The following is a 51,565-nucleotide window of genomic DNA, read 5'->3' on the forward strand; positions in this document are numbered from 1 at the left end:
GGGGGCCCAACTGACCCCCTCCCTGTGGGGGTCTCATAGAAATTCCGAGGTTTCTCCCCAAAAAAAAGAGAGAAAGAGAAGAGTCGAGGGGCACCAGGGGACACCCATCTGTCCAGAGGCCTCCCACTTCTCCAGAAGTGGGGAGGGCTGCGTTAAGTCTTGGGGAGCCCGAGCAGTCCCAGGATGGGGTTCTCCCCGCGAATTGCGTTCCGCTTCCGGGAACAGCCCCTGCAGTCCTCGGCCCCTGGAGTCCTCCGTTCCTGCGCTCCTCTTGTTCCTGCGCTCCTCTTGTTCGCAGTGGGGGACGGAGTGCGGTCGTCCGCGGCACCCTCTGGCGAGTCCACTAGGGGGCGCAGGCAGGTTCCGGAGCCGAGCCTCAGACTTTACCGGGAACCGAAGGCAAAATCGCGGCGTCCGGCGCGCGGGGGCACAAGTCCCGTCCCTCGCCCACTAGGGAAGCGAGGGCGGCCGGGGCCTGGGGCGAGCCCAGTCCCTGCGGTCAGTCCGGGCGCCCGCCCGGCCCCGCCCGTGATCACTCGTGCTCGGCCAGCTCGCGGGGGCCGGCGGGGCCGGGCCGGGCCCGGGGCGGGCTGGTGGCTTCAGCGGGGGCGCCCAGGCCACGCGGGGGCGCGACGGCTCCGGAGGCCCGCAGCGCCTGGATGCGTCGGCACTCCTGACAGACACGCACGTGGGTGCAAGGGGTGGGGGCGGAGGGCCGGGCCCCGCCGGGCGGCCCCGGATCGTCCAGGAGGCGCTGGGGGCCTCCGTGCGCGCTTCCCGCATCCCCGCCCGCCCCGGCGGAGTAGAGCTTGCCGTTGCTGAGGCGCATCTCGCGGACGGCGCGTAGCGACAGCAGGGCCCGGCTTGGGCCTCCCGGGCGCCGGCGCCGGCGAGAACGCGACGTCTTGCGGCAGGACACCGCGTGCCGCAGCTCCTGCAGCATCTCCTGGCACACTGACACCTGGGGGCGGCGCGGGGAGCGGTGGTCACTGTCTGCGACCTCCTTGCCGCCGCCCCTCCCCCCTCCTTTCCCCTCTGGTCCTCTCGGCAACCGTCTCCACACCCTCCTGCTCTCCCTGCCCCACCTCTGTGTTCACCTCTCTTTCTCTTTCCTGCATGCCCTTTCACCTCCTCTCTTCCTTCCACCCTTTCCTCATTTCCCGTTCTCTTCCCTCACAGTTCCCTTATTTCCCCCGTGGTCTTCCTGTCTCGTCTCTCCACCTCTCAAGTCCTGTCTCTCCTCCACTTCTCGCTCCCGTCTCCCTTCTTCTTTGGATTTGTTCTTAAATCTGCGCTTCACCTCTGATCCACGCTCCTCTTTTCCTACTCTTTCCTCTTGCCTTTTCACTCGAAAGTTTCTAACTGCTTCTAGTCCTTCCCTCGTACTCGTTCTCCATCCTCGGCCACTGATTCATGCATGCACTATTGCCAGACGTATTTGCTGACCCCCTACTGTGTTCCGGGCACTGTTTCGGGCACTGGGGATACAGCAGAGAACAAAACAGACAGAAGTCCCTGCCCTCATGGAGGTTATATTCCAGTGTGCAGAGACAAAACATAAATATGTAAATATAAGTAGTATGTTAGATGGTGATGAGTGCTTTGGAGAAAAATTAAATTGGGAAAATAGGTGGGGGTGTGGGTGGGGAGTGATGCTGAAATTTGAGATGGGTCCTTAGGGGAGACTCATTGAGAAGAGGACCTGCAAGTAGACAAAGGCAGGGCGGGATGAGCTGCGTGGGGCCTGGCAAGAGGGAAGGCAGACAATTCAGCTGGATACAGGTGTGAGGTGCTGGAGGAATGTGGAGCAGGTCAGGGTGGCCAAGGTGTGGTGGGCAAAGGGGAGAGGGAGGAGATGAGGTCAGAGGAGCAATGGGGGCTGACTTGTGTAAGGCCCAGAGGCCACTCTAAGGGTTTGGCTTTTACTCTGAGCCAGATGGGAGCCACTGGAGAGTTTTAAGCATAGGACTGCTGTGCTTTCACAGGATCACTCTGGAGCTGTGTTGAGAACAGACTGTAGGGAGGTCAAGGGCAAGAGCAGGAGGCCCACCAGGAAGCTGCTACGATCACCAGACAGGATATGGCGGTGACTGGACCACAGTGGTGGTGGCCAAGGAGGTGAGAAGGGGTTGATTTCTGGGTATATTTCAAAGGTGGAGCCAATAGTTTTTGCTAAGAGATCAGATAGAGGGTGTGAGAAAGAGGGAGGAGTGAAGGGTGACTCCACATATCTTGGCCTGAGCAACTGGAATGATGGCATTGCCTGATGGGTGGGCAGGAGCTCTGTGTTGGCCACATGACGTCACGCACTACCTGGTGGACATCCACGTGGAGATGTCAAGTATGGAGCTGAATTTACAAACCGTGGGTTCAGGGGGAGGTCCCTGTAAGGGATACACTTTGAGGGTTACGGTAGGCAGCCTCCAAGATCCTGCCCCTGGGGTGTTCACACCCTTGTGTACTCCCCTTTGCCTTTGAACGAGGTTCACTGTGTGACCAACGGAATAAGGCTAGGTCAGCTGACATTTTGGCTTCCTCCTGGCTCTCTCTTGCATCACTCGCTCTGGGGAAACTCAGCTGCCACGGCGTGAGGACACTCAAGCGGCCCTATGGAGAAGTCCCTGTGTGAGGAACTGAGGCCTCCTGCCAACTGCTATGTGAATGAGTGTATTTTTATTCTCTCTATCTTAGGATGTTTTGACATCTGAAACATCTTGCTAGCCAGGGAGAGACTGCCCTCCCAGAGCTAGCCAATTGTTAGGGATAGCAAAGGGCTGGGAACCTGCCTTTCACATGAAAACCAACCAATCCTGAGTCTATACACCCCCTTTTTCTGACTCTCACACACCAAGCCAATATTTCCCCTGCCCTAAATCAACCCAGGGCCAGGTACCAGACAATTAGAGACCACCCCTCTAGTCCAGAGCCTGCTGACATTATTCACACTGCCCAATCCTAAGCCGTTTCCTTAGCTGCCTTGCCTTTCTCATGGAAACCCCAATAAAGGCCCTGCCCTAGGTTTCTCTCTCCCTTCTTCTGCCTCCTGACCAAATCTGGTGCTTTCCTTGTGGCCCTATGTGGCGTGGTAGGCCCCCTCCTGTCAGGTAATGTAAGTAATAAATTCTTCTTTCACTGGCATGGGCCTCTTCTGCTCAGTCACTTCCATAAATTCAAACCCCACAGGTACATTTTGAGACAGTGAGCCATCCTGGAAGTGGATCCTCCAGCCCCAGTCGAGCCTCCAGACAACAGCAGCCCCAGCCAACGTCATGACCAAGACCTTACCAGAGACACTGAGCAGCCAGAACCACCCAGCTAAGCTGCTCCCAGATTCCTGACCTATGGACACTGTGAACTGATAGAAGTTTGCTGTTTTAAGTTGCTAAACTGGGGGATAATTTGTTACATGGCAAAAGATAAATAATACAGGAGTCATCAGCATACAGATGGTCTTACAAACCATTTGGCTGGATGGGGTCACCAAGGGAATGGAGAAAGAGAAGAGAAGAAGTCCAAGGATCGAGCCCTAGGGCGCCCCAACAAAACAGTGCCAGAGGGGTAGGAGGAAAATGAGGCAGGAGCAGGGAAGAGAGGGTCGTGAGGAGAGAGTGATCGGCTGTGCTGAAGCCCATGGCTGCCTCATGATGATGAGGCCGGAGACTCAGGCGCTGGATTTCAGATGCGGAGGTCACTGGTGGCAAGATTGGCTTCAGAAGAGAGGTGGGGACAGAAGCTGGATGGGAGTGTGTCCAAGACTGAATGGGAAGACAGAAACTGGAAACAGCAGAGGGACACACCCTGTCAAGGCCACAACAGAAGGGGAGAAATGGGGCGGTGACTAGGAGGGGAAAGGGGGTCCAGAGAGGGTTCCTTGAAGATGGGAGAAATGACAGCACGTCTGTATGCTGCCGGGCTTGATCCAGTAGAGGGAGAAAAGCAGATGATGCGGGAGGGAAGGAGAGAACAACTGAGGAATGTCCTTGGGAAGGCAAGAGAGGAGGAGACGGGGCGCGTGTGGAGAAGCCTTAGCGAGGAGCGTGTATGTTCATCTGGAGTCACTAAGGGGCGAGTGGAGAAAGCATGAGGGTAGCTGGATGTAGAGGTGGGGCTCGGAATGTTTTCCGACTCCTCTGCTTTTCTCAGGCCAGTAGAAGCAAGGTCATGGGCTCAAAGCAAGGAGGGGAAGGAGGGGCTGGAGGCTGGCAGAGAGAGGGGAAGGTTGGAATCGTGGAGGAGCACGGGGGCCCGCGGGGTTAGCACTGGAGCAGTATGGCTGGGTACCACCATGCCCGCGGATGGGCTGAGACCAGCCAGCAAGTCTGTCTTCCTGCTGTCGCATTCAGCTGCATTCTCCTTGCCCCTGTCTCTCCTCCTATTTCTTCTTGCTTTACCACCTCATTCTTTCCCCATATCCTTCTCTCTCTGCCCCTCCACACTCCTTCCCCTGCATCCTCATCTCTGCCTGCGCCCTCTTCCCCCTCTGTCCTTCCTCATGTCCATGGACCCTCTTTCCCATCTTCCGTCTGCTCTCACCTTTTTTTTCTGGCCGCACCGTGGCTTGTGGGATCTTAGTTCCCCCCACCAGCGATCGAACCTGGGCTCTCTGCAGTGACGGCACAGAGTCCTAACCTCTGGACCATCAGGGAGTTCCCTGCTCTCACCTCTTCATGGACCTCCTGGACCCATGGAGTCGCTCCGATCCTCTCACATCCCCAGCTCCCAGCCCCCCAACCCTCGCATTCCTCCAGTAACGGCTCCCAATGCCATAGTCTTCACACCCCCTGCCCCTGGGGTCCCACTTCTCCCCGCACACCCTTCGCCAGCCCCCTCACCTCTTCTGACTCTGCCGACCTCCGCGTGGACCATACGAATTCCATGACTGCCACGAAGACAGCAATGATGAGGCCACAGATGAGCACGACAAAAATGCCGCCGATGTTCTCCATGCCCAAGCCTGGGGGTGGAGGGGGAGAGCCAGGGGTCGGGCTGTGTGGGCCAGGGGCGGCAAGGGGCCTTTGGGAAGGGCACGGCGTGCAGGGATGGCTGACCTTTAGCTCGATGGTCCTCCTCCTTGGGGCACCGGCTCCCCTCCCACCACTTGCGCTTTAGGATCTCCAGCCGGTTGTTCTCCTGAAGCTGCAGAATGGCCAGTGTGATCTCATCCCGGAACGGGGAGCCTGGACCGGGCACACGGTGGGGTGGGCGGTCATCGGGACCCTGGAGCCCTGCCTGCCCAGACCCCAGAGGTTCCCTCCCCTCCTCAGCTCCTTTCCTCCCAGCTCTGCCACATCCCCAGCATCTTCCCGGCCCACCTGCAAATCTGACTACTGCCCGCCACCTCCCCTGTCACCACCCCCGGGCCGAGCCCCCACTTGCCACATTTGTCACCGTTCCCCTCTCCCTGTGGCCCCCCCCTCACCCTCCCCCCGCCAGGCTCTTCTCAACACAGCAGCCAGAGGGACAATTTCAGAAACATAGACATAGATCATGCCTCTCTGGTGCTTAAAACTCTCCAATGGCTCTGTTTGCAGCTAGAAAAAAAAATGTTCAAATGTTCAACAAGATTCTGCATTCACTGGTCCCACCACCTGGGGCTCCCTTAGGACCTTTGCCTCTGCCTGGAATGTTCCTTCCCTCACTTCACTCAGGGCTCTGCTCACAGGGTGCCTCAGGGGCTCTTCTCTATTTAAAATGACAGCAAGCACCCCCTTCCCTGTCCATCTCTTCCCCTTATTTACTTCAGAGCAGCTGACACTACTTGACATCACATTATAAAGCTATGTGTTTATTGTCTGTCTGCACCCCTAGTAGACGGCTGGAGGTGGGGGCTGGGCAGCTAGCTCCCCGCTGTGGCATCCCAGCACCCAGAGCAGTCCTGGCACACAGTAGGGCATCAGATCTGCCGAGTGAACGAATCCCCAGCCACACCTCTCCTCTGCGTGGCCCCAACCCTGGACCACCTCTCTCCTCTCTACCCTCAGATCCTCCCCTTAAACCATCCTTGGGCCCCAAACACCCCACCCATATCCTACCCTCTACTCATTTTTTCATTCACTACTATAATTCTTGAGCATCTACCAGGTGCCAGGAACTAGGGATAGCCAGGAACTAGGGATACAGGCAAGTGGGGTGATTGGTATTTATCAGGCACTTACTATGTGCCAGACCCTTTGTCTACAGAAGTGTATTTAAGTCTCACGATAATCCTGTGAGGCACGTGTTACCTACCACCCTCATTATCTGCATGAATCAGGTGACACTCTTGCCTGAGTCAGGGAGGAAGCTGGGATTTGAATCCAGGTTGTTGTGACTCCAGAGCCTGTCCCTCAAAGCACCAGGCTACACTGCTTCCCTGATACAGCACCGACCCTACCACTAAGCTGCTAAGATTTGGGGTAATTTGTTATGTAGTCATAGCTAAGAAATGCAGTGGTCATCAGAATATAGGTGGGTTTAAAAGCCAAAATGCCAAAATTTGGTGGCAAAATAGTTGGTGAGTTTCCAGCACCAAGCCCTGAAAAAGCATGTCCAAGTCCCCCTAGCAGATCCATCCATCATTCTCCCTCCCTCCCTCCTTCCCTCTCTCCCTCCCTTCCACCCATCCAGCAACATCCATTATGTTGCTGGAGAACCTGCTCTGAGCCAGGCTGTGGGTTTGGTGCAGAGGATATGAAGTAAATAAAACCAGGTCCTCACCCTCGAGGGGCCCTCGGACCAATGGGGGAAGGCAGCAAGCCTCACGGCTCACACGCACTGACTTGGGCACAGTCTCACCGGGTTCTCGCAACAGCCCTCCAGGGCTGGAGCTGATTGCTCCTAGGCCTGTTTATATGCAGGTGGAGAGTGCAGAGGCTCAGGGAGGTGGCATCACCTTCCCAAGGCCACACAGCTAGGAGGCCATGCACAGCACGCCCAGCCTGCTTGGGAAGGGCCTGGCCTGCTCACACAGCCTGGTTTCAGCTGCCTGGGGACCCACGGCCTCCCACCCCGCCCCACTGCCGCCATACCCAGCGGCATGCCGATGCCGTAGCCCTTGGTGTCCAGGAGGCCCCCGATCTGGGTGAGGTTGCAGTTGAGGCGCCGGTGGTACTCATTCATGGTGGACTCGAGCAGGAAGGCATAGCGGGAGTTGAGGACGCGGGCGATGCCCTCCTCTGTGCTCTTGACAAACACGCTGGGCTGCTTCGACTGCATGTAGTTCCACATACGCTGGTACGTCTGGTACCGTGAATTCTGGGCAGAGGGCGCATGAGGGGGAGACGGGTGAGGGTCTCTCCACTCCTGCCTTTCCCCTGAGCCCTGTCCCCTGCCCTCTAGAAAGTCTCCCTCAACCCGAGAGAGCGGGGAGACCAGAGGAAGACAGGCAGAGCCAAAGACAGAGGAGAGACACAAGACAGACAGACGGCTCAAGGCCAGATCCAAGCCAACCCCACACCCACTAGCCCAGCGAGGATCCTGAGGACCGAAGGCTTGGGAAGAAGGGGCCACAGCCTGTTTTTCAACCCTTTTTCTCTCTTCCACTCCTGGGCTTCGGCTCGGCTTGACACCCAGCCCTGTCTTCCCAGTGTTCCCAGGCCTTATTCAGAGAAGCTGGGAGCAGATGCTCAACCATATCTACCCAGGGCCCAGCGTGCTGCAGGGAGACCTGCGTCCAAGCCAAACAGGACAGCTTACTTCCTACGGGCCCCGCGGGAACCTTCTGAGGAATGCACTGCCCCACCCTGAGCTGCTGTGCACGGCGGGGACCCCGAAACCAAGCCTGGGTGGCTCCAGGGGCCCCACCTGAAAGAAGGTCATGGTGGAGCCAGCGTGGATGGTGCCATACTCAATGTTGGTCTGGTCCGCCAGGTCGTCGGCCGACTCCACAGGCACCTCCATGCGCTGCACGGTGAGGAAGGCAGCCAGGTTGGCCGTGTAGGAGGAGATGATGATCAAGGTGAAGGCCCACCTGAGGGGTGGGAGGGGTGAGCTACAGGTTGGAGCCACCCCTGCCACCCTGCGCCTGTGGCCATGCGCCCCATTGGTGGTGCCCCCCTCAGTGACCCCAGCATCTAGAAGGCTGACTGCTGACTAGTGGAGGGGCTGGGAGAATGGAATCTGGAGCCAGACTCCCTGGGTTTAAAAATTGCTTCCAGAGGGCTTCCCTGGTGGCGCAGTGGTTAAGAATCCGCCTGCCAATGCAGGGGACACGGGTTCGAGCCCTGGTCTGGAAAGATTCCACATGCCGCGGAGCAACTAAGCCCGTGCGCCACAATTACTGAGCCTGGGCTCTAGAGCTCGTGAGCCACAACTACTGAAGCCCGCGCGCCTAGAGCCTGTGCTCCGCAACAAGAGAAGCCACCGCAATGAGAAGCCCGCGCACCGCAGCGAAGAGTAGCCCCCGCTCGCCGCAATTAGGGAAAGCCCACGCGCAGCAACGAAGACCCAACGCAGCCATAAATAAATAAATAAATAAATAAACAAATTAAAAGAAAAAAAAAAGAAACGTTGATTTCCAAGGCAGAGCTGTCCTGAACCATGACGAGCCCTTGGGTGTGGCGGCAGGAAGCTATGGCCCGTGTGGACATGAGATGAGGGGCCTAGGCGGGGAGTTCTGGCCAAGCTGCTGCTATTCAGGTGGCGGCCAAGTCCCTAGGGCACTGGCACCCACCCCCACCGCCCTACCACCGGCCCTGGCTTGCTGAATCACCAGGCCGAGGTCACATCTGGAGATGAAGAAACATCTGTTGAATGACTGAATGTGGGGGAAGACTCGGGGTGGAGACAAGAGTGAGCCTGGGGTCAAAGGCACCAGTGAGAGAGGGGGCGTGAGTGGGGGCTTCCTGGGTGACAGCGATGGGAAGGGGCAGAGAACACCCAGCTGGGGAAAAGGGTCCCTGACTGAGCAGCAGAAGGGATGGGCTGTAGAGAGTTGGTCAGTGGTCCCCCACCTGACTGGGGGACTCGGCCAGATTTGTCACAGCGGGTCCCTTCATGCCCTCTCAGCCACCTCCTCACACATGCCTCCCTCTCGTGCCTGGCTGGAATGCGCCTCCCTCTCTTTGGCAGGCATGCCTCTGTTTGCACCTTCAGATGAAACAGCCTAGATGTCACCTCCTCAGAGGGGCCCTTCCTGAGTACCCTCATTCTCTACTGTTCTCTTTCACTGCACCCTGTTTGGTTCTTCAATAGCACAGTTTACATACATCTGATACGTCATTATATTAAAAACGTTGGGCTTCCCTGGTGGCGCAGTGGTTGAGAGTCCGCCTGCCAATGCAGGGGACACGGGTTCAATCCCTGGTCTGGGAAGATCCCACATGCCGCGGAGCAACTATGCCCGTGCGCCACAGCTACTGAGCCTGTGCTCTGGAGCCCGCGAGCCACAGCTACTGAGCCCGCATGCCTAGAGCCCGTGCTCCGCAACAAGAGAAGCCACCGCAACGAGAAGCCCGCGCACCGCAACGAAGAGTAGGCCCCGCTCTCTGCGGCTAGAGAAAGCCCTCGCACAGCAATGAAGACCCAACACAGCCAAAAATAAAAACAAATAAATAAATAAATTTATTTTAAAATATATGTTAATAAAGTTCAGTCGGGGTGTTGTGGTAGGCAGAAAAAAGGCTTGCCCCCCAAAGGTGTCTACCTGCTCACCCCTGGAACTTGTGAGTATGTTCCCTCACAGGGTAAAAGGGTCTTTGCAGATATGATTAAGTTAAGAGTCTTGAGATGGGGAGATTAGCCTGGATTATCCTGTTGGGCCCATGGAATCACAAGGGTCCTTATGCGGAAGAAGGAGGTCAGAGTCAGAGAGAGAGATTTGAAGACCTTATGCTCTTGGCTTTGAAGATGGAGGAAGGGGCCACAAGCCCAGGAACGCAGGCAGCTTCTAAAAGCTGGAAAAGGCAAGGAAATGGATTCTCCCCCAAAGCCTCCAGAAGAACTGGCCCTGCCAACACCTTGATTTTAGCACAGTCATATCTATTTTGCACTTCTGACCTCCAGAACTATAAGAGAATAAATTTATGTTGTTTTTAAGCCACGAAGTTTGTGGTAATTTGTTGCAGCAGCAACAGGAAGTGAATACAGGGTATAACTCCTGACACGATGCCAATTCCAAATTGTTAAAAAAAAAAAAATCATCAAGATTCAAAAGTTTAGGGATTTCCCTGGCGGTCCAGTGGTTAGGACTCCGAGCTTCCACTGCAGGGGGCACGGTTTCAATCCCTGGTCAGGGAACTAAGATCCCACATGCCATGCGGTGCATCCAGAAAATTTTAAAAATTAAAGAAAAAAAAAGTTTCAAAGCCCTGCTGCAACTAAGGAGCCCACGTGCTGCAACTAAGGCGCTCTGGAGCTGCAACTAAGGAGCCCTGGAGCCGCAACTAAGGAGCCTGCCTGGTACAACTAAGACCTGGTGCAACCAAAACAAAACAAAAAAAGTTTCAAAGCCAATGGACCAAGCAAATTGCAAACAACTGCCAGATGGTAGTTAGCCTCGCTTAGCTGGGAAAGAGAAAAACCTGCCACCATTATGGTTAGTCTTGAACAAACAAGTTTTGAATCAAACAATATCTTCGGGACATATTCTTGGCATAAAATATGATGTCCTTGTGTTGATTTATCTGTTTATTCTCAGTTCCTTTGCCTCTTGAGGATTGGTTTTCCACCTGAGTGCCTGGCACATGGAAGGGCCTGAGAAGCACCTCTTGCTGAATGACTACTGAGCATGGATTCTGACTGATGGGGAGGAGGCCCAATGCCTTGGTTTGCCCTGGAGAGGTACCCAGGGCCTATGGGATGGGTGGCACTGGGGCGGGAGGCTGGCTCGGCCCAGCCCTGCCTCTAGCCAAATGCACGCTCTTTAGCAAACCACTTCCTCTCTCTGGGTCTCGGTCTTCTAATCCATAAAACCAGAGAATATTCCTTGTCCTAAGCGTGCTCCTCGGCTTTCTGTGGTTCTAATGAGGAAAAGGAGCTGAGAAGAGTTATATGAACTGCAGCCAAGCCCAGCTGCTATTTCAAAGATAGGGTGGCAAATGTGAGTGCTTATGGAAGCCAGGCCGGAAAGTGACTGAAGGGGGACTTCCCTGGCAGCGCAGTGGTTAAGAATCCGCCTGCCAATGCAGGGGACACGGGGTCGAGCCCTGGTCAGGGAAGATCCCACAGGCCGCGGAGCAACTAAGCCCGTGCGTCACAACTACTGAGCCTGCGCTCTAGAGCCCTCGAGCCACAACTACTGAGCCCATGCGCCACAACTACTGAAGCCCGCGCACCTAGAGCCCGTGCTCCACAACAAGAGAAGCCACCGTGATGAGAAGCCCGCGCACCGCAGTGAAGAGTAGCCCCCGCTCGCCTCAACTAGAGAAAAGCTCGTGCACAGCAACAAAGAGCTAATGCAGACAAAAAATAAAAATTTTTTTTTAAAAAAGTGACTGAAGGAGGGAGAGAGGACTGAGGCCAGTGGAACAGGCATCGACGCCAGGTGGGAACGCCAGCCGAGCACTACCAGATCTCCCAAATCTTTGAGAAAAGTGAGAAATCTGAATTTGGGGAGTTCCCCGGTGGCCTAGTGGTTAGGATTCCGGGCTTTCACTGCTGTGCCCCGGAACAAAGATCCCACAAGCCACGCAGCGTGGCCAAAACAAAACAAAACAAAAAGAGACATCTGAATTTGTAAGTGAATTTACCCAATTTTTAAATGCTAACTAATTCAAAAAATTTTAAACTATGGGCCAGACACCACCAGTTTTCAGTGTCTGCTCTCTGACACATAGGTTCTTGGAGCTTGTCTTGGGGGCAAAATAAGTTCCGTTCAAAATAAGTTACTGGGTCTGGGTAATTCCCTGGGGGTCCAGTGGTTGGGACTTGATGCTTTCACTGCTGAGGGTCCGAGTTCAATCCCTGGTCAAGGAACTAAGATCCCACAAGCCATGCGAGGTGTGGCCAAAAGAAAAAGAAAAAATGTTATGGGATCCGCGTGGGACTTTGAGGGAGCAGGTGTCCCTGTCTGGGCCTCAGCCTCAGCCTCTGGACAGTGAAGGCTGTCCTGGCTCAAGGATTCCAGTGTCTCTGTGACTGCCCGGGCAATGTCCGAGACAGCAGTAACAATGCCAATACTGTTCTGATTATAACCCCTCAGGTCAGCAGAAGCACTTTCCCATCCCTTAGCCACACCGAATCCTTACAACCTGAGACATGGGCATTTTTATCCCCATTTTTCAGATGAGGAGACTGAGGCATGGAGACCCAAGGTCACATAGCCAGTGAGTGGCAGAGCTGGGGCTCAGCTGCCCCCACCCCATTTCCTGTCACACAGCTGGCGTGGGGAACGGGAATGGACCCAGGCCTCAGAAGCCCCCCCGCCCCCCCTCCCCACCCCCGCCAACCCCGGTTGGGGCAGACAGGCAGCCTCTCACCAGACTCCGCTGACGCAGCGTGTGGACAGTGCCCGGGGCATGATCTCCGAGCCCTGCTGCATGAAGCCCCCCACGGGGAACCAGAGGCTGTTGCCCAGCGTGTACTGATTCTCCAGGATGTGGGGACGTGCCCGCAGGCACGGGTGCGGGTTATACCACTCGTAGGGGCTCAGCCTGTGGAGAGACACGGGGAATGGGGAGAAAAAGGAGAGGAACAGAGGAAAGAGAGAGCCACCGTGATCAGAAGAGATGGGGGGACGAAAACGGAGGGGAAGAGAGACAGAGATGGACATAGAGAGACACACACACACACAGAGAAACAGAGATAGTGCGGGCAAAAGGGGAGGCGGACAGAAAGAACGGGAAGGGGAGAGGCCCAGAGAGAACCATGGAGCAAAAGTCAGAACCACCAGAAGGAAATACAGAGACAGGGCCAGAAAGGGAGAAGGGAGGGTGCAGGGAATCCAAGGCCCCAAGTGGAGGCCGAGGATGGTCCAGACAGACGACAGAAAGGTCAGGCATGGAGACCCCAGCTCGTGCTTCCTCCCCGCCCTCTCCTTCCCAGGCAGCAGGTAGTGGACTCACCTGGCGGCCAGGAACAGGACGCAGCTGACAGCCAGGTAGGCAAGAAGCATGAAGAGCCACACAGCAGGGGAGAAGGGGTCCAGGAAGGAGAAGTAGCCGGGCTTGCGGCCCTGGTGGGAGAGGGAGTGAGAGCCGGAGACACACAGACCTGAGCCCCTCCCCCAGCCCCGGGGCCCATGAGCCCCACCGGCCCATCTGAGGTCCAGCCCACAGCCTCTGCCTCCCTTGGGTGTCCGGCCCCAGCGCCAGCCCCCACCCCCGCCTCCATGTCTCCAGGGGAACCGTACCATGTGCACGCGGTAGAGGATGCTGATTCCCAGGGTCATGAAGGGTTTGGAAAAGTCGATGACCTTCTCCCGCTCAGCTGTGATGGTGAACGCAGCCACAGCCAGGTCTGCCTTCTGCTGGAGGGGAAGCGGGGCGGGGGCAGATGGGCGGGCCAGGGAGACAGATGGGCAGTTAGAGAGAACGCACTGAGGGAGCGACTTAGAATATCAGAAGCTGAGAGAGAGGCAAAGAGAGAGGACAGCAGAAGGAGCCAGGGGACTGGCTCCAAGAGCGCACCTCGGGCCTCCAGTCGGACCCTTGTCATCTCACGTCTGCTGTAAGCGGCTCCTGTGGCCTCCTTCCTGCCCGGCTGCCCTGCCTCATCCAATCTCTCCCGCTCCCCAGTCAAGTTCATCATTAAGACCCTGCTTTATAAAACCTACCACTGACCCCCACCACTCCCACCATGCCGGGGTCCTGAAGAGAGAGCCTGAGATTGGGGTTGAGATGCCTGGACGCTGACCCACTCAGGACCCTCTTGGAGCCTTGGTTTTCTCTTCTGTATGAACAATTAACAGGTAACACTTATCAAGCGCTTACTATGTGCCAGGCTCCAAGCTAGATGCCACTTTATATAGATTATCTTGTATAATCCTCTTAACAGCTCCCTGAGGGCCACTACTAGGCCCATTTTATAGAAGGGGAAACTGAGGCTCAGAGAGGCAAAGGCACTAGGGAGTAAAGGCAGGGGCTGGGGACCATAAAGCAGAGACATGACCTCCACTCTCCTGCCCCTGGCAGACACCAGGGACCTAGATGTGTGCATCATGAAGCCACCCCTGACACACAGGACCACGCCCGGCTCAGTTGAGATAATGGCCTCAGGAGAAGCTGCATGTGGTCTTGAGTCGGGGAGGGGTGGCTGGGGTCCGGGTCTGAAGTGGTGAAGGGTGGGTAGTGGGTGGGGTATGGCGGAGAAAAGGGTGTGTGTTGGGGTCTGGCTGACACACTGGAATGCCTGATGCAAAGGGGCCATCTCGCTCTTGCCCAAGTGGATATCAGGCAGTCGTTAGCTGTGGGCAGGACACAGGCTGGGAAAAAACCTGGCACTTCACACACACACACACACACACACACACACTGCACACGTGAGCACTGTACACGGTCAGGTCTACACCACCAACACGTGCACACCATGCCATATCCACACATGCGTGCCCAGACACAGGCTGACCCAGTGACATACTGTCCACGTGGACTCAGGCAGATAAACACATGCCCTGTACACGAGTGTAGGGAGGAGCGATGACATCGTGGGGGGCATTCCCTAGAGGCACAGCGCACACGTGAACACGTGGCCTCACGTGTGCACATACATGACAGAGGGGGCAGGGCGCTGAGAAGGGCCAGGGGTGGGAGTAGGGAGCCCTGGCTCTGCCCCAAGCTCACTAGGTGACCAGGGGCAGGGGCTTCCATGTCTCTGGGCCTCAGTTTGGTCCTCTGTAAAATTGGGGGGGGCGGTGAGCGAGATGTCTCCTGGGTTTGGGACCCGGCTCCCAGGATGCTCCTTCCAGGCATACTGATTCCACCGCCCAGGGCTCAGCCGGGCCCCAGCACCGACTCCAAATTCAAGTAGAGTCCTCCCCCTGGGGCTGAAATAAGAGTCAAGGTCCCGGATCACTGGCCTGGGAGGAGGGACACACGCACCCCCACAAGGGGCTGAGACTGAGAGGTAATACAGACTGGGACAGAACTGGGGTGGGGAGAGAGGGCACAGGCCCCAAAGATACTGCAAAGAGAGGTGGCACAGGCTGAAAACAAAACCAAGGTCAGGGAGAGATCACGTGGACCCAAAATGAAATCCAGGCTCTAGGAGAGAAGAGATCTGAAAGACAATTCGATGTCAGGGAAAGAGGACAGATCCAGAAGATTAACCAAGAGTAGAGAGAGCCGGCACAGGTGAAACAACTATGGCAGGGTGAGAGAGAGATGGCACGTCCCCAAGGCAGAATCCAGAGGCGGCCATGTGTGGCAAGGGCCCAGAACACACGGGATTCAGAGCTTACCCCTGGGAATTCCTGGGTGTTGAGAGTAAGGAGTGGGTTTTCCCCCCCTTTTTTTTTTGGCCACACCCCACGGCTTGTGGGATCTTAGTTCCCCAACCAGGGATCGAACCAGCGCCCTCGGCAGTGAAAGAGCAGAGTCCCAACCACTGGACCACCAGGGAATTCCCGGTTTTCTCCTTTCTTGTGCACTTGCCACTCTCATGACTAATATGTGAATCGCTGGGAACAATGTTAGCTAATACAGGGATCTTCATTTTTATGCACCCACAGGAGGTCTGTCCTGGCAAAGGCCCCCCACGATAACCCATCAGCCTCCTCACTGGCCCCCTGCCTCTGCTCATAACACCCCCCCATCCAAAATGATAGTCACCTGTTTAAAAATCCTTGGGTGGCTTTCCCACTGCACCTAAGACAGTGTCCAGGGTGGCTGGAGCAGAAAGGGTAGGGGGGTGGGGTGGGAAATGCAGCAGAGTGGGAACCAGAGCCCTGCAGGGCCTTGCAGGCCAGGGAAAGGGGGCTGGATTCTACCCCAAGGGCAACAGAGGACATCACATCAGAGGATGTGAGCAGCGGTGGGTAACGTGATCTGGCCACCCTGAGAACAGACCACAGGGGAAAGAGTGGAAGCCGACTAAAGATGTCCACGGAGATGCTGGGGGCGGGGCTAAGTGGAGGTGGAGAGGAGGTGGTCCGATTTGAGATGAATTCCGAATGGAGGACAGACAGATCCTTAAATGCTGCAAGTTCTTCTAGATTCCTCTCAGAGTCTTTGGAACCCCTGCCCCCTTTCCACCTCCTCCTCCTCCCCCTTCATTTCCCAAAAGGGACACCTGTTCCTTAGAGAAGACTTCCCTCCCCAAGGGAACCCTGACAGTTTAATCCCTGGGATGAAATCAGGAAGAATCCAAATGATAAGCCACCTGTAGAAATGACAGGGGGATTTTCTAAATGCCTAAAAACCAACCAAAGCACTTTTGACTGTCCCTCTGCCCCAGCCTGCCCTGTACACCAGCTCTGTGCAAACCATCTGTGCAGTGCTATCAGCTCCCTGACAGGCTCTGCCAATAGGGGGCACTAGAGGAAGGCTGCAAGGCTGGAGGAAGGAGAGTTACCTGCTCCTTCTGGTCTACTCTCGGGTCCCCAGCCTTTCTGCACCAAAGGCAGCAGCATTTCTTCCACAGGGCAGCGGACAAATTCAGTCTGCAGCTTCCCAGCGCTTGCAGAACCAGCCTCGCCGAGCCTTTCCTGGGGCACCAGTACCAGCTGGCGAGTGCCCCCTCCTCAGGGTCTGAGTTTCCGCCCCACAGAGCCCTTCCTCTAAGTTTCCGAGTTTCAGCTCTTCTCTGCTCCTTCAGAACTTGAGACAGAGCCACTTCCTGCCTTGCTACCTCCTTGATGCCTGAGAGAGAGCAAGGGTGTGTAAACTATGGCCCTCAGGCCAAGTCTAGACCATCTGCCCGATTTTGTAAATAAAGTTTTATTGGAACACAGCCAGACGCACTTGTTTAGGTATTGTCTACAACTGCTTTCCATACAATGGAAGAGTTGAGTAGTGACACGATGACCTGGAAGCCGGAAATATTTACATCTGGCCCCTTGCAGAAAAACTGCTGATTCCTGCCTTGAACTTCAACTTTTACCCTCTCAGTTAACTAGTTAGCAACTTTATTCCTAGTAAATAATTCTCTTCATTCAAATATCTGGGGACTTCCCTGGTGGTCCTGTGGTTAAGAATCTGCCTTCCAATGCAAGGGATGCGGGTTTGATCCCTGGTCAGGGAACTAAGATCCCACATGCCACGGGGCAACTAAGCCTACGTGCCTCAACTACTGAGGCTGTGCGCCACAACTAGAGAGAAGCCCACGGGCCGCAACGAGGAGCCTGCACGCTGCAGCGGAGAATCCTGCATGCCGCAACAAAGATCCCGCATGCTGCAACTAAGACCCGACGCAGCCAAAAATTAAATAAATTAATAAATATTTTTTAAAACCCCACAAATATCTGGAGTGATTAGTTTCCTGGTAGACCCCTGACTGATGCAAAAATGACAATACCCAGGTCACATGAGCGCTCAGGTCACAGGGTCACTCAATGTCCATGGGCGGGTGTTCAGCGTCTAGCAGGGCCCGGTAATGAGCGGCTTCTCAAAAGGAGAATAGTATCTGCAGAAAACAGCATGATTTGCTTCCAAACCCTAGAGGTCTGCATGCGAGTCACCTCTTGGTGCCTGCTTCCCTATTTGCCACCAGCACTCTACACTTCCCGGGATCTGCCGGCTCATCAGGCCCAGGTGGCAGATCAGCTTGCATGAAGCCAGGACCTGCTGCAGAGCTTTTGCATGCTCTGGGCCTCCCTCAAAATGAAAAGCCTTACAGGTTGTTTGGTAAAGGGATTAAAGCAGCACACACAAGTTATACCCAGGTATAAGTTGTTGCTCAAAGCCAAAAAACCCACCAAATGTCCGCAATACCAGACAAACAGCAAAGGTCTGAGTTTCAGCTCTATTGGGACCCTCGTCTGAGTTTCTAAGGTTTAATCTTTCCAACTTCTTCCCCTTTCCCCTGAGCCCTCGGGGTAGTGGCTGCTTCCTCCAGCTGCTACCTTCAGGATCCATTAGCTTTATTTTTACTCTTTCAGTTAGTGGGTTAACAGCTTTACATCTAGTTAACAATTCTTTTTTTTTTTTTTTTTTTTTGGCTGCGCTGCGTGGCTTGCGGAATCTTAGTTCCCTGATCAGGGGCTGAACCCGGGACCTCAGCAGTGAAAGCATGGAGTCCTAACCACTGGACCGCCAGGGAATCCCTAGTTAACAATTCTTTGTATTAAATTCTCTCTGTTCAAATAGCTGATAAGAGGGGAAATCCCGGGGCTTCCCTGGTGGCGCAGTGGTTGAGAATCCGCCTGCCAATGCAGGGGACACGGGCTCGAGCCCTGGTCTGGGAAGATCCCACATGCCACGGAGCAACAGAGCCCGTGAGCCACAACTACTGAGCCTGCGCGTCTGGAGCCTGTGCTCCGCAACAAGAGAGGCCGCGACAGTGAGAGGCCCACGCACCGCAATGAAGAGTGGCCCCTGCTCGCCGCAACTAGAGAAAGCCCTCGCACAGAAACGAAGACCCAACACAGCCAAAAATTAATTAATTAATTAATTAATTATTTAAAAAAAGAGTAGTGATTAAAAATATAGATTTTTCCATTTAAAAAAAAAAAAAAAAAGAGGGGAAATCCCTGGCGGTCCAGTGGTTAAGACTCCGAACTTCCACTGCAGGGGACACGGGTTCGATCCCTGGTCAGGGAACTAAGATCCCACATGCCTCGAGGTGCAGCCAAAAAAAACAAAAAAACAAAACAAAACAAACAAACAAACAAAAATAGCTGATATGATTCTGTTCAAGTAACTGGTGCTGTTTTGTCTCCAGATTGGACACTGACTGACTGATATCAGCCGTGGGTTTATTGCCAACGTCCTCACTAAATGCTATTTCAGGCTCATAAGATCTGATCAGCAAAATGTTGCCAGTGTGATGGATCAGCGTCAAGAGACCAAGTTCTCGGTGTTCTATATCGGGGTCCCCAACCCCCAGGCCGTGGACCGGTACCGGTCCACAGCTTGTTAGGAACCGGGCCGCACAGCAGGATGTGAGTGGCGGGCGAGCGAGCGAAGCTTCATCTGCCGCTGCCCATGGCTCCGCATTATCGCCTGAACCATCCCCTTGACCCGCCCCCTGCCAGTCTGTGGAAAAATTGTCTTCCACGAAACCAGTCCCTGGTGCCAAAAAGGTTGGGGACTGCTGGTCTGTATGATGGCAGAAAGCAAGAGAGTTGATGTCAGCCTGAGGCAAGACTGAAGGTTTATACTCCTGGCTTCTGGTGGTCCTTGGAAAGTGATTGCAGAAAAAAGCATTTGCTAGGTCAGTAGCTCACACCAGCTGCCAATGGCTGTGCTGACTTGCTCCATTAAAGATACTTCATTTGGGCCAGCATCTGCAATTGGAGTCACCACCTGATTGCATTTACAAGAATCCACAGTCATTCTCCAAGATCCATCTGCCTTCTGCACAGGCCAAACAGGCCAGTTGAACAGGGATGAGATCACTACCCCTGCTTCTTTCAAGCCATTAATGGCGGCACTAATCTCTGCAATTCCTCCAAAGGATGTAGAATTGCTTTTGGATTACTATCCTGGGAAACAGGGGGAGTTCTAGGGGCTTCCACTGGCTCTTTCTACCATAATGACCCTGACTCCACGGGTCAGAAAGCTTATTCCAATTATACAACCAGGACCTGGAAAAACACAGAGTGAGTCCAAGGGCCTATCAGGCCCACTCTGAGTGGAACTTGGGCTCAGACTCCATTTATCACTTGGCCACATAAGCCCTACTGTGGTCCACCAGTCAAAGCAGGAAAAATCAAAATGACTTGCCATCTATGAAAATGACAGGAGGTTGTCTGAATATCTAAAAATCCATCAAAAGCCTCAGTGCCAAGAAGGAGCCTATATAGAAACTGGTGTTAAAAAAGAAAAAAAAAAAAAAAGAAACTGATGTAGTCTTTCTGGAAAGCAGTTCAACAGTATATAACAAAAGCCATAGGAAGGGTTTTCCTCTTTCACCGGGTAATTCTATTGAGATTCAATCCTAATCAGCTACAATGCAAGCCAAGCTTTCGTGCATAAAGCTGTTTGCTTATGGTTGTTTATAGCAGCACAAACAAACATCTAAAAATACCTGGAAACAACTAAATATAAAAAATGCTTCAATAAATTACAGTACATCCACATGGGAGTTAATATGCAGCCATGTGACATTCTGTTTAGGTTAAAACAATGAGATATTTTTAGCCTTTCAGATTGGCAAAGGTTTTTTTAAAAGATTGATAATACCCATTGTTGGCAAGAGTGTGGAAAATTTGACATTTTCGTGCACTTCTGGTGGGAATATAAATTGGTGGAACCTTTTTGAAGGGCCATTTGGCAGTATATACTTAAAAAACATTCATACCCTTTGAACCTCCACCACTTGGAACTTACCCTCAGGAATACCCCCACCAATCCAATTGATGGTAGCATTGTCTATGCCTGCAAAAACTGGAAACCACCCAAATATCCATCAATAGTGGACAGGTTAAATAAATAATTCATGCTCAGTCACACAAGGAAATCCTTTTGTCTCCCCCTTGAATTTCAAATAGGCATCTCAAACGACCCACGCCCAGAGATAACTCTTATCGCCCTGACCCCCGACTCCACCAAGCTGCTCCTCCTATGTCCTCCCCATGGTGGAACCTGGCCTTGCCATTGGCCCAGCTGCTTAGCCAAACCCTGAGTCACTCTTGATTCCTCTCACGCTCTGGCACACATCCCACCTGGTGGTACACCTGACACAGCTACCACTCGAGCACAAGCCAGCATCTTCTCTCTTCCACACCTTCCAGTGGCCTCTGAAATGGACCACCTTGTCTCTACTCTTGGTCCACTACAGTTATTTCTCAGCAGCCAGAGTAATCATTTTTAAATGATCTTGAAATTAAATCAAGGTCCTATATCCATACAATGGAATATTAGTCAGCCCTAAAAAGGCAGTACTCATCATTTTACAATGTGGATGAACCTCAAGCATGTCATGCTGTGTGAGAAGCCAGACACAAAAGGCCACATATTGGCTGATTCCATTTATATGAAATGTCTAGAATAAGTAAATTCACGGAGACAGAGAGCGGAGTGGTGGTTGCCAGGAGCTGGGGAAGGGGGGAATTGGGAGTGACTGCTTGGTGGGTTCGGGTTTTCTTTGGGGGTCATGAAAATGTCTTGGAACTAGATAGAGGTGATGGTTGCACAATACTGCGAATATACTAAATGCCACTGAATTTGGTTAATTTTATGTTATATGAATTTCACCTCAATAAAAAAAAAGAATAAACAAATTAGATCATGGCACGTTCCCTGCTTAAAACCTTCCAGTGACTTCATAACACAATAAAAATAACATCCAAGAAGAAGAAAAGGGACTTACCTGGTGGCACAGTGGTTAAGAATCTGCCTGCCAGTGCAGGGGACACGGGTTCAAGCCCTGGTCCGGGAAGATCCCACATGCTGTGGAGCAACTAAGCCCATGCGCCACAACCGAGCCTGTGCTCTAGAGCCCGAGAGCCACAACTACTGAAGCCCACGCGCCTAGAGCCCGTGCTCCACAACAAGAGAAGCCATCACAGTAAGAAGCCCAGGCACCGCAACGAAGAGTAGCCCCCTCTCTCTGCAACTAGAGAAAGCCCACGCGCAGCAACGAGGACTTAATGCAGCCAAAAATAAATAAATAGATAAATAAATAAATAAAAACAAAAAGGAGAAAAAAAAGGGGGGCTTGATTCCCTGGCTATCCAGTGGTTGGGACTCGGTGCTTTCAATTCTGGGGCCCAGCTTCAATCCCAGGTCGGGGAACTAGGATCCTGAAAGCCACTTGGCTTGGCCAAAAAGAAAACAACAACAAGAACATCCAAACTCCTTACCTGCAAGACCCAGGTGACTCGGACTCTGTTCTGGGACCTCCAGCTTCCCCCTCACCCACTCCCCACAAAACTCTGTGACGGAGGGAACATCGTTCCCACTTCAAGAGGGGAAGCTAGTTCAGAGAGATGAAGTGGCTCGCCAGGGACCACACGGGAAAGCAGGCAACCTGAAGCTGGCTCTGTCTGGCGTCTAACCAGCTCACAGCTGTAGTGGACACCGTGGTGGCCGCCCAGACCCTCCTTCCGGATCAGGCACTCACGGCCCCGGGTGTTGGTGGCTGATTGCTCTGTAGGTGGAAGAACGCCTTTGCCCCAGGTCCTGACCCTCCCCGAGGACAGCCCTCATCCAATGACGTGTCGGTGGGGGGCATAAAAGCCTTCCCCCTAACCTCAGGGGGATGTCTTTGATGGCCATCCCAGCTCCAGAGCTGCCCGTGGGACGGCTGAGGCCCAGCCATGACTGCAGCACAGCTCAACTCCTCCCTCTGCCCAAGCCTGCTCCTCTACTCCCTGCTTTCCGAGGGCACCCCACACACCTCCTGCCTGCTAATCTCCACCGCGGAATCTGCTTCCCGGAAACCCGACCTAAGATATCTGCCCTGTCCTTAAGGGCCAGACCGGAGGGCCCCCGGGGGTGACAGTTAAAGCCTGTGAGCAATAGGTCGGACTTGCCTCGTACAAACATCCTACTGGAGGACAAACTGGAATGGAGAGAGATGGGAGGCCAGGAGGCCCATGAGGAGGCTGGTGAGAGGGGCGGGGCCTGAAATCACAGCGCAGCAGTGATGGCAGGGAGAAAGGTAATTCCAGCAGTGGCCACTGGGTGGAATAAACGGACCATAATTCCAGACTGGCCTACAAGCCCTGAGCCTGGCCCCGGGGTGGGGGTGCCTGGGGGGATGCTGGTGCCCTGGGCTGTCTTCCATCTGGAAGTCACTTGTCAGCTCTGGGCCAGCCTGCTGGGGTGCCAGCCCTGGCTCTGCCTGTCACTAGCCGTGCGGCCTGGACAGTATCTTGGTGCCTTACTCTGTCCATTAGAGAAAACTGGGCAAACCCCAGGCCTTCCTCAGGGGGTGCCCGTGGGGAGTCAAGGAGTTAACACAAGTTCATACAGTTCGGACAAGAGCCTGGCACGGCGTGGGCATCACCTTGACCACTCTAGGCTTCCCAAGTACCTGCTGGGTGTCTGGAAAGGACACAGGCCTCGGGTCCGTCACACCTGGCTGCAGCCCTGCGTGTTGGGGGCAAGTCCCTTCACTACTGAGCCCCTGATCTCACATCGGTAGGAGGGCAGTGGTCCTCTGGGCCAGGAAGGATTGTTAGAAGAATTAAGGAACACTTGAAAAGTTCCTGGCACGTGGCGTGAAGTCCACAAACGTCAGCTGCTGCTGCCGTGAGGACGGTGCTGAGTATCTGTGCGAAGCTCAGTGTACTTGGCCATCCCACAGCAGGCAGCTGAGCCTTGGAGAGGCCAAACTCCGCCCATCCTTTGCACTCTCAGTCTGCTCCTCCTCCAGTGTTCTCTCCCTAAATGTCATCGCCATCGCCCAGCTGCCCAAGCCAGAAACAGAAGGAACGCTCACGTCCTCTCTCCTCCACCCCCGCCACAGGCGGTCACCAAGTCCTGGCCCTCTCCAGCCTCCCCTGACCTCCACGCAGGCCATCCAGCAGCCCCGATGATTCTGTTTCCTCATTTGAGCCAGCTCAGCCCTTTGTGTGCAGGGGGTGCATCCCATGGACCCCTGGCTGCGGGCCAAAGTCTTTAACCCTAAGAGCAAGGCCAGGCCAGGCCACTGAATCCCCAGGGTGTATCACAGGGCCTGGTATACAGTAGGCACTCAGTAAATACTAGCTGGCTGGAGGACGGACGAATGCATGAATGTATGTACGTGCTGGCAGGAATAACACTAACAATGATCGAAAGAGAGCACAGGCACACAGCACCCACTACCTGCCCGGCCCTGTTCCAAGCCCCTACATGGATTAACTCATTTCATGCTCACAACAGCCCTATGCGCTAGCATTTGTTATTTCCCCAGTTTTACAGGGAGGTTACGTAACTCACCCAAGGTCACACAGCAAATGCTCAGCAGAGATTCAAACGGGACTCAGGACCACAAGAGCAGTAACCAATGAGAAAAGCTCCCAGCCCTGCTATGCTCACCCCAGGCACCTTCACACCAAGTCCTAAGGGAAGGCTCGAGGCACAGGGAGTTAAGACTCTTGCCCAAGGTCATACAGCTGTAAATAGGACTTCTTTGTTGATGAATAAACAGACGTCCAGTTGAATAAACAGATGTCCAGTTGACGGTGACTTTGGTTGGGGAGGGCTGCTCTCCTGGAGTCTTATTTCTGGGGGCCCTGATGAACAGAAGTTCTGAGCTTACAAGACTGGGGACCAAGCTATGGCAATGAGGTCACAGGGAAGCCTGCCAGCGAGGTGGGCGTCTGGCCATCAGCTCCTGCCTCCTGTCTCCTCAGGCCCTGGCTTCAGACTCTTGAACCCACCCAGGGCAGAAGCTTTCAACCAGCTGGCTGCCTGTAGGGCAGTGCCTCGGGCCTGCCAGCTGGGTGGGGTGAGGGAGACCGAGCCACCAGAATCCGGGGGGGACATCCCGACCTCTGTCTCCCCCAGAGCAGCTCTGCTTTGTCCAGGGCCCTGAGGGCACTTTCAAATGGAAAAAAGGCTCTGCAGTCAAAACAACTTTTGAAAATCAGTGCCTTACAGGATAAACATCCTTGTCAGGCAAAGTGGCCTTTTTGAGTCTCTGCTGGTGACATTCAGGGACTCAGGAGGGTGACAGTCTCTGACGCTGTCAGCCAAGTCCAATGTCAAGGCCACCCTGACCGTTTGTGGCCACAGGTCCCTGCTCCACACACCTGCCCTGGACATGCCCCTAAGCTGGGGGCCTGTTTGTCTTTTTGGGGCATTCGCCCACAGGGCTTCTCATGACTGGAATAAAAAGAAGAAGCACCTATGACAAGCAACGTGTGCAGCGTGTCTGTAACCTTACTACAGACCTGTCAGATATCATTATCCCCATCCTAGGGAGGGGAAACTGAGCTTCCGAGGAAAGAAATGACTCACCCCAGCACTCAAACCCAGGTTGGTCTGACTCCAAAATATTTTTTCCGCTGCACCCCTGCCTACCACCCCCCACACCACTGCCTCTTGCCCTCCTCACCTACATTCAAATCCTGCCCACACTCAGGGCCCCGCTGCTCTTCTAAAATGCCCCACACCCAACTCGTTCTTACTCATGTTCCCACCCCAGCCCCCGCTGTTTGTAAATGCCATCAAACACGTTGCCCTTCTCCCATACCCCCCTTCACCCTGCTGACTCCTTCACACTCTTTGGGAATCTGCTTGGGCGTCACCTCTTCTGGGAAGCCCTCCCTGGATGCCTGGCTGGGTCAGGAGCCTCTGGGTCCCTCCTCTGAGTTTTCCCCATCAGCCAATGGCTCTGTCTTGTGGTCATTTGCTTTTCTGCATCTCAATGGGACCCTAAGTTGCTGGGAGCAGGGTCCAGGTCCCCTGTGCTCACCACTATATCCCGCGCCAGCGTGGTGCAAGGCACACACTAGGTGCTCAATAAACACCTACTGAATGCGTGGCCTTGTGAGCACAATAGGCAGCCTCCACGTCCACCTCCTGGCAGGTGCTGGGCACAGCGCACGTGAGGCGCCGTCCCGGCCGCCTAGCCCTATCCCTGCCTCTCACAGGAAGCCTTCTCCACCTCCTCCACGTCTGTCCAATTCCCACTCCACGTCTCTTTCATTCACTCAACACATCTTCGAGCACCGACTAAGCCAAGGTGGCGTGACGGAAGCATTTGAAAGCGGAACACGGGAAGGGATGCATCGCCCTTTTTCCCCACTGTGCCCGCCCCGTGGTGCTCACCAGCCACAGGGACACAGCGCACCATCGGCTCCTGCCCCTTGTATGCACCAGGCTGGTTCTGAGGCACCATTGGCTGCCCGCCCTTGCTCACCCGACCCACAGCCCCTTCCTCAGCCCCAGCCCCGCCGTACCCGGTTGATGAGCTCGCCGACCATGCCCGTCCAGGAGCCGTTGGGCTCGGGCGCCCCGTACAGCCCGTCCTCCACCAACCGCAGGCGGTAGCGGAAGCGCAGCAGCTCGGCCAGCTCCCGCAGCATGTCCACGCAGAAGCCCTCAAAGCGTTCATTCCCCGACAGGGCCTGGAAGTTGGGCCGGCGCATGACGTACGGGTTCTCCTGGGGAAGCAGGAGAGAAGCGGGGGTGGTGGTCAGAGACTGGGGCATCTGGGGTCTGGGTCGTGGGTCCCAGGGCCCAGGCTGCAGCCAGATCAGGAACCTGCTCGCAGAGTGGAGATGATGGAGTCCTTGCCTTTATCCCCTGCTTACAAATGCTCAGAGTCGGCGGCGGGGGGGCGGGGCATGTAAATTAGGAGGCTGGGATTAACATATACACACTGCTGCATATAAAATAGATAACCAACAAGGGCCTACTGTATGGCGCAGGGAACTCTACTCACATTTTGTAATAACCTATAAGGGAAAAGAATCTGAAAAAGAATATATGTATATATACATACATATATATGTATAACCTGAAACTAACAACACTGTAAATCAACTATACTTCAATTTAAAAAGTAAAACTAAAAATAACTACCAAAACAAAAACAAATACTCAGAGCCAGGGAAAAAGCACAGGGACCCTGCCAGGCCCCAGCAGATTGCAGGAAACTGGTTTGATCTCCACCAGACAACCTCATCTCAAGCTCAAATGGCTACAAGGGAGGCAGGTAACTTGAGTGAATCAGACTGGATGGAGATCGTGCCAAACTTTCAAACTTTTGGCTAAAACCCGCAGTAAGATATATATTTTACTTGTAATCCAAGTCATACACATATGTCTATGTGCTCACAGTTGCACACATGTAACCAGACTTAGTTCCACAAAGCAGTCCTTTCCCTTATGACTATGGCAGAACACCCTGCTATTTTCCGTCCTGCTCTACTTCATTTCTCCACACAACCAATAACAACCCATTAAACTGACTTCATGAGCCACCAAGGGATCAAAGAGAATCTGCCCCACCAGGATTTAGCTCCAGCCCAATGCTGCCACAAGGGAAGCAGGCCTGAGATGCCAGATGGTCCAATGTCAAGAGAATTTGGAAACCCAGGTTGTTTTGCAAAATCTCCTGATTTTAAAGGTTAGCAACAGTTCAAATTCTAATACCAATTTTTTTTTTTTAATGCTTTGCAGGCTAAACAAACACCGGACAGTTTGCAATCTCTGGCCTACAGCTGTTTTGCTATGTTGATGCTTATTTCTGAGGGGTTTGAGCAAACCTTACCGACCCTTTTTGTGCCAAATAAGGACAAAAGCAGAGAGAATATTCCAAGTGCTAGTAAGACGAGGCATATGAAGATGACGGTGACAAAAGGGATACTTATCTTACATAGTTATTGTCTAAATGGTTGTTTGTACAGTGTCACTTTGGACTTAGGAATAAAAGCAGCTAGGACTTAGGAATCAGCCAGAAGAGCTTCGGCGATAACATCCATGTGGTTACCATGTGGACTGAACACCTGCGAAGTACCAGCCCTTGTGCTGTGTGTGTTCTCTGGATTTTATCAATTTAATTCCTCACAGTGGGAATTCCCTGGCGGTCCAGGGGTTAGGACTCCATGCTTTCACTGCCGAGGGCGCAGGTTCAATCCCTGGTGGGGGAACTAAGATCCCGCAAGCTGTGTGGCACAGCCACTAAAAAAAAAAAAAATTCCTCACAGTGACCTTACACGGGAGGTATCCTTAGACTCACTTTACACATGTGGAAACTGAGGCTCACAGAGGTCAAGTGACCTCTGCCACCTCTCATTCATTCAGCACATAATTACTGAGCTCTGAGGTAGATGCCCAGTATTTTGCAGCTCCTCCCGTCAAGAGATAAAGCGGATTTCTCCACTCCTTGGGTCTGAGTGGCCCTTAAGACTTGCTTTGGACAACAGAATGCGTTGGAAGTAGTGCTGTGTGACTTTCAGAGCCTGGGCCCTCAGAGAGATCTCTTGGGACCCCAGTGTAAGGAAGCCCGGGCCAGGGACTTCCCCGGTAGTCCAGTGGTTAAGAATCCGCCTTCCAATGCAGGGGACGTGGGTTTGATCCCTGGTCAGGGAACTAAGATCCCACATGCTGCGGGGCGACTAAGCCCACACACTGCAACTACTGAGCCTGCGCACTCTGGAGCCCACGTGCAACAACGAAAGATCCCGCGTGCTGCAACTAAAACCCGACGCAGCCAAATAAATAAATAATTAAAAAAAAAAAAAAAGGAAGCCCAGGCCAGCCTGCTGAAGGATGAGGGAGAATGGGTGAACCGAGACGTGCCGGCCAACAGCCCAGCCTAGACACCAGCTGAATGCAACCACAGTGAGCTCAGCAGAACTGCTTAGTTGGCCCACAGAATTGTGAGAAATAATAATCGTTATTGTTGGAAGCCTCCAGGTTTTGGGGCGGTTTGTTATACAGCGATAGGTACTATAAGGTACCTATAGACTAGATACCAGGACCCCAACAAAGCCCCAGAGCTGAGGGGAGATGGGATGGAGGGAAGTCAGTGCTTTTCTCTCTCTCCCAAGCCACATTTTCAAATCCAAAACTGTGGAACCGGGAGTAGGAATGAGATAATACTAATAATAGCAGCAGCAGCTAGCATTTCTTGTGGGCTTGCTGTGTGACAGCTATTCTGTCAGCGTAGGAGGTCAGTATTATTACCTCTATTTGAGAGATGAGGACACAGGTCCCGAGAAGTGAAGTAGTGAGTGGCTGAGATGGACAAGTCAGGCTGAGTCCAAAGCTCTGCTCTTAAGCCCTATGCCAGACTAAACAAGAGCGGACCTGGGAGAAGCTAGACACAGAGACGGGGGTGTCTGGCCGGGTATCAAAGCTAGAGAATCAGAAATCAGGAATTCTCTAGACAAACACCCAGTGTTAGAGCTGGCAGGCGCTCATACAGTCCTCTTGATGTACACAGGAGGAAACCGAAGTTCAGAGAGGTCAGGTGTCTTGCCCAAGGTCACACAGCTGAAGCAGGGCAGTAGGAAGGGGAGATTTGGCAGAGCTGGGATTCAAAACTCAGTTGCTGTGCTCTCCAAAGTCCTTGTTCCTTCCACCAGGCCAAGCTGATCTTCAAATTCAAGACTGAGGCACCTGGGTTGTGGATTTGGGTTCGAGGCCTCAGGATCGGGTGGGAGCTGATAGAGCCAAAAACAGGGACTGAGGCCTGTGAACAGAACTCAAGGTCAGAAAACAATGATCTAGCACTCAACCTGCAGTCCCAGACCATCAGATCCAAGAGTTTTAAGAAGCCTCTAATCCAAGGTTTTCAGATTTCTTCAAAAAGAATCTTCTGCAGAAGCCCAGCATTACAGACGGACAGTGGGATGTTGCTAAGTCTGATTCTAAGAACTCATCCTACGAATGGCTATGCACCTGTACACAAAAATATAGGTCCAGGAGAGTCATGGCAGCATTTCTTGTATCAGGAACAAAGACTGAAACAGCTTAATTTGGAACAGGTTAAAAAGATTATTGATGTCATCAAAGAATCCCAGGCAACTACTAAAATAACAAGTTCTATAAGATATATTCAGAGGAAAAAAACAAGCTACAGAACAACGTGTACAATATGCTATCCTTTGTGAAGGAAAAAGTGGGTATGGGCTTGTACATGCTCAGACATATCTGGGAGGATGGGGAAAAAAATGGGGGACGGGAGAGGGAAGGGGATGGATTTTTTCACTCCTCCCCTCCCCACACGCTTTGAATTCTATTTAATGTAGAATTAAACTGAATGCTACTTACTTCTATTTAATTAACTTCTGTCCCACCCCCAGTTTAAAATTTTAATATTAAAATATTTTTTAAATTTTAGAGATGATATTTAAATGCATATGGAAATGTAGAAGATCAAAAGAACCAAAGCAATCCTAAAGAAGAACATGAAAACTGGAGGATTTACCCTACTGGGTATTAAGACAATTTAAAACTGTGGTGTTTAAGACAATGTGGTATTAGAGCAAAGACAGACAAACAGACAATAGAATGGAGAGTTTGGAAACCCACACATAAATGGATACTTGATTTATGACAAGGGTAAGACTGTGCTGAAGGGGGAATGAATGAACATTTTAATAAATGGTGCCATTCAATAAAACATCCATATGGAAAAAATGTATTCTGATCCCCCCTACCTCACATAATACATGAAAATCAATTCTAGGTGGATTGTAGATCTAAATGTAAAAGGCAAAATTATTATGTTTTCAAGAAGCATATAGGAGACTAGCTTTATGAACTTGGGGTAGGCAGAGAATTCTTTTTTTTGGCCGTGCTGTGTGGCATGTTGGATCTTAGTTCCCCGACCAGGGATCGAACCCATGCCCTCTGCCTTGGAAACGCGGGGTCTTAACCACAGGACCGCCAGGGAAATCCCAAGAATTCTTAAATTCTAAAAGCATTAACTGGACTTCTCTGGTGGTGCAGTGGTTAAGAATCCACCTGCCAATGCAGGGGACATGGGTTCGAGCCCTGGTCTGGGAAGATCCCACATGTCGTGGAGCAACTAAGCCCGTGCGCCACAACTACTGAGCCCACTCACCACAACTACTGAAGCCCACACACTCTAGGGCTCGTGCTCTGCAACAAGAGAAGCCACCACAATGAGAAGCCCACACACCGCAACGAAGAGTAGCCCCCGCTCGCCACAACTAGAGAAAGCCCGCGCGCAGCAACGAAGACCCAACGCAGACAAAAATAAATAAGTAAGTAAGTAAGTAAATAAATAAATAAAAAGCATTAACCATAAAGCCGGGAGAAAAGGATAAAATGGACTTTAGGAAAATTAAAAATCTTTTCATCAAAAGATACCACTGGGGGGAATTCCCTGGTGGTCCAGTGACTAAGACTCTGTGCTCCCAATGCAGGGGTCCCGGGTTCGAGCCCTGGTCTGGGAAGATCCCACATGTCGTGGAGCAGCTAAGCCCATGCGCCACAACTACTGAAGCCCACACGCTCTAAGGCTCGTGCTCTGCAACAAGAGAAGCCACCACAATGAGAAGCCCACACACCGCAATGAAGAGTAGCCCCCGCTCGCCACAACTAGAGAAAGCCCACACGCAGCAACGAAGACCCAACACAGCCAAAAATAAATAAATAAGTAAATAAATAAATAAATAAAAGCATTAACCGTAAAGCAGGGAGAAAAGGATAAAATGGACTTTAGGAAAATTAAAAATCTTTTCATCAAAAGATACCACTCGGGGGACTTTCCTAGTGGTCCAGTGACTAAGACTCTGCGCTCCCAATGCAGGGGTCCTGGGTTCAATCCCTGGTCAGGGAACTAGATCCCGCATGCTGCAAATAAGAGTTCACAAGCTGCAACTAAAGATCCCGCACGCCGCAACGAAGATCCTGCACTCAGCAACGAAGATCCCGCATGCCGCAACTAAGACCTGGCGCGGCCAAATAAATAAATAAGCCAAATAAATAAATAAATATTAAAAAAAAAAAAAGATACCATTGGGGGTAATTCTCTGGCCATCCAGTGGTTAAGACTCCTCACTTTCACTGCTGAGGGCCCAGGTTCAATCCCTGGTCGGGGAACTAAGATCCCACAAGCTGCACGGCACAGCCAAAAAAAATACCACCAAGAGTGAAAAGGCAAGCCACAAAGTGGGAGAAGTTCTCTGCAATGCATATTCCAACAAAGAACTTATATCCAGAACATATGAATAGATTACAAATCAATAAAAAGATCAGATATTCCAATTTTCTAAAAATAGAGACAGATTTGAGCAGGGACTTCCCAAAAGAAGGTTCCAAATAGGCACTAAATGAAAAAGTGGTCACCTTCCATGGTCGTTAAGGAAATGTAAGTTAAGACTACAATAGAGGTGGCAACTTCCTATACTCAGCACCGGCAAAACTGAGGAGCAACTGGAATTCTCCTTCACACACTGCTGGTGGGAATGGGGAGTAGTACCGCCACTCTGGAAAATGCTTTGGCAGTATCTACCGAGGCTGGAAAACTCCAGCAATTCCACTCCTGCAAATACACTCGACAGAAATGCCTATACACGTTCACCGAAAGGCGTGTGGTAGGGTGTTCACAGCAGGACTATTCACAATAGCAAAAGAACTAGAAACAACTCCAATGCGCATCAATTTGGTGGGTAAGTTAATCGTGGCTCCTTCATATAACAGGACATATAACGAGACTAAACTATTTGTAGCAACGTGGGTGAATCTCACAAACACGTGTTGTGCCCAAGAAGGCAGACGAGAGAGAGAACATAGAATACGATGCCATTTATGTGAAGTTCAAAGCAGGCAAAGCTAACCTGGGGGGCGGTTAGAGACCAGAAGGGGCATATGGAGAGCTGGGGGTGGGAGAGCCAGTCTCACAGGTGTGTTCAGTTATTGAAAATTCAGTGAGTGGTACACTTAATGATTTGTGCAAGTTTCTGTATGCATGTTGCACTTCTATAAAAATCCCTTGAAACTAAGAAATGTTAAAGTAGGGTGGGTTCTAGAACATTCCTCACAAGCTGCTTGCCTGGACCCTTTTATGATGCCAGGACCCAATTCCATATCCAGGACTTCCTGGAGGGCAGTTTAAAGGATCCCGATCTAGTTTACCCCCTTCAGTTTATTATGAATATTTTAGTTCCCTCGTTTTACAGGAGGAAGCTGAGGACAGACAGAAGAGACCCATCCAGGTCACAAAGTGTACGGACGGCAGGGCCAGGCTTAGAACGCAGAAGCGAGGGCTTGGAAAGAAGCAGAAATCGACGTGGTGTGGCGCAAGGTAGAAGCACGTGGGCTCTGCCATCCTCTAGTTGCGCGATTCACGTCACCTAACCCTCCTGCGCCTTAGTTTTGTCTGAAAATCGGAGTTCACAACGGTACCTGCCTCAGGGCTGCCATGAACGCCGAGTAACACCAGCAAAGAGCTCAGCATACAGCTCAAAGACTCTGGCCACGATTATTGCTATTCTTTACTTTTTTTGGCCCAATTACGCGGCTTGTGGGATCTTAGTTCCCCAACCGGGGATTGAACCCCGGCCCTCGGCCGTGAAAGCGCAGAGTCCTAACCACTGGACGGCCAGGGAATTCCCGACTGTTATTCTTACTGATGATGCCAGATGGGGAGAGAAAAGGGATTCACATGTGCTCAGCACATCTTCCTAGCAGGACACTGCCAGGGGGGCCTGCTGATCTCATGCCATCCTCCCACAGCCCTTCAAGGTGGGACTATTAGACCCATTTTACAGATGAAGGTATGGAGCCTAGAGAGTTGGATGACCTGAGGTCCAGGCAAAGCCAGGAATGCAAGTGAGGTCTGTCTGACCCCAGAGGCACCGAAGAGCAGGATGAGATGTCACAGCTTGATGAAGGGAGAACCTCCCTGGGAGGGGGTGGGGCCTGGGGCTGGGGGAAGGGCCCTGCAAAGCCTCATCCCCTGGGGCCTCTCCTGCTCCCCCAGCTTCCCTGAGGGACCTCTCTCGGTCTTGGCACCAGCCCGCCCTCTCTCAGCTCCAGATGTGTGGGCACCACCCCAGGGACAGCCCCAGCCTCCACCCCACCAAGAACCTCCTCCTGCTCCCTCCCCCAGCCCAGCCCATCAACATCCCACATCAGATCCCCTCCCTGCCCACGGCCCCAGACAGCTCAGGCCTCACCCTCCCCAACCTGGGGCGTCTCTCTCTCCTGCAGCCTCCCTCAGGGCCCAGCTGTTCTGACACCCAGATCTGGCCCTGCCCCTTCCTGCTTAACGGTCTCTAACGACCAGGATAAGCATAACTAAGTTCTCCAGAGACCCTTCCCCACCTCTGTCACAGCACTCACCACCCCGCCATGTTTGTTAGGCGCCAGGCACCACCCCAGGCCCGAGGGACAGAGCAGGGAATAAGACAAGCCCTGAGAGCTTCTTGTCCCCGGTGCCCAGGTTGACTCACGTCTGAATCCCCAGGTGCCTGGAGCAGGCCCAGCCCAGAAACACAAGTCTGAAAATGTTAGTGAACAAACGGGCAGGTCCGGCTGTGCACACTGAGGCCGCTGCCTCCGCATCCGATATGGCAAACACTTCCTGAGGCCCCTGCTCCTGTGGTTCCCGCTGCCTGGAAGGCCAGGCCCCTCCTTCTCTGTGCACCCAACTCCTACACAGCTTCTAAAGCCCCGTCTAACACCACTTTCTCTGTGAAGCCTTCTTCAGGCCTTTGAAGGCTGAGGCAGCCCCTCCTTTCTGTGGGGGTCCCTTATTACCCTGTGTGGAAATGATTGTGTCCAGGTCTGTCTCCATCAGACTGGGATCCCCCCACTCCAGGGCCACTCAAGGACAGGGAGACCACGGGACCACCTGGGACTCATTCCTCCGCCTCCAGAATTTGTGTGAGGTCTGGCGCAGGGCAGCTTCAGTAAATATTTGTGGAATGAATGAGCAAATGAATGACTCCATCAAGAGAAGAATGAAGGTCAGGAAGAGGGCAACACTGGCTCAGGGGCCCTGGGGAGAACGGGAGACAAGTGTGGGAAAAGACCGGAAGCCCCCCCGCCTCCTGGCATCACAGCTCTGCTCTCCTGATATCCGCTCCCTGACCTCTGCCCCTGCTCCCCACCGAGAACCCCAGGCAGCCTCTGGGGTTGACTCCACTCCCGCACGTGCAGAGGTGCTCCCTCTCCCAGCCAGCCTGGCCTGGTCCTCAGGGCCCCTGAGTGAGGCTGTTATGAAGTGCTTGGTTTCCCGTCTGTAAGCCATCTGGCCCTCCCCAGGGGGAGGTCCACATTAGGTCAGGAGCTCCCTAGGGACAGAGGAAATAGCTCTGTGACGCGCTGCTTTAGGGGGTCTCCGACGTCCTGCGGAACCTGTGTCATCCTCTCAACCTCAGCATCCACAGCTATCAGCCGGCCCACCTCACAGTTACAGAGGGGCTTCCCCCAGACAACGGATGCCAGCGGGCCAGGGACCCAGCTGCCTCGAAGCCCAGCTGCTCGAGGAAGCCTCCTGCTCCCCAGGTCCCATGCGTCTCCCCTCCCTGACCTCCTGGCAGGAAGCAGCAGAGTGCAGGGGAGAGGGCAGGGGCTCCGAGCATGTCACTCGGCTCCAGCAGGGACTCGCCCTGTGACCTGTTTCCTTACCTTCAAAAGGAGGAAGATAGGACAAACCTCACCGACTAGCTGAGAGGTTTAATGAGTGACACCTGCAAGGGCCTAGCACAGTGCCTGGTGCAGAACAGGTGCTCCATATATCCTCGCTGACACACGAAGGCGCCTCGGTCTCTGGCCTGGTAAAATGCAGGAGTGACACCCCAGGGGCTACAGGACCATCTCCACGGCTGGTGCTCAGGAAGGAGAGGACTGGACATTCAGAGCACAGTGGTTAAGACTCGGGCTCTGGAGACTCAGAGACGCGGCATCCCTCCTGGCTATGCCTTATAAGAGACATGGCATTCGTCCTGGCTATGTCTTATACTTGCTGTGTGACCTGGGCAAGTCGCTTCACCTCTCTGAGCCTCTTCAAGATGGATATTAAATAAGGTGGCATGTGTCAACACACTCGGTGGGCAAATGTGACAAAACGACTGCTCTAGCAATGGTGATTTACAGGGGCCTACCCTGGGCCAGGCGCCGCGAGAGGCGCCCCGCCTGTACCGCCTCGTGGAATCTTCATGATGCCAGTCGTTCCCATCTCTGCCGTGCATCAGCGGGCTGGCAGCACCCAGGGCTGGACCTGGCTCTGATGACAGAGTCTGTGCCCACCGCTGCTCCAGCAGCAATTAGGTTGGTGACGTCGCGGCCACAATCAGGAGTTGTTGGGTGCCTGGGTCACGTCCCCACTGGTCTGTGTGCCGTGCCAGCCCAGGCATCCCTCCTCCTCACTAGGACTGGCCTGGGGCACCGCTCAGGAAAGGCACCTTCATCTACCGCCTGTCCCCACAAGGGCCACTCACCAGGATGGTCGTAACCACCAGCGTCTTATTGGCCAGTGTCTGCGACAGGTTGATGTCCAGGGTGGTGGCGTTCATCGCCAGGGTCCGGTTGGAGTACCACACCCCGATCTGACGCAGAGAGGGCACGGTCAGCACAGGCCCTGCCTGAGGAGGCCTCAGCCCCCTGGGCCCCGCCCCGCCCTGCCCCAGCCCCCAGCCCCATCCAGGCTCTGGCATCGTCCCAGGGAATGCTCACCTCACGGTGGCCCTGCCGAGACTTCTCCAGGATGCGCAGGGTGTAGTTGGTCCTCTGCCCTTTGCTGTTGAACTCGACCCGCCCAGTCAGCCCGTCATACTCTACCTAGCAGGGCGGGAGGAGGGCAGAGGGAAGGGTGGCAGGGACCCAGAGGGGAAGAGACAGAGATGGAGGAGACGAGAGAGAGGGAGAGGGACCAGGAAGGACCACAGTTAAACGAGTAAGACCACGTGCCAGCAAACGAGAGGAGATGGAACAAAGAAGCGGGGCAAGAGAAGCGCAGACAGGCAGAGGAAGGCCGGGAGAGGAGAGACAGACGGGAGAGTGAGGCCCAGGGAGAGCAGGAGGCGGGGGCCGGGGTTGGAGGTGGGGGGACAAGGCAGGGGGGCCGCAGGGTGGACACAGTGAGCACCGCCCCCCCGGAGGCAGGCTGCCACGCCCCCACGGCCCTCCCCGCTCCCGGCTCACCATGCGCAGGTAGTTCATGAGGCTGGTCCCGTGGGGCCAAATGTTGGCCGACGTACAGGCCAGGGGCTTCACACCGATCTCCTGGCTGCGGTTCAGCTCCCGGACGGCGCTCACCACCACGTGCACGGCGTCGAACATCAGGGCAGCTGACAGCTGGGGTGTGGGGTTTTGAGGGGGGCAGAGATGGGGAGGGATGGGAAAGATACATTTCAGCCAGGGGAGCCCCAAAGCCCCGTGGTGCTACCCCCAAGCCCTGAGACAACTCTCCTCTCTCCAGGAACATAAAACCACGCAGGTCAGGAGCGAGGAGGGGATTCTAGGGGATCGGAGATGACAGTGGGCAAGACGTGCCTGCTGCCCACGCCGCCAGGGGGGCAGCTCTTCCTGACCGCGTGCGGCCCGTGTCTGTTTGGGGAAGGGCACGTCTGAGAGGGTTTGCCGGGACGGCCAGCTGTCACCCTCAGGGGGGATGTTGGTGGGCGCAGGGATCCGCGTGTCTTTGGCTGATGTAGGGTCATGGAGGGTGGGCGGAGACAGCCACAGCCCCTGTCTGAGTGTGTCTGGGGACACATTTATGTGGGTGGGGCTGAACAAACGTGCCTATTTGTCTATGTACAGGGTGGGCCTGATGTGCAGGAAGCAGGAGAGCGTAACGGTTATGAGTCCAGGGCTTGGGAGGCTGTGAGCTGGAGGCCCGGCCCTACTATTTCCTGTAGAGAGCCAAGTCCACACCTCTCTCGGAATCTCAGTTTCCTCCCTTGTAAAGGAAGGGTGATTGTTATCTCTGCCTCCGAGTGCTCATGTGGGGCTCAAGCGAGACAATGCATGCAAAGTGCTCAAAATAGCGCCTGGCACACAGTGAGGGCTCGACACAAACTGGCCACCGAGCGGTGACGGCCAACATGGGACGTGTGTGTGGGAGAGCGTGTCTTGGCTGGGTGGGGTGAAGGTCTGAGTATCCGTGTTGGGTAGGTAGGTGCGGGGTGCGGATGGATGCTCCCCTGTCCGTGTACGTGTGCGATGGCCCTGCACACACGTGTCTGACTGCAAGGCTCAGTGTCTGTGTGAGTTTCTGTGCACGTAGGAGTGTCTCGGTATCTTGGTGTATGGCTAGATGTTTGTGAACAAATACACATAAATATGCGTCTTTTGTATGTTTGCATTTATTCAACATATATTATCGGATACCTACCCTGAGCAGGTGGTTTTAGATGCTGGGGATACAATGGTGAACAAAACAGAAACGCCCGCCCTCATGGAACTTACAACCTAAATATCTGTACATACCTCTAAGCAAAACATAGAGCAAGCCACATGGTGATTAGATAAGCAAAGATAGATGTTATGGAGAAAAATCTGGCAGGAAAGGCGGCTAAATAGTGGGTAGTTTGCCATTTTGTAAACAGGGGGACATTTGAGCAGTAACTTGGAGAGGAGGGAGCGAATTGCTAGTTCCCTGGGGAAGTGCATGCAAAGCAGCAGGAAGAGCAAGTGCAAAGGCCCTGAGGTGCGCATGTGCTGGGGCAGCAGAGGCACCTGGAGGAGACCCAAGTGGCTGGAGCGGCTTGGGAGGTGGAGAGGAAGAAAGGGGTCAGACTTAGCTCAGGGCCGCGCTGCGAGGCCTCGTGGATGTTCTCAGACAGTGAGTGGGGCACCGGAGGGTTCTGAGCACAACCGGCCAAGGCCTGAAGGGGCCCCGGAAGTGTCTGTGTGCCCGTGTGCCGGGGGCAAGGGTGTGAGCTCACCGCGGGGCCGGGGTAGGTGCTGGCTTCGCAGTTCTCCCTCCAGGACATGTTGAGGCTGCGCACAAACTCAGGATAGAAGGGGTGAGAGGTGTTGAACATGGAGAAGCCCAGGATATTGGAGGAATCCTCCACGATCCCGTCCAGGTGCAGGATGGGGAAGTCCTGGGACCGAGAAGAGGGGGTGAGGGAGGGGCTGGGCCCGCGTCAGGGCAGACGCTGCAGAGGGAGATGGGGGCTTCGGGGGCTGCAGGGGGTACGCACCATGGTGGTGAGGATGTACTTGTAAAACGCTGAGGTCATTCCCAGCTCCGAGGCCTGGAGAACACAGGAGGCAGACACGGGGAGAAGCCGAGAGAGCAAGAGAGATTCAGAGACAGGCCTTGCAAGGAGACACCCCATGAGGAACAGTAAGAGACACCCAGAGACAGAGAGAGACAGGGAAAAGGAGACCAGTGGGGGCAGAGGGAGACCTTGGTCGCTCATGTCCCGCAGGGTGACTAGTGCCCCAGGGGGGATGAAGATTTTGTTGGAGGAGAGAATGACACTCTCAAGTGCCCGCCTCCCTCTTTAGGTCACTTAGAAGACTACCTTCTGGAGACAGGCAAAGGGACACCTCAGAAACAGGGCGGGGGAGGGTAATCTTAACCTTAACCTTAACCTTAACCCCCAGGTTGCCCCAAAGCCAAGTCTGGGCTGCTAATGTGTAGGGCTCAGCCTGGTCACAGGTAAGAAAAACTACCCCCTGAAATCTTTGAAAGCACTTTGCAATGAAAGGCATCCAATTTAAATCTCAAGATTCGGGAATTCCCTGGCGGTCCAGTGGTTGGGACTCCACGCTTCCACTGCAGGGGGCACGGGTTCAATCTCTAGTCGGGAACTAAGATCTCGCAAGCCATGCAGCGCGGCCAAAAAAAATAAATAAATAAAAAATAAATAAAAATAAATAAATCTCAAGATTCGTGTTGTGAGGCCCCTTTCTCACAGTCCTCAGGGAAAACAAAGCTAGAAGACGTCTCCATGCTAGGAGTGCCCAGTTCTGTCCCGCTACCAGCATTAGAACATGAAATGGCACCAGATTGCATTGCCTGTGTGGCAGGAGATTTTATCACATGGGTTAAAGCCCATTCCAGGACGGAAAAATGCAGGCTCGAGAGGAAAGTGACCACCGGTCACTTGGCTCACACAAGAGGGGCTGGGACCCCGGCCCAGGCCTGCATTGTCTGCCTCCAGAGCCCGAAATCTTTTCTCTAAGCCTCAAGAGCCCTGTGGATTCTGTCCACACTTCTTCCTGTTAGCTACGATCGGCAATGATATATGGTTTTAATTTTTTAAAAACTGGAGAAAAATAAATAATACAGATTAGATTATGAGGAAAAATTAAGAGCAGGGAGCAATGAATGATTAGTGAATGTGGGTCACCATTGGATGGCATGAGGGCCCATGGGGAAAGGTCCTGCGCTGGCCCTTCCTGGGTGGTGCCCTTGAGCCAGTCCATTCCCCGCCGGCCCAGAACCCCTGCTTCTTCATCCAAAAAATGGTATCATACCTGCCCTGGCCTGCAGGTTGGGGTGAGAGCCAAATTACCTTTTTTTTTTTTTTTTTTTTGGCCACACTGCACAGCTTGTGGGCTCCTAGTTCCCCGACCAGGGATAGGACCAGGGCCCCCCTGCAGTGGAAGCACGGAGTCCTAACCACTGGACCGCCAGGGAAGTCCCGAGAGCCAAATTAAAGAAGGTGCGCAAACACCCCAACACAGAGCACGAGAGGCACTCAGTAAAGATGACAGGGCGCTCCCACTACGCCCGCGTTTATTCTGGACCAGGGGCTGTCCCAGCGCTCCCCCACCTTTCACTCATTAACCCTCACGGCACCCCACTGAGGTAGCAAGTATGCACAGAGAGGGAAGGCAACTGTCCAGGGTCCAACCAAGGGTGCAGCCGGCAAGCAGCTGAGCTGAGAGACAAAACTTCCTATTTAGCGTTTGCACGTAGGAAGCGGGGCTCCGGACCGCCACGTGACAACTGAGGCCCGTGGGCCTTGGTTGACTCGTTCTGTCACCCCATGTTTCTGCTCCTGACCCTGTAGGGAAATCAGAGCGGGTGGTGGGGACCCACCTTACGGAGAATGAGGTGGGAAATGGATGCGTTGGCGTCGATGATGATGGTGGACACTTTGTCATCTCGGATCTCCTTGAGCAGCGGCGTGGGGTCCCGGCTGTCGTCCAGCATCCTCACCGACAGCGTCTCCTTGGAGATGAGGAAGCCGCGCACCAGTTCCTCCAATCGCAGCAGGCCTGAGGGACGGGTGGGGCCCTGGGTTAGAGCCCCTCCGTGTGCCTGGAGATGGGGGGCGGGGGGGCCGCTCCCTCCTCTCTGGCACGGGGTAGCTGGGGAGAGGACCGGGGCTCGCTCAGGACGTGGGGTGGCAGTTCGGAGTGCAGCTGGCTCTCTTGGGGTGCTGGGCCCAGGGGCCTGATGCTCGGGTCCTCTCAAATTGAAGTCCCAACCGAGACCTCCCCCGACCTCCAGAACGCTATCTCCTGTCACCTTTGTGCCCCCACCGGGCTGCGTGACAAGTGTCGCACGCTTCACGTGTGCATAACCGCAATCTGCTCTCCTCACCAAACCACCACACCTTGCCGGGTCAGGCGCTCAGGCCAGAGCCCTTGATGGCAGCCCGGCCCCTGTCTGTCTCTCACGCCCACGGCCAATCCACCCAGGCTCTACTTTCAAAACACACCCCGTGGCACTGCGTCCCCATCACGGCCCTGGCCCAAGCCGCTGCCATCTCCCGCCTGTGACATCGGCCACGCCTGCCCCCAGAGGGTCTGTTCCCTACACAGCAGCCAGAAGTGCTGCTGGAAAGCAGATGTGTCCTCCTCTGTTCCAAACCCTCCAACGGCTTCTCGTTGGTTCAGAGTGAAGGCCAAAGTCCTCACGGCCTCCCAGGCCCTACTCCGTCTGCCCACTCGCCTCATTATGTCCCTGACCTCATCTCCTCCTCTCTCACTCGCTTGGCTCTGATCACGCCGGCCTCCTTGTTGTCACACACACACACACACACACACACGCACACACACACGTGCCCCATGGCCTCTGCGCTGGCTGTTCCCTCTGCCTGGAACGCTTCTCTCCAGATCCCCACATTCCAGACCTTTACTCAGATATCACCTCCTCAGTGAGGCCCACACCAACCATTCTATTTCAAATTGCACCCCCTTACTCCAGCTCTCCCAATTCCCGTCATCCTCCTCTATTTGTCCACAGGACTCACTACTCCTGACCAGACCACGTCTTCTCTATGTCCACTGCCTGGCTCTTCTCATTAGGTTTGACAAGGGCCTGGCTCATGCACTGCCACATCCCTAATACCAAGAACAATGTCTGGGGACTTCCCTGGTGGCTCAGTGCTTAAGAATCCACCTGCCAATGCACGGGTTCAAGCCCTGGTCCGGGAAGATCTCACATGCCTCGGAGCAACTAAGCCCGTGCACCACAACTACTGAGCCTGCGCTCTAGAGCCCACGAGCCACAACTACTGAGCCCACGTGCCACAACTACTGAAGCCCGCGTGCCTAGAGCCTGTGCTCCGCAACAAGAGAAGCCACTGCAATGAGAAGCCTGCGCACCACACGAGTGGCCCCCGTTGGCCACAACTAGAGAAAGCCTGCACACAGCAACGAAGACCCAACACAGCCAAAAATAAATAAATAAAATAAATAAGTAGGGCTTCCCTGGTGGCGCAGTGGTTAAGAATCCGCCTGCCAATGCAGGGGACACGGGTTCGAGCCCTGGTCCCGGAAGATTCCACATGCCGCGGAGCAGCTGGGTCCGTGAGCCACAATTACTGAGCCTGCGTGTCTGGAGCCTGTGCTCCGCGACAAGAGAGGCCGTGATAGTGAGAGGCCCGCGCACCGCGGTGAAGAGTGGCCCCCACTTGCCACAACTGGAGAAAGCCCTCGCACAGAAACGAAGACCCAACACAGCCATAAATAAATAAATAAATAAATTTTAAAAAAATAAATAAATAAATAAATAAATAAATAAATAAATAAATAAGTTAAAAAAAAAAAAAAAAAATGTCTGGACCATGGCAGGTGTGCAGTGAATACCTTTTGAAAGAGGACTCCCTCCTGGAGGTGACTAAGCACGGTCCTCTCTCTCTCCAGCGGCACCCACAAGCCCATCAGCCTCCCAGACGTCTCCACTTGAATGTCTCAAAGACACCTCAAACCCAACGTGTGCCCCTGAACTGACTGTCCCTTCCTCCTCGGGCAGGACCTGGTCACCATCCATGACCCCACCCTCTCCGTTCCCTCACAACTCTCCTCAAATCCATTCTGGCCCCTCGGTCCCCGTGCCACCACCTGAGCCTTAACCAGGACCATCCCTCCCCACCTCTAGCCGCTCTCCATGCCACATCTCGTGTCATGGAGTCTCCAAGTCTGCTCTCTATGGTGCAGCCAAAGAGCTCTTCCTGCAACACACTCGTACCTGCCCGGTGTGGGTACTTTCCATGGCCCCCATCGTCTTCAGGAAGAAACATAAGGCCCTCAGTGATCATGCCCCGTTCCCGGGTCCTGCTTCATTGCTCCCACACTGGGAGCATCTCTGAGCCTCCCGGGGCCTCGCCTCTGCCCTGCCCTGCCCTCTGCTTGGTACATGCTCCCTCTCTCCTCTCGCACCTCAACTCCTCCCTACCCTTCAGGTCCAGCTTAGAGGTCCCTTTCTCTGGGAGGCAGGCTCTGAACCTCCCAGACTAGGGTTGGATCACCCCCGCTTAACTCCTGAGAGCTCGCAACACTCCGCATCACAACTGCTCACCACGGTGTCCCCCAGTGGCCCAGGAGCTCCGGGAAGCCAGGGACCACGCCTAGCGTTGTTCACTGCTAAACCACCGGGACCTAGCAGGTGCCCTGCTCCGAGCACGTGCTCAGTCACTATCTGCGGACTAAAGAGTCTCTTTGGGGGCGGGAGTGGGTGGGGAGGGGGGGTGGTCTGTGGAACCAGAGGTCTGGGTTCCTAAAGGGGAAGGGATGGTGGGAACTAGGAGAGCCTGTGTCTGGATCCCCCAGGCCTTAAAATCAGGGGGCCATTCATGACTGTGGGAGACTAGATGTCTTGGGAAGGGGAGTTTGGGGAAATAGAAAACAAGGCATCCAGCTCTCCTCCCTCATGGGACTTCCCTGGCAGTCCGGTGGTTAGGACTCTGCACTCTCACTGCCAAGGGCCTGGGTTCAGTCCCTGGTCGGGGAAACTAGGATCCCACAGGCCGGGCGGCGCGTCCAAAAAAGATAAAATAAAATAAAAAACAGTTCTCCTCCCTCACACTCGGCCTTGGCGCAGATGAGGCTGGCAGAGGGGTAGTTGAAGGACTTGAGGATCCGGGAGACCGCCAGGCTGACGTCCTCGTTACTCGGGTACAGGCTGACAGACGCGAAGCGAAGGTACTGAAGGCGGGGCATCTCCTCGGGACCCACCTTGACGTGGGGGATCTGAACAGAGAAGGACCTTTGCTTCCATCCTGCTCCCCACCTCCCCAGCCCTCGCCTCCAGGGACCGCCCCCCACCCCAACCCCGCGCTCTCGCCTCACCTCCTTCTCCCCACAGATATGGCTCACGGTGGAGGCCGACGCAGGGCTGGAGGAGGGCCCCAGGACAGACACGACCCCCTTGGGCAGGATCTGACACACTGTGAGGGGTGGGAAGAGACCGCAGATTCAGGGACCCTCTTCCTCCTCTCTGTCCCCGCCCTCAGGGAACTGCCTTGGCCCAGGAGAGAACCCGACACTCCCCATGGAGCTGCCTGATGTTGCCCCACCACCTGGGGACCCAGAAGCCCTGTCCCTGACCCAGCCCACCGCAGGAGACAAAAGGAGGGGGCACAAGACAGAAGGAGACAGGGAGACATGGCAACAGAGGGCCGGCTCAGACCAAGAGAGAAACAAAGGAAGAAATGAAGAGGATACACCAAGGACCTCCTTCTGGCTGCAAATCCAGTGTCTGGTTTCTCAGCCTTTGTCTCTCTTAAGCTTTTTAACCACGCACAACCTAAGGTGCATCCAACAGCCCCTCTACCCTGAACCCACAGCCACGGTCCCCTCTACACTCTACACCCCAAACACCATTCCTCTGTTGCATTTACTTGCTCCTCTTTCTTCCATTTTCTTTCTCCTTAAACATGCGTGCATCTCAAGACTGGGAGGTGGGCGGAAGCCTTGGTTTTTACCTGTCCAGTGCCCATCCCCGTGGCAGAACCCTAACTTTTCCTGAGGGAATCACATGGTTCCCAGAATTGATTGATACCTGACCCAGGATCAAAGGACCACATTGTGCTGGCCACAGGGATCGGTTCAGAGATGGGGACAGGCTCAAACTAGGCCACTGAGAGCCTTCCCCAGGTCCCCTGCTAAAATTATCACTGGGTTTGCTAAACTGGTGAGATGCAAAGTTTTGAGCAGTTGAGGCCATCTTGCCACCAGCTGGGGAGGGTACTCCTGAAAATGAAGCCAATTTAGAGGAAAGTAGGACCCAGAGATGAAGACACAGAGGTTCCTGGAACATCATTTGAGTGCCTGTATTAAGCTATGCCTGAAACAATCCTGGGATATCATTTGGGTACCTGGATTCAACCAAGCCTGAAATTAATCTTTAGGCCTTTTAGTGACATGAGCTGATAAGTTCTCTTTCTTCCTTAAGGCAGCCTGAGTTGGGTTTCTGCCACCCAACTAAGAGCATCGTAACTAAACGTCTCATCTTCCTCCAAACTTATTCCTTCTGTGCCTTCCATGTTGGTGAGGGTCCCACCATTTACACACACCAAATACCTGGAAATGGTCCTTGCCTTCAGTCTTCCTCCTAATGGCCAATTAGTCACCAAATCCTGTCTCTTTTTTGTCCCCCAATTTTCTCATATCTGTCCGCTTCTCTTCGACCCCTCCTCCCCTGTCCTACTTTAGGGCTGTCAACTCAGGCACGCACCAGTCTCCTCTCCAGCTACCCAAATCTAGCTTCCAGATTCCACTTTCACCAGCTCCCTGTTCCAAACCCATCAACGACTCCCCACTGCCTGCAGGTGAAGGTAGCGTCTTTGAGCCTGACCTGTAGACCTCCTCGAGCTGGCCTGTCAATCTGTCCAGCCTCACCTCCCACTGTCGAGTCACACTCCAGTTCAGAAGTCTCTCACGATCCCCCCAAATACGTCCTGAGTCCAGGTGTTCAGGATGGGTGCAACCCCACATCAAGTTCCTTGGCTCCAAATACTCAGCCCTCCCCTCCGCCCCAGCTCCAGACTACAGGCACATGCCTGGAATACCATCTCCCTCCATACCCTCCAACCCGGTCTCTCATTGTGTTCTGTGCTATACCAGTCAAAAAAGTCCAGGAAACACTGGACCCCATTCTCCCTCTCAGTGATCTGAAACACACATGAGCATAACAAAGGCTCTGATAAAGGCCTGCAGGAAAGAAATCTGTCTAAAACACCTTTGAAGGCGGCATCTCCCGAAGGTCTATGTCCCCAGCACGTCTGTTCAAGGGACATTCGCGCAGTCTGTGAGCGTTCAGCAGACTCACGCACCCCTACTATAGGGCTGGCTGTGTTCCACGGGGCGTACCTTGAGCAACACCTCTCCCTCTATATCCTGCTCATCTTTCAGAGCTCAGCTTCAGTGTAGTCTTCTCCAGAAGACCTTCGCTGTCCCTGCCCCTGAGGCACCCTGGCCTCGCTGCCTGGGCCCCTCATTACTTAGCTCTGGGGGGTTAAGTGTCCCCAGCCAGCTGTGAAGCTTATCTTTCAAACGAGGCCCTCAGCTCCTCCAGGGCAGCACGAGGGCTGATGCTCTCCCCACCGCCCCAGGCCCAGCAGCACCATCTCTGGGAAGGAGAAGGCAGTGCAGACAGGAAGGAAGGGGCAGATGGAGCTAGAAGAGAACACGGCAAGCTGAGGTGGCCAGGGCCGAGGAACAGATGGAGGGCCACCAGCCTGCCCTGCCTCACCCCACGGCCCCTGTGGCCCTGCTCACTGGTGTCCGTGGTCTCGTACTGGCTGTCCCGCTGCAGCTCAAAGATGTCTACTTCCACGCGGGCCTTGGCTGGGACCTCGATGATCCCGTTGATCTGCTCCCGGGCCAGGGCCAGGGCCAGACGTTCACCGCGGCCACACACTGTCTGGTCGTCCAGGATGGCAGCTGAGGGGACACGGGAGTTGGGGACCATACTCCTGGGTCCTGAGGGAGGAAGGGCTGGGCTCCTGGATTCCTTGGCTCTGAGGGAGGGCTGGAGGTGGGGTCAGGGCTCCAGATTCCCAGATCTGAGGTTGGAGAGAGCCGGGATCCGGACTCCTAGGTCCGGGGGAGGAAGGAGCCGGGGGGGCTGCTGGGCCGAGGCCCGGATCCCTGGGTCCTGAGGGGCTGGCAGGCCCAGGAAAGAGCCCCAGGGAGGGCTCCGGGAGGGTGTGTGAGGAGGCAGGGCCAGCGGGGGCGCTGTAGGGCCTCACCCATGCGCAGTGAGGAGAGCACCTGGCAGCTGGGGCTGGCGAAGGCAACAATCAGCAGCAGCAGAAGCTCAGCCGGCATCTTCCTCCCCTCCTCATGGGGACGCAGCTGCCGCGGCCCCCACTCGCCACCTGCAGGGAGACCCCCCAGCCCACGGGGAGATCGCTGATACGGGGGCCTCTGAGCCCCTTTGGGGACTGCTGGATGGGGTGGTGACCACAGAGCCTGGGACACTGTTGCCGAGCTCTGAAGGGCCCTGCCCTCGTTAGAGCTGGCGATACTGAAGGCATCGCTGTAGGGGGAGCTGAGACTCAGAGGAGCACTAGCAGGGAGAAGCCCACAGCACACAGGCACTGAGTGGGAGAGACACTGCTAGAGCCACCAAAATGGGAGGCAGGCATGAAAAGGATCTCAGGTAAGAGCGAATTCCAGGAACCATCTCCACCCCAGGAGGAGACCAGGAAGTGCCACCCCCCCCACCCAGTTCCGCCCCTGTCTCTGGGCAGGCAGCTGTTACTAGGCAACAGAAACCGGCTGGAGAGGATGCAGTGGTTGCTAGGCAACCCCATCCCAGGCCTCACTTGCCACCTTCCTGACGTCCCTGGTTCCCACAATCCCACAGGGAGAGAGGCCTGGACATCCGGGGTCTGGAGGGGAGAGTATCCAGGAGTTAGGAAACTTGGGAAGAGAAAGACACATGGAGACACACAGATAGAGTCAGATGGTCAGACCCCAGGCACCTAAGGGACTAAAAAAGAAAAAAGGAAAAAAGAAGGGTAAAGAGAGGGAAGGGGGGAAGCAGAGAGACAGAAAGAGGAGGAGAGGCCGGAGGTGGGAGGGATACCAAGAGACTCAGGAAAGGAGAAAGGGAAAATAGGCCAAAATATAAGGGAACAGAAAGATGATATGAAGACAAGAGAATGGGGAGAGCAATGGAGAGAAACAGAGGAGGGTTACAGGAAGATGAGGACAGGACTAGGAAAGAGAAAGAGGGAAGAGAGAGGAAGACAGTGAGACACGGAGATGGAGAGAGAAAGGGCAGGGCAGGGAGAGGAAGAGAGCAGGCAGGCAGAAGAGAGGGAAATCAAGACAGAGGAGGGACACAGAACAGAACAGGAAGACAGAATGGAGAGAGGACACAAACCCACTCGAGATGCCACCAGAGACCTGGATGGGAAGACTGAGTAAAGCAAGGGGCACACTGTCTGCAGAAGCGGGTGCCAAACTGTGCCCCCACACCCTGCACCAGGGAGCTGAAGACTAGGGGCAGACAGTGAGTCTCTGCTCCCCACAACTGCTCCAGGTGCCCTGGGCTTCCGCAGGGTGACCACTGGGCAGGGATGAGTTTGGCCAGATGCATGGTGCCCCCTGGCCAAGGGCCATGCCCCCAAGGGAAGGGACACTGGGGTTTCCATGGGAGGGGGTTACTGAGAGGCCTAGAGTGCTGTGAGGTGAGCCTGGGGGGCTCCCCGCACCCCACTCATGCCCATGGAAGGAGGGCTCAAGCTGGTGAGATGGTAGAATGGAACTTGCTAATGGAGACAGAGGCACAGTGCAAAATTCAGATCGTCCCTTGAAGCCAGAAAACCTAGGCCAGGGCCACAAGAGACCCCCCTCAGTCCCTGCTCTGCCACCGACTCCCAGGTGACCTCAAGCAGATCCCTCTCTCTCGGGACCTCTGGGAAAGACAGGCTGGGGATGGGAGGGCCTGCTGGACAGCCTGGGGCCTGTGGACTGTAATCGACATCTAAGGTGAAGGCCTGTCAAGGGTGGAGGAGCAAGGGAAGCAGGGAGAAGCTGGAAGGAGAATTCACAGGGGGAGGGATGTGGAGGGCGGGGCTAGGAGAGAGGCGGGAGTGAGGGGGTCATCCTGAGACACCAGGGGCTTCTGGGGGCAAATCAGGGAGCAGAGAGTAGAGGATACATTGAAAGACCGAGAATGAGACAGGGGCCAGAAAGGCAGGGACCTACAGGTGGCAGACACAGGTGGGAGCCCAAAGAGACAGTCCAGGGACAGGGCTGGGGGCAGCAGATGGACACAGAGGCACAGGAAGGCACAGACAGAAAAACAGACAGACCAAAAGTAAGTAACTGGGGCTAAATGAGAGAGAAGGACACACAGACATCACCTACAAGTGGGACACCAAAGGGGACAGAGACAACACAGAGAGCGTGAGAGAGGAGGGGCAGGGAATCAGGCCCGAGCCTCACAGGCCCAGGTACTTAGGCAAAGCCAGATAAAGATGGAAACACAGCAGCTGAGTGAGCGGAAAGGGCCCTGCCAGGGCAGGAAGACAGACAAGTGGGCAAGTGAGAGATATCGCAAAGGGGAGAGGGCAAATGAGGTGAGGCAAAACAGCTAACAGGTACAGGAACCATGGGGAGAAGAGAAATTGCAAAACTCTGAAAAGAACGAGGGCTAGTCGGAAAGAGACAGAGAGAAAAGGTATGTGAGCCACACAGTTTCTCTCGAGAAGAGGAAGGGGCAAGTGGGACAGACACAAGATAGAGAGACAGACTCCCAAACAAGGAGAGAGGAGAAGTGAGAGTCAGGGAGGGAAACTGAGGGAGGAAGAGTGAGTGACCTGGAGGGGCACAGGCAGGAGACAGGACAAGCGCCCACATAAGGGGGGCAAGCCCACACAGAGGTGCATCACTCAGAGCACCTTGGAAGGGGCGGTCATTCCCAGAGCCTGCAAGCCCCGAAGGGAGGGAAGGAATGGGAACCAAAGGCCTGGCAGGGGGAATGGAGAAGTGGGAAGAGAGAATGGGGGTGGGGGGGAGATCACCATAGAAAAGACAAAGTGAACCATGGAGGGGGGCAGTGGCTAAGGAGTGAGGGATGGAGGAGACAGGACGAGGAGTGGATCCGGGGGAAGAAAGCAGAAAAGTAAGAGAAGGAAGACGGCCTCCGAGCCCAGAGTTAGAGAGGCAGACAGGGCAGCAGAGGCACAGGCAAAGCAAACAGGGGACAGAGGGCAGTGGAGAGAGGGCTAGACCAGGCATGGGATCCTCCCAAAAGAGAGAGGAGAGACAGGGGAGTTTTGAGAGACAGAGGGAGGAGAGGGAGACGGAGACAGAGATCAGCAGAGACACACCAAGAAAGGGCTGGGCTAACAGCAAGGAGAAACAAGTTGGACAGAGCCAGAGAGAGGCCCAAGAGACACATGAAATGGAGATTCCAAAACGGAGAGACATTTCCAGGAGATAGAGACCGGCTGGGATGGGATGCATGGCAGGCAGAGAGGATGAGGTTCAGAGGAAAGAAGAGCGACTGAAACAGAGTGAGAGAGCAGAGCCGGTCACCGCGGGCCGAGGCTGGAGCAAGCAGGGGCGGAGACCAGCCAGGAGTCCCGGAGCGGGAGTGAGACCGCAAGTAAGAGCCAGCCAGCCCCTCAGGAGCCCAGCAGCTGGGGGCTGGGAGGCAAGATGAGCTGGGTACCCAGAGGAAGGGGTGAGGAAAGGCCAAGGGGAAAGGAGGCTAGGAGATGGAGGGCGCAGGGCAGGCCCCTGGTGGGGGAGGGTATTTGCCGTTCCGGGGAGCAGGGGAATGCGGGGGCCCCCCACCAGGCCGCAGTGAGCCCAGCCTTCCAGGACCCAGGCCCGGCCCCAGCCCAACCCCCATCCTGCAGACACTCACGGATCCTGGTGGGACGGAGGGCTGGGCTCCCTCGAGGCCCGAGGAACGACAAGGGGGAGACGCTCTGACGCTGGGCGGTGTGGCTGGGGCGGGGGGAGAGGGCAGTCCACAGGGCCCCCTCCCCCACCTCCGGCAGTGGCCCCCAACTAACCCAAAATGGGGTTGCTCCTGGGCGCAGGGAGGAAGGACAGGTGGAAGAGGAGAGGACGGGCCGGGGAGGGGAGGAAGGGGAAAGGAGAAAATGGAGGAGGGAAGGGGAGAGAGGAGAGGGGGAAGGAGCAAATGGAGGGGAAGGAGGGAGGAAAGGAGGGAGGAAGGTGAAAACGCAAGGGAGGGGGCACAGGCAGAGCCGGGGGAGGGGGAAGCCGGCCCAGGCAAGGGCCCCCGCCCCCTCCCCTAGCCGGGCCGGCCTGGGGGGGCCACGGGGGGCGAGGACTGGGTGGAGACAAGGAAGCCGGCCATCGGGAGAAGTGGGGGAGGGGAGGGCTTGGTGGGGGGGAGGGGGCCACCCCTTCCCCCCTCCCCCCTGGAGCCCCGGCCCTGCCCTGGAAGAGGCTAGGGCCTGGGGACCTCAAGCCCTCAGCCCCCGCGGGAAAGCATGCTGGGGGCGGGGAGAGGTGGAGGAGTGGAGGGGCTGGGGAGGATGTAGTGCCGGGAGACCCAGAGAGCGATGAGAGGGCTGGAGAGGTGGAGAGATAGGGAGGAGGGAGAGGAGGAGGGAGGGGAGGATGGAGAGAAGCAGGTGGAAGAGGGAGGCGGAGGAGGGTGGGGTGTCCCGGGGGCACCCAGCGCAGGGCCTCAGCAGGAGGGCCTGGCCATGGACCCCTGGTTCCCTGTGAGGAACAGCCGCCGGCTCCGGGTCCCCAGCTGGGCCTGCCTTCCTGCTGCTGGCTGCCACCACCGCCGCCGCCGCCACCACCACTTCTCCTTCTCCCCTCCGAGGCCGCCGCCTGCCTGCCCGCCTGCCGCCCGCGCTGGGTCCTGGAGCGCAGGGGGGCGGGGGGGAGAGAGATGAGGGAGGGAGGGAAGGAGGGAGGGAGGGAGACGGGGAGGAGGGCGGGCAGGAGGAAGGGAGGCAGGCAGGCAGAGAGAGAGAGAGATCGAGGGAGGGGAGTCGGGGGAGGGGGAGACCGTATTGGTCCGAGCTGGGGGGCCCCCCGCGAGG

At 54.8% G+C, this 51,565-nt stretch overlaps 1 protein-coding gene across 3 annotated transcripts; it reads right to left on the minus strand.

Moving 5' to 3' along the window:
* Nucleotides 1–278: 278 nt before the first annotated feature.
* On the minus strand, nucleotides 279–50,955 carry GRIK5 (glutamate ionotropic receptor kainate type subunit 5). Of its 3 annotated transcripts, none has more exons than XM_082438593.1 (20): nucleotides 50,401–50,955; nucleotides 46,763–46,891; nucleotides 46,290–46,454; nucleotides 43,860–43,957; nucleotides 43,595–43,760; nucleotides 40,381–40,559; nucleotides 38,528–38,581; nucleotides 38,267–38,428; nucleotides 36,522–36,674; nucleotides 36,054–36,158; nucleotides 35,819–35,926; nucleotides 25,850–26,053; nucleotides 13,268–13,381; nucleotides 12,981–13,090; nucleotides 12,396–12,569; nucleotides 7,783–7,948; nucleotides 7,008–7,233; nucleotides 5,049–5,177; nucleotides 4,833–4,954; nucleotides 279–961 (listed from the first exon to the last, which is right to left on the minus strand). In XM_082438593.1, the coding sequence occupies exons 2-20, from the start codon at nucleotides 46,839–46,841 to the stop codon at nucleotides 533–535; spliced, it is 2,943 nt and encodes a 980-aa protein (XP_082294719.1). In that variant the 5' UTR covers nucleotides 46,842–46,891; nucleotides 50,401–50,955; the 3' UTR covers nucleotides 279–532. The 3 variants fall into 3 exon arrangements, with proteins under 3 accessions (XP_082294719.1, XP_082294718.1, XP_082294720.1); XM_082438592.1 differs by having other exon boundaries at nucleotides 13,268–13,384; XM_082438594.1 differs by lacking the exon at nucleotides 50,401–50,955 and having other exon boundaries at nucleotides 13,268–13,384.
* Between the last annotated feature and the right edge of the window lie 610 nt (nucleotides 50,956–51,565).

The sequence above is a fragment of the Balaenoptera physalus genome, assembly GCF_965194825.1.
Source record: "Balaenoptera physalus genome assembly, chromosome: 19".
Taxonomy (NCBI): domain Eukaryota; kingdom Metazoa; phylum Chordata; class Mammalia; order Artiodactyla; family Balaenopteridae; genus Balaenoptera; species Balaenoptera physalus.

Bases quoted from the DNA above. Each gene is read 5' to 3' on its own strand.
- GRIK5 (XM_082438592.1), bottom strand. From the start codon at position 46,841: ATGCCGGCTGAGCTTCTGCTGCTGCTGATTGTTGCCTTCGCCAGCCCC. The intron at 38,429-38,527 runs GTGCGTACCCCC...TCTCGGTCCCAG, and splicing joins AGTACATCCTCACCACCATG to GACTTCCCCATCCTGCACCT. The intron at 4,955-5,048 runs GTCAGCCATCCC...CTCCACCCCCAG, and splicing joins GGAGGACCATCGAGCTAAAG to GCTTGGGCATGGAGAACATC.